This window comes from Vigna umbellata, chromosome 9, assembly GCF_029865625.1.
Source record: "Vigna umbellata cultivar VRB3 chromosome 9, Vumbellata_1.0, whole genome shotgun sequence".
Taxonomy (NCBI): Eukaryota; Viridiplantae; Streptophyta; class Magnoliopsida; order Fabales; family Fabaceae; genus Vigna; species Vigna umbellata.
In genome coordinates this window covers 36,260,529-36,332,617 of record NC_142173.1, presented here as the reverse complement: position 1 = coordinate 36,332,617, position 72,089 = coordinate 36,260,529, and the positions used below count along the sequence as shown (strand labels likewise).

The following is a 72,089-nucleotide window of genomic DNA, read 5'->3' as shown; positions in this document are numbered from 1 at the left end:
CATGGATAAGAAGTATTCAGATAGGATGGCAAAAATTGTTTCTCATCATGCAAAGAGTGGAAATGAAAAGCATGCTCATCAACAATATAATCATCAACATACCCCTCAACAGCATAATCATCAACATAATCAAATTGAGGTATGTTTACCTCCACTTCCCTGAAGATTGGTAAAGTGGTGGAAGATGAAAATGGTCTACCTAGCTCAAAGGTGTTGCTCATACTTGCCTGGTCCTCAAAATATTTATCAGGATCTATCTTTGCAAGTGTAAGAGTAGGGACATATGAAGGTGGGAAAGTAGGTGGCACAATGAGCATAAGACTCTGGTTCCCATCTCCTAGGTCAATTGCACTAACATCATCTAGAATCTGAACAATTTGAAATGATAACTCTGAATCTTGAGATTGTTCCTCAATGAGTTGAGTAGCCATCTGCCCTATCTGATCAGTCAAGTTTTGAATGTATGCTCTGGTCTTTTGGTGAAATTGCATATTCTGAGCTCTTGTTTCCTGCTGAAACTGAATGTTCTGCATGGTCATCTACTCCAACAACTCCTTCAATGTAAGCTCGGAAGTAGAAGGCTGAGGAGCTAATTAAGCAAGCTCATGAATCTGCAGCTGCTGTTGTTGTTGGACTGATGGAGGCATACAAGTGCTCTGGAATCGTGGTTCTTGATATTGATGTTGTTGTGGGGTACCATACCATCCCAAGTTAGGATCATTCCATCCAAGATCGTTGTTGTAACCATACTGAGCAGGGAAGAACTTGTCCAAAAACATATGCTCAAGATTTTCCCAACTGGCTTTGGATCCTGGAGGAAGATAATAAAGCCAATCCCAAGTTGCTCCTTCTAATGAGTGTGGAAATGCCCTTAAGAACATGTGATCATCCAACATATGTGGAGGTTTCATTGAAGAGCAAATGATGTGACTCCTCCAAATGTTTATTTGGACATTCTCCTGCAAAACCATGAAATTTAGGGAGCAAATGTATCAGTCCAGAGGTGAGAACGCAATGAAAGTCATCCTCATTAAGTGAAACTGGCTCCCAAAGAGCACTCTCAGGAGTTGGAGGATGAGCCATATTGTTCTCAACATAGAATTCAGCAGAATATGCATGAGAACCATAATCAGAGTGAGATGCAGAAGGAGAATTATAATCATAGGCACAGGCAAAAGAAGCAATATTCACAAAATCAAAATAGGTAGACATGAAGAAAGAAGGGGGACGGTAGAAAGGAAATGCTCAAAATTAAGAAACAAACAAAACACAACACAATTAAACTCGCAACACGCACACACCATAACGCACACACAAAACAAAACATCACACTCATAACACAAGACAAAACACAACACACACTAACACAAAAAAAAACCTAAAATCGAACCATTGGTCCCCGGCAACGGCGCCAAAATTTGATGGTGGTGTCGCACCCCATACAAATTTGATGTGTATTAAAAATGCAGTATAGACTAGGAAGTGACTCCTAGCTCGTCTCTCAAGGACTAAATGTGGTTCGAGACTTAGGTCAAACACGTAGTGGGGGGTTTGGTGAAAGTGCTTTTGTGATTAGAAGTGAACTAAATTATAACTAGAAATCAAATACAACCAAACATAATTGAAAACATTGAAATAAATGAACAAAGCATGACCGAACGGTCCTATAGATGACCAAACGGTTCTACATTGAGACCAAACGATATTTAAATCTTAAAGCCCAAAAATGGAGTCAAAGACTTATTAACCCTCGACAAGTGTAACCAAATCGTATCAAGTAATAACTTGGTAAGACCAAGTATCATTTTCCCAAAGGACTCACGGCCTAGACAGTGTGTGGTTTATTGATTAGCTAAGACTTGCAAAACCGATTGATTAAGAGTTTAATGCAAATACTCAAAAGTAAATATGTATGCATGTATTGATCAATAGAACAGAAGAAACAAAACACATGATTTCAATTATATGGATGAATATGTTGTTGGAGTTTATCAATTTCATCCTATCCACTCTCTTGTATTTAGGAATTCATCAATCTTTTCATTAATGTTAATGCCACTTTCTAAATTACTAAAAACCCGATGTCTCGACGAAGAAAGCCTAATCATAATCACTAGTTTACAATGTCTTGTCTCCCTAGCAATTAATCATGCATTATAATGAATAGAAGCATAAAGGCAACCAACCATCATACTCATATGTCTAGGTTGGTAATATACAGTTGGGAGAGATTCCCGAGATCTCGATTTTCCCGTATGATCATGACATCGAATGAGTTAAACAATGCATGCTTTGAGCAAAGTGGAAAAACCCTAACTATTAATGAAAGAAAGCATGTATCATAAAGATGTTTTTCAAGAACAAATTCCATACAAGAGAGTTTCTAAGGAGTTACATTGATTCCCCAACAACAAAATAAGTTTAGTTCACCATATTCATGGTGAAACTAGATGAAATACAATGCAAGAATGAAATATAGAACCCTAGAAAGTTGAGAAGGGAGCCTTAGCATCCAAAATCCTCCTCCAAGGGGTGAAAGAGTGTGTTCTTGCTTCGTTCCAGCCAAAGATACAAACCCTAGGATGTCCTAAAGCTTATATACTATTCTAAAAAAATACAGAAAATTAGGCACAAGCCCATAAAAGTGCTGCTCAGCGGTAAATAGCGCTCAACGGTAGTAGCGCGTTTCACTTCTTCCCCTCAGTGTCAGTTTTCCCCTCAACGGTGCCAACGGGTACTAAAAAGTGTCGCTCAACGGTAATTGGCGCTGAGCGATACTTGCTGATTCTCTTCTTTTGCACTTTTTGTGTCCTTTTCTGTCTCCATCTCTTTCCTACTTCACTTCTTTCAACAAATTCATCTCAAAACCTGCAAAAACAAGGAAATCAAGCATAAAACCTGTCCAACTCTGTTATTTCCAACAATTCAACAAAATCATGAGTTCAAGCTAATTTCTAAGTCATAAATGTTGTAATTGAAGTCAATTTTAAGTATAAAAATAACAGTTTTTCAACAGTTATCACAACCCCAAACTTAGAACTTTGCTTGTCCTGAAGCAAATAAAATGTAACTCAATCTTCCACCAATCCATACAATGGTTCACTACACTCAAAAATCCTTCTTTCAAGACAAGTAATTACTCAATTTAGCTCATCACCAAGACTTCAATCAAGATTTGCACATGCTTTTAGTGTTCACTCAATCACATAATATCCAACAAATGCTATTATCATGAATGATCAATCAACTAAGCAAAGATGTTCTTATGTGTTCATGGAATCTATCCTCACTAGATAAAGTGTTTCACTCAAACACACAAGTGTATAGGAGATATTCACTCATTCACTCTACTCTTACAATGTCACATGAATCAACTTTGCCTTTCATTTAACCATAATAAAAAACACTTACAAGCAAACATCATCACAAGGACTTTTCAATGGCTTATAGTGTGGCTGGGCTAACAATAACAATTGGTTTTTCTAGATCACAAAACCCTTGAGTTAAGAGAATCATCTAAACATAACCATTCTTAATTATTCCCAACTTTGTTTTGCATTGAGCTTTTCTTTTTCTTCTTTTCTTTTCCTTTTTCTTTTTCTTTTCACATGCTTAACTTTTAGCTCCATGCTTTTTATTTTCCCTTTCTATTTTCCAACAACCCAAAACTTGAACATTTATCAATACCACAAAATGTTTTCAACTTAACTCAAGGTAAAGCTTTTCAAACAGGGTTTTCAAATCATGTTCAAGGCTAAGGGTTCAAAGGATAGAACACATAGTGCTCTCATTTAGTGGGCTAAATTCATGCATTTGGCTAACAAAGGGTTACCAACAAATGGCCTTGATCATATGATGCAAACAAGCAAGTGATTCAATCATAGAAAACCTGGGCAAAGTCATTCATGCTTTCAAACTAATAATATTCAACAACAACTCTGGAGCTCAAAATCTCACATATAAGCTCATTCACATTCCACATACACATCCTGCTTAGCATCATAATCACTATCACAACATCATGCATTTGTTCACATAGCTCGTGAACCACCTGTATAAGCATATAATGTGCACATTCTCAACATCAAACAAGATCCAAACATCCTCAAGCAATACTCTTCATGCAATAATCACAAGCAAAAGATCATAATAGACAAGTTTCAAATTAAGAACATCAACCCTATTCTAAAAACAGAAGCAAATAAGTTCAATATTACAAAACAAAAGATAGAAAAATCCTGCTCTAGTTCTGATAGCATTCATCAGTAGATGTTATCTCAGCTCCTCATCAGCCTGTGGTGTCATCTGTATCTTCCTCCTCTTCATTATCTTCAACATCCTCAAATGTTTCGTCATCATCATCTTCATCTTCCTCCATAGTTGAAGCTTCAGTTGCTCCAACTTTGTTGCCCTAGGTCTACTCCTCTGGCCAATCCACCACACTATGGAATTCATCCATAATCCACCTATGTGCTGGAGGTGTATCATATAGCCTAATAATCATCTCAGTAGTTGCCACCTGTCCTCTGTGGATGGACTGCATTTGTGCACATAGGAGAGACAAGTACAAGTCTCTCATCTAGAATGGCTCTGCCTCACAAGTCTCTACAGATGTCTGACTTTGTGCTGGTCTTCTTTCTCTACGAGGACGTTGTGGTGGAATTGGATGAGCTGCCTCCTCTCCTCCACAATACTGCCTATAATAGGCCTCATCAATGGATTTCCTCGACCTCTCCAATGGTGGAGCGGAAGTATCCACCCTAGCTATCTTGCACAGGTGTGTAATCAAGGAAGGAATTGATTGGCCATGAAGGTCTTGGTCCACAAACCAAGATGATGCTTGACGCCTCAGCAGGAGGAAATATCAAATGGAAGATAGAACCCTAGAAAGAGGAGGAGGTAGCCTGAGCATCCAAGATCTTCCTTCAAGGGGTGGAAAAGAGAGTGTTTGCTTCGTCTCTGCCAAAGATACAAACCCTAGGACGTCCTAAAGCTTATATACTATTCTAAAATTACAGAAAATTAGGCCCAAGCCCAAAAATAGTGCCGCTCAGCGGTAAACTACCGCTCAGCGGTAAGTGCGGGAGTTGTTTTTCTCCCCTCAGCGGCCTTTTCACCACTCAGCGGATCCAACGTGACTGCCTGAGTGCCGCTCAGCGGTAAACTGCCGCTGAGCGGCAGTTGCGGCTTCTCCTTTTGCACTTTTTGATGTCTTTTCTGATTCCATCTCTATCCTTCTTCACTTCTTTCACCAAATTCACCTTAAAACCTGCACAAAAACACTGAGATCAAGCATAAACCTGTCTAGCTCTCTTATTTCTAAAAATATGACCAAAAGCATGATTTCAAGCTAGTTTCTAAGTGTTAAAGGTTGCTTTTAGTATCAATTTTAAGCATGAAAATAACAGTTTTTCAACTGTTATCACCTCTCCAATGGTGGAGCGGAAGTATCCACCCCAGCTATCTTTCACAGGTGTGTAATCAAGGAAGGATGCCCTAAAGGTGCCTTGTTGTTCATTGTGTTGGCACACATTTGTATTTCATTGGCAATCACTTGGCCAATGTTAATGCTCATATTTTTTAGCACACAGTAGAGGAGAAGTGCCCTGTTGAGAGTGATGTCTGAAACATGCAAACACGATTGAATGTTGGCATGGGAGAATGCCATCCAATACTTAGCAAAAGGAGTCAAATCAGTCCTCTTGATATTCACCACTGCACCATTTCTATTCCTCTGGAAGTATCCTCCAGGTACACATAGAACACTCTCCACATCCTTAAAATCAGTGCCTTCCTCCATACAAAGAGCAAACTGGCACTGCTCTCCAACCCATTCAGTACCCAAAAAGCTGTTGATAGAGTTAGATCATACCTAATAGTGTGGCCTCTAACATAGCTTAGGTACTCCTCAACCGGATAATCACCCAACTTTCTTGCGTTGGTGTAAAATTCCTTTACCAATACTATGTTGGCTGATGTAGGGTATGTGGCCAATCTCCTCCAATTTCTTCCCATCAGTTGTTCTCCAAACTGAGGAGCAAAGTTAGGTATCATTCCAGCTTTCCTCTTCATCAGAAGTCTCCTAACTTGAACAATCTTAAAATGCTTCTCATGTTTGCGAGAGAGGAACCTACTAGAATGAGGTTGTTCAGGTTCCTTGTCTTTCCTCTTGGAGGTTGTGGTCTTCAATCTTTTGCCTGAAGAGGATGCCATCCTAATGACAAATTTATGAACACCGAAAAACGGCGCCACAAACTTGTTTAACAATCGGCAAGTGTGACCGAATCGTATCAAGTAATAAAACTAGGTAAGACCAAGTATCGTTTTCCCCAAGGACTCATGGCCTAGTTAGTTATATGATATGTTGATTATTTAAGACTTGTGAACAATTGATTGTAGGTTTAAATGCAAAAGACAGTAATTAAACATGTATGCATGAAGTTGATCAATGGAAAAGAGGAAAACAAACACTTTAATGAATTAAATGGATGAGTATGTTGTTGGGGTTATCAATTTCATCTTGTTCACTCTCATATACTTTAGGAATTCATCATTCTTTTCATCAATTGCTAATGCCACTCTCTAAATCACCTTGCAAGAAGGCCTATCCTTAATTACGAGTTCATACAATTCCTAGCATTCCTAGTAATTAGTTCTGAAGTGCAGGAGCTTAAAGGCAACCAATATGCTATTGGGAGAAATTCCCCGGATCTAGACTTCCCCGTACGTTCCCATATCGACAAAATCAATAATCATGGTAATGAATGAGTTAAACAAAGCAAGCATTAAGCAAGGAGGAAAATCCCTAACTAAAGATGAAAGAAAGCATATATCTTAAAGTGAGATGTTAAAACACAAATTCCATATATGAGAGTTTCACAAGACTACATTGATTCCTCAACAACAATACAAGGTTTAGTTCACCATATTCATGGTGAAACTAGATGAACAATAATGAATGAAAGAAAGATAGAACCCTAGAAAGAGGAGGAGGTAGCCTGAGCATCCAAGATCTTCCTTCAAGGGGTGGAAAAGAGAGTGTTTGCTTCGTCTCTGCCAAAGATACAAACCCTAGGACGACCTAAAGCTTATATATTATTCTAAAATATACAGAAAATTAGGCCCAAGCCCAAAATAGTGCCGCTCAGCGGTAAGTGCGTGAGTTGTTTTCCTCTCCTCAGCGGCCTTTTCACCCATCAGCGGATCCACCGTGATTGCCTGAGTGCCGCTCAGGGGTAAACTGCCGCTGAGCGGCAGATGCGACTTCTCCTTTTGCACTTTTTGATGTCTTTTCTGATTCCATTTCTATCCTTCTTCACTTCTTTCACTAAATTCACCTTAAAACCTGCATAAAACACTGAAATCAAGCATAAACCTGTTCAACTCTCTTATTTCTGAAAATATAACCAAAAGCATGATTTCAAGCTAGTTTCTGAGTGTTAAAGGTTGCTCTTAGTATCAATTTTAAGCATGAAAATAACAGTTTTTCAACTGTTATCACAACCCCAAACTTAGAACTTTGCTTGTCCTCAAGCAAACAAGATGTAACTCAATCTTCTACCAATCTGTATAATGGTTTACTCATTCAAAAATCCTCTTTTCAAGATAAGTAGAAACTTCAATCAAACCCATGACAAAGATTTCAATCAAGACGTGCACATGCTTTGGTGTTCACAAATTCACTTATTATCCAACAAATGCTACTTTTCATGAATGATCAATCAACTAAGCATGGATGTTCTTATGTGTTCATGTAATCTTTCCTCACTAGATAAAGTGTTTCACTCAAACACACAAGTGTATAAGAGGTATTCATTCATTCACTCTACTATCACAATGTCACATGAATCAACTTTGCGTTTATTTTATCCACAATCAAAAATACTTACCAGCAAGCATCATCACAAGGACTTTTCACTGGCTTATAACGTGGCTGGGCTAACAAGAAAATTCGTTTTTCTAGATCACAAAACCCTTGAGTTAAGAGAAACATATAAACACCATCATTCTTATTTATTCCCAACTTTCTTTTGCATTGAGCTTTGCTTTTTCTTTTCTTTTCTTTCTCTTTTTCTTTTTCTTTTCACATACTTAATTATTAGCTCTTAGCTCAATGCTTTCAATTTCCCTTTCTATTTTTCCACAACCCCAAACTTGAACATTTGTTAATACCACAAAATATTTTCTACTTAACTCAAGGTAAATCTTTTCAACAAGGGTTTTCAAATCATGTTCAAGGCTAGAGGTTCAAAGGATAGAACACATAGTGTTCTCTTTTAGTGGGCTAAATTTATGAATTTGGCTAATAGAAGGGTTATCAACAAATGGCCTTGATCATATGATGTAAACAAGCAAGTAATTCAATCATAGAAAACCTGGGCAAAGTCATTCATGCTTCCAAAGGAATAGCATTCAATCACACAAACTCTGGAGCTCAAAACCTCACATATCAGCTCATTCACATTTGACATACACATCCTGCTTAATATCATAATCACAATCATAACGTCATGCATTTGTTCACAAAGCTTGTGAACCACCTGTATAAGCATATAATGTGCACATCTCAACATCAATCTATATCAAAGCATCATCAAGCATTACTTTATCAAACAATCACAATCACAAGCAAACCATCATAACAGACAAAGTTTTCAATTGAGTACATCAAACCCTATTCTAAAAACATAAGTAAGTTTAGAACCAAACAAAAGCATAAGTCCTGCTCTAGTTATGATAGCATTCATCAGTAAATGCTATCTCAGCTCCTCATCAATCTGAGCTGTCATCTGTATCCTCCTCTTATTCCTCATCTTCAGCATCCTCAAATTCATCATTATCATCAGCATCATCTTCATCCATCTCCATAGTTGAAGCTTCAGCTGCTCCAGCTCTGCTGCCTTGTACTTGCTCTTATGGCCAAGCTACCACATTATGAAACTCCTCCATAGTCCACTTGTGTGCTAGAGGTGTATCATACATTCCAACAATCATCTCAGTAGTGGCCACCTGCCCTCTGTGGATAGACTGTAACTGTGCACCTAAAAGAGACATGTACATGTCCCTCATTTGGAAAGGTTCTGCTTCATGTGTCTCAGCAGATGCCTGACTTTGTGCTTGCCCTCTTTCTCTGCGAGTACGACGTGGTGGAACTGGCTAAGCTGCTTCCTCACCTCTACAGTATTGTCTATAATAAGCCTAATCAATTGCTTTCCTTGGCCTTTCAAATGGTGGAGCAAAAGTATCCACCCCAGCTATCTTGCAGAGGTGTGTGATTAAAGAAGGATGTCCTAAGGGTGCTTTGTTGTTTGTTGTGTTAGCACACACCCTTATCTCATCAGTTATTACCTGTCCAATATTAACATTCAAGTTCCTGATTGCACAGTAAAGGGGGACTGCCCTGCTAAGAGTAATGTCTGACACATGAGAACATGGCTGAATGTTGGCATGAGAAAATGCCATCCAATACTTTACAAGAGGAGTCAAGTCAGTTCTCCTAATGTTCACCACAGCGCCAGTTCTATTCCTCTGAAAATGTCCTCCAGGTACACATAAAACTCTCTCAACATCATTAAAATCAGCGCCTTCTTCCATACAAAGAGCAAATTGGCACTGCTCACCAGCCCACACAGTATCCAAGAAGTTGTTGATGGAATCAGGATCGTACCTAGTAGCATGGCCTCTAACATAGCCTAGGTAATTCTCAGCTGGATAATCACCAATCTTTCTTGCATTAGTGTAGAATTCTTTCACCACAGCTATATTGGTAGGTGTAAGGTATGTGGCTAGCTTCCCCCAATCATTCCCTATCAATTGCTCTCCAAATTGAGGAGCAAAGTTAGGTATCATTCCAACCTTTCTCTCCATAAGGAGTCTCCTATCTTGGACCACCTTAAAGTGCTTCTCATGTTTGCGAGATAGGAACCTTCTAGAATGGGATTGTTCTGGTTCCTTTTCTTTTCTTTTGAATGCCATGGTTTTCATTCTTATTCCTGAAAAGGATGCCATTCCTACATCAAACACAGATACAAAACCACAAAACATGCTGTTAATCATTAGTAAAACACAGATAACACCTTATTTTGAAGCTAAACCACCATTGAGGGTTAAAATCACCCCTCAGCCCCACCAGTGCATCAATCCAGAACACAACTCAGCAAAAACAGCCTGTCTGTCCGAGTGCCGCTCAGCGGCAATTTACCCCTGAGCGGTGACTCTGCAGATTTTTGAAAACTTCATTTTTAACCTGTCCTAACTCCACCCACATGCAATTTTCAGTTTTCCAGATCAAAATCATTCAGTTTAATCGGTTCAAACATCAATTAAATCATCAAATCATGCGTAGAAATCAAAACCCCTAAAGATTCATGCTTTAACAATCAAGTTCAAACTCAAGAACCCTAGAATTAAAAATGCTTGACTTACTTGGGTGGAGATGCTAGATGAAATGAGAATGCTTTCAAGCTATGATACTCTCTGATGAGTCAATATTTTATTCACTTCACTTAGTTTAGTGTGCTAGAATTAATCAGGGAATTGTACTTAAATGTCCGGTATTTTCCCATTTTTCCTAATTGTGCTTAATTTGATCAGAAATTCTTATTTTAATTAATTTGAATGATTTGAGCTAATTATTTGCATTATTAATTGTAGGGAAAATTTTGGAAATACAATTTGGGACATTTAGAGGCTAAATGAGTGAGGAGGTGTGAATTCCATATTTGGGGGTGCACTTGGAGATGTGCATGTTGCTTGCTGGAACGAAAAACACATCACACGGCCTGGTCCACTTGAAGAGGTGCTTGGAGTAAAGAGCACCCAACAGCTTTGAAGAAAGCGCTCACGGTCCAACAGAGAAAAGCAGTTTGGAGGTGCACACGGAAGCAGCCCAGTAGCACACGGAGGCCCATGAGAATGGGGAGCATCCAGCAGATGGCACGCACGTCCTGATTTGGCTTCTCGCGGATAGCACGAGCGTCCAACACTTCAGCGCACGTCCAGCACGTCCGCACACATCCAGCACGAACGTCCAGCAGAGTGGAAGGCAGCGCACGTCCAACACACTCCACAGCGCACGTCCGCACACATCCAGGCCGCACGTCCAATAGTTGCGGTCCAGCACACGCCCATTCTTTCACGCTCCCAGCTGATTCGCATCCAGCGCCTTCTTCCATCCAGCACGAGCGTCCATCCAACAAACGTCCAGGAGCAATACGCACGTCCAGCAGAGTGGAAGACAACGCACGTCTAGCACACTCCAGCGCACGTCCAGCAGTAGGCCCAAGGCCCAACAGTTTGGGGGTGCATGAAGAAGCATCACCGTCCAACGTCCAGTACAGCAGCACATTGTGGAAATGGGCTGGACTTCACGCTCCCAGCTGATTCACGTAGCACGTCCTGCAGCTTGGAGTAGGGTTTTTAAAACCCGTGACGTTGGATGAAGAGGGGGGGGGTGACTTTTACTTTGAGTAGTCCAGCCGCCACCTTCATTTTTGAGTTTTCTTTGAGCAATTTTCTTAATTTTGTAGAAATGGGTAGCATGCTGTTACGAGATTTTGGATGAAATTTTAGAAGCACTTTTACTTGTTCCATAGGCTAGATGCACAAAACTATTTACTTGGAGATTCACGTTTTCTTTCAATTGGAAAAGAGGCACCTCTGTCACGTCTTGAAAGCACCGTGATTCACGTTTTCTTTCTTTAATATCCACAAGCAATGCATTTTCTTTATTTTTAGATAAAGCACAATAATTAATTATTGAGGGCAGTGGTGTCACGGCTCTTAAGGGGCTTTTACTTTTGGAGAGAGAAAAAGGTTACGAGGATGGACGGTGATGTCTAGGAGGTGCTGGAGGGGATTTGAGGTCCAGCCGGTACTTGCAGAGGGGAATTGATTCTCTCGGTTTTTAGTTTTAGGTGTTGGGTTTTCAAACTTTTTCTTTTGGCTGGGAACATTTATAATTTGAAGGAAACACACGAATGATGGAGATAGCTCAACATTAATTACTTTGGTTGCATTTGTTATTCCGTCCCTTTTCATTTTCGCAGCACGCAGGATATTTTTTTTCTTTCTTTTAAATAGAAGCACATGGAGTTAGGCATGAATGGTGTCACGGTGGAAGCTTTGCAGAATGGCACATGGAAGAGCTGGGACGTGTTGGCTACTGCAATGGAGAGCTGGAACGTGTTGGAGTTCCACGCTAATTCCAATTTTGTTTTACTCCTTGCCCCTTTTTCATTTTGTTCATGCAATTTTTAAATTAAATGTTTCACTCCATCAATGTCACTGCTGGAAGGAGCAAGCACCACTTTCATTTAATTTCCATTTGAAAAGCACATTTAATTTTCATTTTAGTAGAAGCGGTGCACACACTCTATTCCGGGAATTAATTGCATTTTAATGTGTCGTGCACTTTGGCATTTCGTTTATACCCAATGCATTTAAATTTGAATTGAAGTTTATTAGCTAAGTGTGTTTCTTTAATTCCACTGCAATGAGCATTTTAATTATTAGCTAAACCTTGTTTCTTTTATTCCAGTGACTTTGTATTTTAATTGGTTAACATCTCTGTTTATTTGAATTTTCATTCCAAGTTGTAATGTGCATTTCATTTTTAGCTTTAGTGTTGCATTTGAATAACATTTTAATTGTGTTTGGAAATTTATCTTTGCATTGTTCGGTTTAATATTTTCATTCACTTTAAGGTTGTCAATTATGTTCGGTTGTGTTTAACTCTCATTTTAATTTAAGTTCAATTACAGTTACAAATCTTTCACAAAAACCCCCCCACTACGTGTTGATCTGAGACTGAACCCAATTTGGTCCTTGAGAGACGACCTAGGAGTCACTTCCTAGTCTATACTGCATTCTTTTATGCACAACTTTTGTGGGAGGTGCGACCCTCTCATCAAAATGGCGCCGGAGGATGATCTTCATTGCGATCTCACCCCTGGACTGATACATTTGCTGCCTAAGTTTCATGGTTTTGCAGGAGAATGCCCACACAGACATTTGGAGGAGCTCCACATCATGTGCTCTTCAATGAAGCCTCCAGATGTCCCTCTTGATTACATTTTCTTGAGCGCATTTCCGCATTCATTACAAGGAGCAGCTAAGGATTGGAAAGACTCTCTTCCTCTGAGATCCGTTACCGATTGGGGATATCTTGAGCACCAGTTTCTGAGCAAATTTTCCCCTGTGCAATATGCTTACAGCAACGGTCTTGGATGGAATGACCCTACATTGGGATGGTATGATGCTCCACAGCATCAATATCAAGAACCACCATTCCAGAGTACTTTTATGCCTCCACCAGTCCAGCAATACCAAAGTCAGCAATATGATGCTCCTGCCCAAATAACTCCTCAGCCTTCTACTTCTGAGCCTACATTGCAGGAGTTGTTGGAGCAGATGACCATGCAGAACCTTCAGTTTCGGCAAGAGAACATGCAGTTCCAGCAAGAAATAGGAGCTGCCATTCAGAGTATGACTGATCAGATTGGGCAGATGGCCACTCAACTCACTGAGGAACAGTCTCAAGATTCAGAGTTACCATTTCAGACTGTTCAGATTCCAGATGATGATGATAGTGGCATCAACATAGAAGATGGGGAGAAGAGTCATGAACTTACTATGGTGCCATCTACTTTCCCATCATCCTATGTCCCTACTCTTGCACCTGAGGAGAGTGATGAGTATTTTGAGGAGCAGGCAGGTATAAGCAGCAATTTTGAGCCAGGTAGACCATTTTCATCCTCCACCACTATTCCAATCTTTAGGGAAGTGGAGGTAAACATACCTCAAATTGATTATTCTGTTGATGATTGTGCGATGCATGATTATGATGTTGATAGGTGTGTTGATGATTATATTGTTGATGAGTCTGTTCTTAATTGTCCTTCTCTGCATGATGAGAACCACTTTTTGCTATCACATCCAAATGTTTATTCTCCATGCACTGAACATGAATCTAAGTCTGTTGTTGATATTGCTTTTGAATTTGAAATTGATTCATGTTCTGAGAGTATATCTGTTGTTCAGCCTGTTACACTGGGATTGGGTGTTATACCCCTGCATATCATTTCTTTGGAAACACATCGCACTAACCATGTTGCAGGAGGTACACATGAATTTGATAGACAAACACCCACAGTGGAAAATAAAGGTGCTAACACTGACAAAAGCTTCAAGATCAATAGGCACCAGCTGAACCTGCTCATCAACAATCTTTGCTTCTTAAATCCAGCTGTGGATGATATCTCCCTGCTAGATCAAATCTGGAGGATGAAGCAGTTCGTCCTCAAAACCTTCTTGCTGGATACTGTGGTGGAAGACATCTCCCTGGAAGTCCAAAATTGGCAACTGCCACCATGATCAGGGGAGTTTTCTTTTTCTCTTCTCCCCCTTTCCCTACTTTTATTGCACTTGTCCATGATCTGTTGACTGTTCTGATTGTTTGATCTGCTGATTGTGACACATTGAGGACACTGTGTAGTTTAAGTGTGGTCTATTGGGGGAGATTCTGATTTTTCTTTGATAGTTTTTGTTTTCCGTGTTAAATTTTTTCTTTTCTAGGTAGTTTTTGTTTTGTTTTGTGTACAGTTTTACATGTTTCTCTTGATTTCTGGACTTTGTTTGGGTTGTAAATATGTCTTCCACTTCATTGATACTCTGATTGGTTGGAAATCCTTGCTTTTCTCTGCTTGGAAGATGATTATGATTTTTGAGGGTTGAATTGATTGTGACAGAATTACCCTGTGTGAGATTTGAGCCACTTTATGTTCTTTCTTGTGTGTGATATGTCTCTTGATTGCTTGCACATATGCCTTGGCTTGACTCTTGTTGATAACTCTTGATTGATATGCATGTTTGGAAGTGATAAAGGCAATTTTGTTTTTTAGCCTCTCTAGCCGAATAAGCTTACCCTGCTCTGATTCTTCGAAAACCCTTTTTGAGCCTATACTTTCCCCCATTTCTTTATTTCGAATGCTCATACACTAGCCCTAAGTGAAAAACCATGATTACCTTAACCTTAGGGAATTTTGGAGCTTTGGAAGTGTTTTGGGAACAAGTGTGGTCTCTTGGGGGTTTCTGATGAGTTGGCTAGTTGGTTCCTCTTCTTGTTTTGTTTTGGTAAATATATGTGTATCTTGTCTTTTACAGTTTTGTTTTGAAAAGAGAGAAAAGAAAAGAGACAAGATGAAAAAAAAAGAAGAGCAGAAAAATAGTGAAAAAAAAATGTGAATAATGGAGTCAAGAAGAGGATGGAATTAGAGGTTGTGGGTGTGTTTGAATGTGTTTACACTTGTTCCCCATTGCTCCTCTGTTCCTTATGGTTTGTAGTTTCTTATCCAGATATATCCTCCCTTGTCCTTGGCCCCATTACAACCATGAAAAGACCTTTTGATTTGAACATGCGTATGTGCTTGAGTGTTGATATTAGAGGCTTGCCAAGTCTGTTTGTGATTGCTTTCTTGAGTGCATTGAGTGACATTGATTTACCTTAAACACTTGAGAGAAACACTGATTGTGTGCATCTGTGAGGTTCTGTTGTTTTTGATTCACCTCTTGAGTTGATTAATCATTTTGCCATGTCTTGAATTACTTGGATGATTTCATGAGTATCTGCTTTCTCTGATTGATTCTGTGTTGGATATTGTCTACTTCCTTTCTTGGTCCAGATTCCTGGAGAACTGTGTAATTCTGTTTTTGTTCCTGTTTTGGAGTCTTTGTTGTCTGTCTGTCGAGTCTGTGTCACCTCCCTGATGTTTGAGTAGTTCCCTGGTTTTCGTCTTGATTTTGCCCAGGAGTGCAAAAGACTAAGTGTGGTCTATTTTGATGAGTCAATATTTTCTCAATTTCACTTAGCTTATTGTACCGAATTTAATCAGGGAATTGTGCTTAAATGTCCAGTATTTTCCCATTTTTCTTAATTGTGCTTAATTTGATCGGAAATTCAAATTTTAATTAATTTGAATTATTTGAGCTAATTATTTGCATTATTAATTGTAGGGAAATTTTTGGAAATATAATTTGAGACATTTGGAGGTGAAAAGAAATACCACATCAAATATATTTTAAAATAAAATGAAAGAGAGGTGTGGGTTTAAATTTTTGATGCACATGGGAGTGGTGTATGCATTGAAGAGGGGAGTGACGTCCAGCAAATTCAAGAAGCCAGCAGCAGCAACACGCGTGAAGCAGCATGTGGTGGCAAAAGAAAAGCTGGTCCAGCAGCTTTGAATTGGTACAGCAGCCCACATTGAATCACACGTCCAGGAGGTGCACACGGAGATGGCCCATGGGGAGCATCCAACAAGCCTTCAACTTCACGCTCCAGCTTCAACAATAGTCCAGCAAGGCTTGGGAGCAGCTCGGTTTTGGCCAGGAAAAAATGCTGCAACACGTGGAGTTGGAAAATGCAGCAACACGGCCCACACCTAATCCAGCAAAGATGGGTGTACACGGATGGCAGTCACGGTCCAGCTGTCACGGGATGGAGAATGGGAAGCAGTTTGGGGGGTGCATCCAGCAGCTCCAGCAATTTGAATTGGGTTTGGCTTCCAGCACATTCAACCACGTGAAGAAGGCATCCAGCAGGGCAATCGTTCTGAATTAAAAAGAGCAGCCGCCACACTCATTTTTCTGGATCTTGGTTTTTGGATATTGGAAAAAAGAAATGTAACGGAGAGGTGCAAACCAGCCGCCATCCTCACAGGGATTTATTTTTTTTGTTGCTGGGAACGTTTTTATTGAGAAAAAAAATGTGAACGCTGGTTTTGGATTGTCGATTTTACACACTGCCATTTTCATTTTGATTGCATTTTCTTTTCGCCCTTTTCATTCTCGGTCACAACAGGACACAAGTCATGGCCAGCTCACTTAGAAACATTTTTTTTAATTGATCTTTGCTGGTTGATGGAAGAGGCACTAGGTTGCAAGCAGCACACGGTTCCTTGGAAAAGAGAGATGATGATTCACAGGAGTAGGTGTATGTGACGTGCAGCTAGAAATAGTGATTTCATTTGGCTTGTGCACGGCGTGGACAATTGAGGCTGGAGCGGTGCACACATGGGTCATGATATGATGGATTCTTCTAGGGAGCAACGTGTGTGTTGGAGCAGCCACCGAAAAGGGGGTCTCTCTCTCTCGGGTTTTCACTTAGCAAATGTAGAGTTTCTTTTTTTTTCTTCAGAAGTATGTAGTTGAGTAGTAGTGTGTGTCACAGTGATTAGAGCAATTTTCTCATATTATTTTTATCTTCATTGTTGAGTCATTTTAATTTAAGTGTTGAATCCTTGATGAATTTCATTCCAGTTAAAGTGTTTTAATTTTTATTATCCGTTCTATTTTACCGTTTACTGTTTTTCTGCATATTTATTATTACAGCGTTTTAATTTCAAGCATTGATGAATTTTGCATTCTCTAATTTTATTTTCATTTACCATTTAGTCTTACTGTCGTAAAAATTTATTTCCACGTTTTAAATTCTGTTTTATTTATATTCGGTTGTGTTTAATTTTCAGTTTTTAATTTAGTCCATCTGCATTCACAAAACTCTTCAAAACCCCCCACTATGTGTTTGATCTGAGACTGAACCACATTTGGTCCTTGAGAGACGACCTAGGAGTCACTTCCTAGTTTATACTGCATTCTTTTATGCACAACTTTTGTGGGAGGTGCGACCCTCTCATCAAAATGCCGGGGATCAACGGTTCAGTTTTAGGTCTTTTGTGTTGTTTGTGTGTTGTGTTTTGTCTTGTGTTGTGATGTGATGTGATGTGATGTTCTGTTTTGTGTGTGCGTGTTTGCATGTATAAATGTGTTGTGTTTTATTTATTTCGTAATTTGTAGTATTTTTCTTTTTCCATGTCTACCTATTCTGATTTCGTGAATACTGCTTGTTTTGCTAGTGCCTCTGATTATGATTCTCCTTCTGCATGTTACTCTGATTGTAATTCATATTCTGCTGATTTCTATGTTGAGAACAATATGACTCATCCTTTAATTTCTGAGAGTGCTCTTTGTGAGCCGGTTTCACTTAAGGAGGATGATCTTCATTGCGATCTCACCCCTGGACTGATGCATTTGCTGCCTAAGTTTCATGGTTTTGCAGGAGAATGCCCACACAGACATTTGGAGGAGCTCCACATCATGTGCTCTTCAATGAAACCTCCAGATGTCCCTCTTGATTACATTTTCCTGAGCGCATTTCCGCATTCATTACAAGGAGCAGCTAAGGATTGGAAAGACTCTCTTCCTCTGAGATCCGTTACCGATTGGGGATATCTTGAGCATCAGTTTCTGAGCAAATTTTCCCCTGTGCAATATGCTTACAGCAACGGTCTTGGATGGAATGACCCTACCTTGGGATGGTATGATGCTCCACAGCATCAATATCAAGAACCACCATTCCAGAGTACTTTCATTCCTCCACCAGTCCAGCAATATCAGAGTCAGCAATATGATGCTCCTGCCCAAATAGCTCCTCAGCCTTCTACTTCTGAGCCTACATTGCAGGAGTTGTTGGAGCAGATGACCATGCAGAACCTTCAGTTTCGGCAAGAGAACATGCAGTTCCAGCAAGAAATAGGAGCTGCCATTCAGAGTATGACTGATCAGATAGGGCAGATGGCCACTCAACTCACTGAGGAACAGTCTCAAGATTCAGAGTTACCATTTCAGACTGTTCAGATTCCAAACGATGATGATAGTGGCATCAACATAGAAGATGGGGAGAAGAGTCATGAGCTTGCTGTTGCGCCACCTACTTTCCCATCATCCTATGTCCCTACCCTTGCACCTGAGGATAGTGATGAGTATTTTGAGGAGCAGGCAGAAATAAGCAGTAATCCTGAACCAGGTAGACCACCTTCATCTTCCCACACTTTAGCAATCTTCAAGGAAGAGGAGGTAAGCATACCTCAATTTGATTATGTTGATGATTACGTTGTTGAGAGGTGTGCTGATGATTGTATTGTTGATGAGTCTGTTTTTAATTCTTCCTCTCTGCATGATGAGAATCAATTTTTGATATCAAATTCGTATGTTTATTCTCCATGCACTGAACATGAATCTGAATCTGTGGTTGATATTGTTTCTGAATTTGAAATTGATTCATGTTATGAGAGTTTATCTGTTGTTCAGCCTGTTACACTGGGATTGGGTGTTATACCCCTGCATGTCATTTCTTTGGAACCACATTGCACTAACCCTATTGCAGGAGGTACAAATGAATTTGACCAACATGCACCCATGCTGGAAGACAAAGGTGCCAGCATTCACGAAAGTTTCAACATCAACAAGCACCTGCTGAACCTGCTCATCAACAATCTTTGCTTCTTAGATCCAGCTGTGGATGATATCTCCCTGCTAGATCAAATCTGGAGGATGAAGCAATTCTTCCTCAAAACTTCCTGGCTGGATCTTGTGGTGGAAGACATCTCCCTAATAGTCCAAAATTGGCAACTGCCACCATGATCAGGGGAGTTTTCGTTCTCTCTTCTCCCCCTTTCCCTACTTTTATTGCACTTGTCCATGATTTGTTGACTGTTATGATTTCTGATCTTATGCTTATGACACATTGAGGACACTGTGTAGTTTAAGTGTGGTCTATTGGGGGAGATTTTTATTTTTCTTTGTTAGTTTTTGTTTTCTTGGTTAAATTTTTTTTTCTTTTCTAGGTTATTTTTGTCGTGTCTTGTGTACAGTTTTACATGTGTTTCTCTTGATTTCTGGACTTTGTTTAGGTTGTAGATGTACCTTTCACTTCATTGATACTCTGATTTGTTTGAAATCCTTGCTTTTCTCTGCTTGGGAAGATGATTATGATTTTTGAGAGTTGAATTGATTGTGACAGAATTACCCTGTGTGAGAATTTGAGCCACTTTATGTTCTTTCTTGTGTGTGATATGTCTCTTGATTGCTTTCACATATGCCTTGGCTTGACTCTTGTTGATAACTCTTGATTGATATGCATGTTGGAAGTGATAAAGGCAGTTTTGTTCTTGAGGCTCTCTAGCCAAATAAGCTTACCTTGTTTTGATCCTTTGATAACCCCTTTTGAGCCTATACTTTCCCCCATTTCTTTGTTTTGAAGCTCATACACTAGCCCTAAGTGAAAAACCATGATTACCTTAACCTTAGGGAATTTTGGAGCTTTGGAAGTGTTTTGGGAACAAGTGTGGTCTTCTTGGGGATTCATATGAATTGGCTAGTTGGTTCCTCTTCTTGTTTTATGTTTGTAAATATGTTGTGTATCTTGTCTCTTATAGTTGTGTCCTAAAAAAGAGAGAAAAGAAAAGAGACAGGATGAAGAAAAAAAAAATATATAAAAAAAATGATGAAAAAAAAAATTGTTGTGAATAATGGGGTCAAAAAGAGGATTGAATTAGAGGTTTTGGGTGTGATCTGACTGTGTTTACACTTGTTCCCCACTGCTCCTCTATTTCTTTCGGTTTACAGCTTCTCATCCATATGTTATCCTCCCATGTCCTTGGCCCCATTACATCCATAAAAGACCTTTTGATTTGAACATGCATATGTTTTGAGTGATGATATTAGAGGCTTGCCAAGTTTGTTGTTGTTTGCTTTCTTGAGTGCATTGAGTTGAAATTCTTTACCTTATACACTTGAGAGAAACACTGATAGTGCATCTGTGAGGTTTTGTTACTTTTGATTCACCTCTTGAGCTGATTGATCATTTTTCCATGTCTTGAATTGCTTGGATGATTTCATGAGTATCTGCTTTCTCTGATCGATTCTGTGTTGGATATTGTCTACTTCCTTTCTTGGTCTAGATTCCTTGAGAACTGTGTAATTCTGTTTCTGTCATTGTTAGTCTTTGTTTTGTGTTTGCTGAGTTGTGTCATTTCCCTGGATGTCCTCTGAACTATTCCTTGATTTGCGTCTTGATTTTGCCCAGGAGTGCAAAAGACTAAGTGTGGTCTATTTTGATGAGTCAATATTTTATTCACTTCACTTAGTTTAGTGTGCTAGAATTAATCAGGGAATTGTACTTAAATGTCCGGTATTTTCCCATTTTTCCTAATTGTGCTTAATTTGATCAGAAATTCTTATTTTAATTAATTTGAATGATTTGAGCTAATTATTTGCATTATTAATTGTAGGGAAATTGTAGCACACGGAGGCCCATGAGAATGGGGAGCGTCCAGCAGATGGCACGCACGTCCTGATTTGGCTTCTCGCGGATAGCACGAGCGTCCAACACTTCAGCGCACGTCCAGCACGTCCGCACACATCCAGCACGAACGTCCAGCAGAGTGGAAGGCAGCGCACGTCCAACACACTCCACAGCGCACGTCCGCACACATCCAGGCCGCACGTCCAATAGTTGCGGTCCAGCACACGCCCATTCTTTCACGCTCCCAGCTGATTCGCATCCAGCGCCTTCTTCCATCCAGCACGAGCGTCCATCCAACAAACGTCCAGGAGCAATACGCACGTCCAGCAGAGTGGAAGACAACGCACGTCTAGCACACTCCAGCGCACGTCCAGCAGTAGGCCCAAGGCCCAACAGTTTGGGGGTGCATGAAGAAGCATCACCGTCCAGCGTCCAGTACAGCAGCACATTGTGGAAATGGGCTGGACTTCACGCTCCCAGCTGATTCACGTAGCACGTCCTGCAGCTTGGAGTAGGGTTTTTAAAACCCGTGACGTTGGATGAAGAGGGGGGGTGACTTTTACTTTGAGTAGTCTAGCCGCCACCTTCATTTTTGAGTTTTCTTTGAGCAATTTTCTTAATTTTGTAGAAATGGGTAGCATGCTGTTACGAGATTTTGGATGAAATTTTAGAAGCACTTTTACTTGTTCCATAGGCTAGATGCACAAAACTATTTACTTGGAGATTCACGTTTTCTTTCAATTGGAAAAGAGGCACCTCTGTCACGTCTTGAAAGCACCGTGATTCACGTTTTCTTTCTTTAATATCCACAAGCAATGCATTTTCTTTATTTTTAGATAAAGCACAATGATTAATTATTGAGGGCAGTGGTGTCACGGCTCTTAAGGGGCTTTTACTTTTGGAGAGAGAAAAAGGTTACGAGGATGGACGGTGATGTCTAGGAGGTGCTGGAGGGGATTTGAGGTCCAGCCGGTACTTGAAGAGGGGAATTGATTCTCTCGGTTTTTAGTTTTAGGTGTTGGGTTTTCAAACTTTTTCTTTTGGCTGGGAACATTTATAATTTGAAGGAAACACACGAATGATGGAGATAGCTCAACATTAATTACTTTGGTTGCATTTGTTATTCCGTCCCTTTTCATTTTCGCAGCACGCAGGATATTTTTTTTCTTTCTTTTAAATAGAAGCACATGGAGTTAGGCATGAATGGTGTCACGGTGGAAGCTTTGCAGAATGGCACATGGAAGAGCTGGGACGTGTTGGCTACTGCAATGGAGAGCTAGAACGTGTTGGAGTTCCACGCTAATTCCAATTTTGTTTTACCGCTGAGCGGCATTTGCGGCTTCTCTTTTTGCACTTTTTGATGTCTTTTCTGATTCCATTTCTATCCTTCTTCACTTCTTTCACTAAATTCACCTTAAAACCTGCATAAAACACTGAAATCAAGCATAAACCTGTCCAGCTCTCTTATTTATGAAAATATAACCAAAAGCATTATTTCAAGCATCCTAAAGGTTGCTTTTAGTATCAATTTTAAGCATGAAAATAACAGTTTTTCAACTGTTATCACATCCCTACATCAAACGCAAATTACAAAACCACAAAACATGTTGTTACTGATTAGTAAACCTTAAACAACATCCTAAATCCATGCTAAACCACCACTGAGGGTCCCAAAAACCCCTCAGCGCATCCAATGCACCAAGCCAGCAAGAAAAAGAAGCCAAAAACCAATTCTGGCAAAGTCGCACTCACGGGAAATTTTCGCTGATTGGCGATTCTGCAGATTTTGAAAAATTAATTTTTAACACTTCCTAACTCCACCCACAATAAATTTTCATACTTCCAGACCTAGATCTCGGGAATCTCTCCCATCAGTATATTACAAACCTAGACATAGGAGTATGATAGTTGGTTGCCTTTAAGCTTTTGTTCACTATAATGCATGATTAAATGCTAGGGAGACTAGACATTGTAAACTAGTGATTATGATTAGGCTTTCTTCGCCGAGACATCGGGTTTTAAGTAATTTAGAAAGTGGCATTAACATTAATGAAAAAAAAGATGAATTCCTAAATACAAGAGAGTGGATATGATGAAATTGATAAACCCCAACAACATATTCATTCAAATAATTCAAATAACGTGTTTTGCTTCTTCTTGCCCATTGATCAATACATGCATACATATTTACTTTTCGGTCTTTTGCATTTGATACTTACAACAATTTGTTCATAAGTCTTAATTCATCAATAAATTTCATAACTGTCTAGGCCGTGAGTCCTTTGGGAGAACGATACTTGGTCTTACCAGGTTTATTACTTGATACGATTCGGTTACACTTGCCGAGGGTTAACAAGTTCTTGACTCCGTTTTCGGGGATCTAAGATTTGTTCATCAAGTTTTTGGCGCCGTTGTCGGGGACTCGTGGTTTACATTGATTCCCCAACAACAAAATAAGTTTAGTTCACCATCACTACAAAAAAACAGGGAATTATCGAAGGCCAAAAGCCTCGGAAAATGCCAGAAGCCCTCGGAAAATAGTATTTATAGACGACTCATCGACGGCCAAGAAGCCCTCGGTAATTCTCTTGTCGCTAACATTTACCGAGGGCTTGCGCCCTTCGGTAATTTCCGAAGGGCTTAAGCCCTCGGTAATCAGCGGACGTGGGTATTTACCGAAGGGCAGAAGCCTTCGGTAATCAGCAAGCATTGGTATTTACCGAAGGGCAAAAGCCTTCAGTAAGCTTGAGGGAGATGTCAGAGACATTTGTATTTAGCATTCAACCAACAACAAACCTGCATAGCAATTTTCATACACAAATAGACCTGCATAACAATTTTCAAGCACATACAGACCTGCATAATGTGCATCTCAAAGATGCAATCATTGATCAATAATATCCACCATAGAACATCCATTAATGCATAGAACATGTATTTATATTAATAACATATAAGAATGTAACAATGATATTCTAACATCGAAATCATCCAACTGATCTAACATCCAAATGATGTAAACTCCAAATGTTATAATATCAAATTGTTGATATAACTTGATTATAACAAAATGAATTCAATATTGTACATAATTATCATCAGAATGATCTTCATCATCCTGCTCCGGTATAGATGGTTGGACTGATGAGGGTTGAACTGATGAGGGTTGGACTGATGAGGGCTGGACTGATGAGGGTTGCTAAGGGACAGCGGGTGACGAGGAGGGTTGTGGCTGGGTCGGAGGAATAACTAATTCATCCTGTGAAGTACCAGGCAACACTCTCATGACCAGGGCCTTGAAGTTTGTAAACTATGCTCTCAAATCAGTGATCTCCTGGTCACGTTGCTGCAATGCCTGCGTGAGGCGGAGAACGACCTCGTCAGGAGTAGTGGTGGAAGAAGAAGGTTGGTGCTTCAGAGTACCTCCTCTCGATGTTGTATAGTTTGCAGCAAGTGGTCTTGCACCGTACACTCGTCCCTTTTTCTTCCCACCAACGATGTCGATCCAGCACTGTGTCCTACGGATGTCATCTTCTGCATTACTGGCATCATCCGGTGTAGGAGCTGACTCATGTTCACATCTAACCTGTGAAAGTCTCGTAGAAAATTCTTCCTGTTCAAACATTAAAAGCAATGTTAGGGAATGATAGAATAACTTAAATGACAAATTAGTAATAGTAATAGTGTTATTTGCTTACATGAGTCTTCCGAGATCTTTCATCAACAAATTGATTAGTGCCCTTCCTTACATGAGTCTGTGCAAAGACCTCATCAACATGGACCGCCCGTCCTAGAGCTTGTGCCTGTAACATAATTTACGATTTGAAGTGTACATATGGAATAGAAAATACATAACTTATATATGAAAGAAAAAGTTAGGGAATGAAATTATACCATACGAATGGCATGCTCATGAATGGTGATCGACCCACCAGTATGCAGAGTGCCACCCCTTTCAGACGCTCTATTCCTCTGGGCTTTGGCACATTTATTGCGAAACTCTACTGTATTCCAATGAGCCAGTAAAGAGTTCCAAATTTGTTCACCCAGCCAGTAAGGGCGCTGTCCTGCATTGCGGGCATCCCTAAACATATCTGATAGTCGATGAGATGCTTTCATGTGGAAATTTCTGTGTATCTGACTTTCATGTTCAGGTTTCCACTGCACCTTCATCTGTAACATTAAAGAGAACAAACATTGATTATAGAACATACTCAAATAAGAGGGACAATTAGTTAAATAGATTGTTCACCTGAAAGCGCTCCCAAAATGGCTTTTTGTCGTCATCAGGTATTGCTCCCCAAGTAGGCCATGGACTTAGAAACTGTTGCTTAATTGAACGTGTGATGGCCTGGGAAGCAACCCTAGATGGAATAAAGCTGCAGGATAAAAGTCATTTGAATTACAATAGGGTTTAAACATCAAATTATATCAAGAGATTAAAAACTTACCCTTTACCATACGGCTCAATCCATGGTCGATCATGGAGGGGCGGGTGATGAGTCGTTATTTCTGGAATTATATTTAGTTTATTGCACTTAAATAAACCAGGGAATTGTGCTTAATTGTTTGTTATTTCCCCGTTTTCCGAATTCTGCTCAATTTGGTCGGAAATTTGTAATTGTGCTAATTTGGGTTTTCTGAGCTGATTAAGTGCATTTTTGAAGTGCAGGAAAATTTCGGAAATACATTTTGGGACATCAGGAAGAATGCCGAATAAATTCAAGACTCTCCACACAGACATTTTTGAATTAATTAAATTGTAATTCAGTAGTTTAGAATTTCTGTATCAACTTTTACATTTTGGGACAATTTTTGGTAAAGTAGACTAGACCCAAAATGTGAAGGAAAAAAATGACTTGGCACCTTAGGGTTTTTGTGTGGACCCCACCCTTATTAAAGGTGACCCACGGCCCTTGGAAAAGCCAGCCCCCACTTGCCATTCTCACTTTTACACTCTCGGTCTTGGTTCTAAGTTTTTTTGGTTTTGAACGTTTTCAGCATGAATGAAAGGACACTTTGAATTTTCCATTTCATTTTTCTGGATTCATGAGCTTTAATTTTGCTTCCAACTGCCATTGGCAACACGGGATGCATTTCAGTTGTTTTTTATTAGAAAGAAGCGCTGATTCATAGCTATGCTTTAATTTTGGAAACGCACCCTACTGCTGGATCTTTGCTGGGACGAGAGAAGAAGAGTCACGGCTGGAATGGTGTGCACGGACGTGGAGAAGAAGGGAGCAGCCAGCCGCCACTTGCAGGGGTGTTAACGCTGGTCTCATCCTAATAAGCAAGCTGGTTCCTTTTTCTTCCTGGAGTGAAGCGGTGTTGAATAGAGAAGAGCCACGCAGTTGCTAGAATGGAGAGAAGGAGCTGGAAGCAGTCCTGGAGTGCTCCTTTCGTGAATGAACTTTCTTCTTTTCATTTTGAGGATGCGGTGATTAGATGAGATGGAAGCAGCACGGTGACTGATTGAGAAGGAAGAAGCGGTCTGGATGGGATTGCAGTGCACGAGTAATGTGTGTGAGTTAGAGCAACGTGTGCGGACTTTCTTCTAGGCGTACAGTGATTCACGGAAGCATTCCAGAAGCACGTCCAGGGGGAGAGAACGAACGTACGGGAATGGTGATTCAAGGTGCTGGAAGAAGTGAAGCACGAGAAATGAATAAGTGATTATAAGAAGGAGCATGTTGATTGGATGAAGTGGTGTGCACGTCCCATCATAGGGGTTCGGTCATTGGAAGCATTTATTCCACTTTGAAAAGCAATATTTAATCGTTTAGATGGAGAAAAAGGTGTGCACGGGGACATTTATCTAGAGGCAGTAGCATCATTTAATTTGGAGAGAAGAATGAATTTGTTTTCTTTTAAAAGCACACACACATGAACAGTACAAGAAACATTCCAGCAGGTTGCTTGTCAAGCATATTCACGTGAATGTGGACCATAGTGTGCACGGTGATGGAGCACTTTCAAGTGGCTAGAAAGTTTTATTCTCTTTAGTTAATCATTGAAGGAAGATGGTGCAGAGGTGTGGAATTTTTATTTGGGAAAAGAAGTAGGATACGTTGGGAGATGTGGTGACACAGTTAAGGAGGTAGTTCTTTATAAGTATTTGCAAATTTTAAATTCTCTTGGTAGATGTGTGGGTCATGGTTAATGGTATAAAAGTTTTATTTTCTTTCATTTCTTTTGTCTTGGAATATTTTACATTGTATGTTTAAATGCTTTTCTTCTTTTTGGTGGTGAATGTGTAGGATAGCTTACAACATTGTGCATTTAATGTTCTAGTTTAGGTGTTTCATTTGAATATCTTTAATTGTATTCCGTTGTGTTTACTTTTAAGTTTTAATTCAGTTTATTAAAAATCAAAAAACATTTTCAAAACCCCCCCCACTGCGTGTTTGACCTGAGACTTGAACCACATTTGGTCCTTGAGAGACGACCTAGGAGTCACTTCCTAGAACTATACTGCATTCTTTTATGCACAACTTTTGTGGGAGGTGCGACCCTCTCATCAAAATGGCGCCGTTGCCGGGGACCAACGGTTCAGTCTTAGGTCTTTTGTTGTGTTAGTGTCTTTTGTTGTGTTGTTTGTGTGTTGTGTTTTGTCTTGTATGTTTGAGTGTGTGTGATTTGTTTGTTTAGGTTGTTTTGTGTGTTCAAAATTTTTGTGATATCATTTCATGATTTTAGGGTGTTGTGACTTAGTGCATGACTAGGGGAAATCCTGGGCCTATACCACCCTTTGATCTTGAGATTGATAGAACTTTTCATAGGTTAGCTAGGCATTCTAGAAATTTATCTTTAGAGTCTGTTTTTGAGTCTGTTCCATTGGATACTGTGCATCCCACTACTGAGTACTTTGTGCATACTGCATCTACTGCATCTGTTGCATCTGCACGTGATTCTGATTCTTATTCTGTTGTTTTTCACACTGAGAACAATATGGCACAACCTCCACCTCGTGGGAGGACTTTTAGGGAGATGGCTGCACCTGATTTCGATATCGAAAGCTTGTGCATCCAATATCCTGATGAGGACGTTCCATTTGTTCTCAAGACTGGACTGATCCATTTGTTGCCCAAGTTTCATGGTCTTGCAGGTGAGAGTCCTCATAAGCATTTGAAGGAATTCCACATTGTCTGTTCTAGTATGAAACCACATGATGTTCCTGAAGAGCACATCTTCTTGAAGGCATTCCCTCATTCATTGGAAAATGTTGCTAAGGATTGGTTGTATGGTTTGGCGCCTAGATCCGTCACTAGCTGGGATGATCTGAAGAGGCTGTTCTTAGATAATTTTTTTCCAGCAGCCCGGACCACAGCTATCAGAAAAGACATAACCGGGATTAGGCAGCTTGGTGGAGAGAACTTATATGAGTATTGGGAGAGATTCAAGACACTTTGTGCTAGTTGTCCCCACCATCAGATACCTGAGCATCTCCTTGTCCAGTATTTCTATGAGGGTTTGAACAACATGGACCGTGGTATGATTGATGCTGCCAGTGGTGGAGCTCTTGGAGACACCACACCTGCTGAGGCCAGGCAATTGATTGAGAAGATGGCCTCCAACTCCCAGCAGTTTAGCACCAGGAATGATGCCATTGTGGTGAGGGGCGTACATGATTTTGTTGCCCAGCCTTTATCAGCTGTTGAAAGCAAGTTGGAAGGAAAGATTGACTCTCTTACGAAGTTGGTGACACAGTTGACTACCAACCAGAGATCTGCAGCTCCATCTGCATCTGTTGCACGACTATGTGCTATTTGTCCTTCCAATGACCACTATACAGATGCTTGTCCTTCTTTGCAACACTCTGCTGCCTCTGATGCGCCTCAGGCTTATGCTACGAACATCTACAACAACAGGCAGCAACAAGAGCAAAATCATGACTTATCCAGCAACAGGTACAACCCAGGGTGGAGGAATCACCCCAATCTGAGATGGAACAATGCGCCACAGCATCAACAGCAGGCACCATCTTTCCAGAATGCTGGAGCACCTAACAGATATGTGCCTCCACCTATGCAACAACACCAGAGGCAACAACAACAGCAGCAGCAAGAGGCACCTGCCCAACCAGCTACCCACCCTTCCACTTCGTCTGAACCTTCATTAGAAGAGTTAGTGAGACAGATGACTATGCAAAACCTGCAGTTTCAGAAAGATAACATGCAATTTCAGCAGGAGACTAGAGCTTCCATACAGAGTCTCACTAACCAGATGGGTCAGATGGCTACTCAGATAAATCAGGCGCAGTCTCAGAATTCTGATAAGTTGCCATCCCAGACTGTGCAGAATCCAAGGAATGTGAGTGCCATAACCCTCAGATCAGGGAAGCAGATTGTTGTGCCTTCAGAGCCCGCTTCTACACCTACACCCGTGCCTGCTACTTGTCCTAGAAAGAACGACCATGACGGTCCGAGCAAGGCATTTGAGGTGGGTGAATCTTCTTCTCCAGCCGGTGGTTCTTCTTCAAGTGGATCTTCTCCCTCTTCCACCACCACCGCTGCCGCACCTTCTCCATTGGTTGACCGACCTATCCCTCTACCCTTCCCTTCACGGGCACTTCCTAGCAAAAAGATGGAAGATGTGGATAAGGAAATTCTGGAGACCTTCAGGAAGGTAGAGGTGAACATACCTGTACTTGATGCCATCAAGCAGATACCGAAGTATGCCAAATTCTTGAAGGAGCTGTGCACACACAAGAGGAAGATGAAGGGAAATGAGAGGATTAGCATGGGAAGGAATGTATCTGCGCTTATTGGTAAGTCGGTCCCGCACATCCCTGAAAAGTGCAAGGACCCAGGTATATTTTGCATTCCTTGTGTGATTGGAAACAATAAATTTGAAAATGCCATGCTTGATTTGGGTGCTTCTGTTAATGTCATGCCTTTTTCTATATATGCATCTTTGTCTCTTGGTCCTTTGCAAACCACGGGTGTGGTCATTCAGTTGGCCAATAGGAGTGTTACCCACCCAGCAGGTTTCATAGAGGATGTCTTGGTTAGGGTTGGTGAATTGATTTTTCCTGCTGACTTTTATGTTTTGGAAATGGAGGAGGGATTCTCTCATGGATCCGCTCCCATTATCTTAGGCAGGCCATTCTTGAAAACTGCCCGAACTAAGATTGATGTGTATGCTGGAACTTTGTCTATGGAATTTGCTGATATTGTTGTTCATTTTAATATCCTTGATGCAATGAAATTTCCAGCTGAGGACCATTCTCTGTTTAAGATCGATGCATTGGATGACATTATTGATAAATATGTTGTTGATGATTTTGATTCTTTGCATAAGAAAGAGCATTCTTTTCTATCTGCTCTACATACATGCATTGAATCTGAATTTGAGAATGATGTTGATTTTGAAGAGAATTTTGATATCCATGATGTTGATGATGTTTTTGATATGGATGATGTTGATAATGTAATTGTCATGGATATGGATTTGGATCTTGATGAGATAGGTGTTCCGCCTTTACCTGTGAATTCTTTGGAGTCAGAATGCACTAACCACTTTGTAAGAAGTACAAATGAATCTGACTTGCAGGCACCTACTCTTGAGTTGAAACAGCTCCCAGATAACCTCAAGTACGTGTACTTGGAGGATGATGAGAAGAAACCGGTGATCATTTCCACCTCCCTTGATTCTGTTCAAGAGGAGAAGTTGCTTGGTGTGCTGAGGAAGCACAAGAAGGCCATTGGTTGGAGTTTGGCTGACATACCTGGTATTAGCCCATCCACATGCATGCATAGAATTCTTTTGGAAGATGGGGCAAGGCCAGTGAGACAGCCACAAAGAAGGCAAAACCCCGTGATCATGGAAGTCATCAAGAAGGAGGTGACCAAGCTTTTGCAAGTTGGGATCATCTACCCTATTTCAGACAGTCAGTGGGTTAGCCCCATCCATGTTGTGCCCAAGAAAACTGGCCTCACTGTGGTGAAGAATGAGAGGGATGAGCTTATCCCAGCTAGAGTGCAGAACAGTTGGAGAGTCTGCATTGACTATAGGAGGCTCAACCAAGCAACCAGGAAAGATCATTTCCCCCTACCATTCATTGATCAGATGCTGGAGCGCGTGGCAGGTAAATCTCATTATTGTTTTCTTGATGGTTTTTCTGGTTACTTTCAAATAAATATTGCACCTGAGGATCAAGAAAAAACCACATTCACCTGCCCCTTTGGCACTTTTGCCTATAGGAGGATGCCCTTTGGTCTATGCAACGCCCCTGGTACCTTCCAGCGGTGCATGCTTAGCATTTTTAGCGACTTTCTTGAGAATTGCATAGAGGTGTTTATGGATGATTTTACTGTGTATGGATCCTCCTTTGATGCATGTTTAGACAGTCTGGAAAAAGTTTTGAAAAGATGCATAGAAACAAACCTTGTTCTCAATTTTGAGAAATGTCACTTCATGGTTGGACAAGGTTTGGTTGTAGGGCATATCATTTCTGAAAAGGGAATAGAGGTAGAGCCTGCTAAGATATCTGTGATTTCGCAGTTGCCTTACCCCTCTTGCGTGCGAGAGGTGCGATCTTTTCTTGGACATGCAGGTTTCTACAGGCGCTTCATCAAAGATTTCAGCAAGAAGGCGCTTCCCTTGTCCAGACTGCTGCAGAAAGATATTGACTTTTCTTTTGATGACAGATGCAAGCAGGCGTTTGACTGCCTGAAGGAAGCTTTGACCACCGCCCCTATCATTCAGGCACCGGATTGGACAGCCCCATTTGAGCTCATGTGTGATGCGTCTAATTATGCATTAGGGGCTGTCTTGACACAGAAAATTGACAAACTGCCGAGAGTGATCTACTATGCTTCACGCACTTTGGATGTTGCCCAGGCAAATTATACCACCACTGAAAAAGAGTTGTTGGCAATTGTTTTTGCCCTTGATAAGTTTAGGTCATATTTGCTTGGATCACCTGTTATTGTGTATACTGACCATGCAGCTCTAAAGTTTCTGTTGAAAAAGGCGGAGTCAAAGCCTAGATTGATCAGGTGGATGCTACTGCTCCAGGAGTTTGACTTGCAAATTGAAGACCGGAGTGGAGCACGAAATTTGGTTGCAGACCACCTAAGCCAGATTGAAAAAGCTGGGAATGAAGCTGATGTGTTGCCCATACAGGATACCTTTCCTGACGAGAGTTTGTTGATGATTTCTTACTCTCACCCCACTCCTTGGTTTGCACACATTGTAAATTATTTGGTTGCTTCTGTTTTTCCTCCCTTAGCATCACGTGCTCAGATTGCTAAAATTAAGAGTGATGCTAAGTATTATGTTTGGGATGACCCATATCTGTGGAAGTTGTGCAGTGACCAGGTTACTAGAAGATGCATTCCAGACCATGAGATTTACTCGGTCCTGCAGTTCTGTCATGCTTCCTCACCTGGTGGTCATCTGGGGATACAGAGAACAGCTCGTAGGGTGCTTGACTGTGGTTTCTATTGGCCTTCCATCTTCAAAGTTGCAGAGAAGATTTGCAGCACTTTTGAGCCTTGTCAGAGAGCAGGAGGATCAATTTCACAGAGACAAGAGATGCCTCAACAACCTATGTTGTTCTATGAGGTGTTTGATGTATGGGGTATGGATTTCATGGGTCCTTTTCCTGTTTCTTTTGGTTTCTCTTATATTCTCCTTGCTGTGGATTATGTTTCAAAATGGGTGGAAGCTAGAGCCACCAGGACTAATGATGCTCGGGTTGTTGTAGATTTTGTTAGATCTCACCTCTTTTGCAGGTTTGGAGTGCCTAGAGCAATTGTTAGTGATCAAGGAACCCATTTTTGCAACAGATCCATGCAATCTTTGCTCAAGAAATATGGGGTGACGCATAGAGTTTCTACACCTTACCACCCCCAAACAAATGGGCAGGCTGAGATCTCCAACAGGGAGATTAAGAGGATTTTGGAGAAAATTGTCCAGCCCAACAGGAAAGATTGGAGCAATAGGTTGGACGATGCTCTTTGGGCTCACAGGACAGCTTACAAAGCACCGATAGGGATGTCTCCCTACCAGGTTGTCTTCGGAAAAGCATGTCACCTATCGGTCGAGATTGAGCATCGGGCATATTGGGCTGTGAAGATTTGCAACTTCTCCATGGACCAAGCTGGAGAGGAAAGAAAGTTGCAACTAAATGAATTGGATGAGATCCGATTGGAGGCCTATGAGAACTCGAAGTTCTACAAGGAAAGGACAAAGAAGTTCCGTGATAGTTCTATTGTTAGAAAGGACTTCGAGGTTGGCCAGCAGGTTTTGTTGTATAACTCTAGACTCGGCCTCATGGGTGGTAAGTTGAGATCAAAATGGACTCGACCTTTTGTTGTGACTAATGTTTATCCTTATGGTGCAGTAGAGATCCAAGGTCCATCTACAGCTAAAAGCTTCAAGGTGAACGGGCATAGACTGAAGCCCTTCCTCAGCAACCCTTCTTTAGTGGATGTAGTGGTGGAGGAGACGTCTTTGGTCCACCCCACCTATCCTCCTATCTGACTTAGGGAGTTTCTTTTCTCCTTCCATCCTCACTTTTATTGCACTTTGTCGATATCTGATGATTATTCTGATTGTTTGATCTGCTGATTGTGACACATTGAGGACATTGTGTCATTTAAGTGTGGTCTATTAGGGGAGGATGTTTCTTTGTTCATGTTTCGGTTTTTATGTAGTTTGTTGTGTCTTGTGTACAGTTTTGCATGCTTTTCGTAAATTCTGGATTGTGGTTCGGTTGTCAGTTTTCCTTCACTTCATTGATACTCTGAGATGTGGATTCCTTGCTTTTCTTTGCTTGGAAGATGATCATGATGTTTGAGAGTTGAATTGATTGTGACACAAATGCCCTGTGTGAGAATTTTAGCCACTTTATGTTCTTTCTTGTGTGATATGTCTCTTGATTGCTTGCACATATGCCTTGGGTTGACTCTTGTTGATAATTCTTGATTGATATGCATGTTTGGAAGTGATAAAGGCAGTTTTGTTCTTGAGCCTCTCTAGCCAAATAAGCCTATCTTGTTCTAATCCTTTGAAAACCCTTTTTGAGCCTATACTTTCCCCCATTTCTTTGTTTTGAATGCTCGTACACTAGCCCTAAGAGAAAAACCATGATTACCTTAACCTTAGGGAATTTTGGAGCTTTGGAAGTGTTTTGGGAACAAGTGTGGTCTCTTGGGGGTTTCTGATGAGTTGGCTGGTTGGTTCCTCTTCTTGTTTGTTTTGGTAAATATATGTGTATCTTGTCTTTTACAGTTATGTTTTGAAAAGAGAGAAAAGAAAAGAGACAGGATGAAAAAAAAAAGAGCAGAAAAATAGTGAAAAAAAAATGTGAATAATTGTGAATAATGGAGTCAAGAAGAGGATGGAATTAGAGGTTGTGGGTGTGTTTGAATGTGTTTACACTTGTTTCCCATTGCTCCTCTGTTCCTTATGGTTTGTAGCTTCTTATCCAGATATATCCTCCCTTGTCCTTGGCCCCATTACAACCATGAAAAGACCTTTTGATTTGAACATGCGTATGTGCTTGAGTGTTGATATTCGAGGCTTGCCAAGTCTATTTGTGATTGCTTTCTTGAGTGCATTGAGTGACACTGATTTACCTTAAACACTTGAGAGAAACACTGATTGTGTGCATCTGTGAGGCTCTGTTGCTTTTGATTCATCTCTTGAACTGATTGAATGTTTTCCTTGTACTGAACTGTTTGGATGATTCTTTGAGTATTTGCTTTCATTGACTCTGTGTGGGATTCTGCCTATACCTTTTACCGTCCAGATTTTGTGAGAACTGTGCAACTGTGTTTCTGTTTTGGAGTCTTTGTTGTCTGCCTGTCGAGTCTGTGTTAGCTCCCTGATGTTTGAGAGTTCCCTGGTTTTCGTTTTGGTTTTGCCCAGGAGTGCAAAAGACTAAGTGTGGTCTATTTTGATGAGTCGTTATTTCTGGAATTATATTTAGTTTATTGCACTTAAATAAACCAGGGAATTGTGCATAATTGTTTGTTATTTCCCCGTTTTCCGAATTCTGCTCAATTTGGTCGGAAATTTGTAATTGTGCTAATTTGGGTTTTCTGAGCTGATTAAGTGCATTTTTGAAGTGCAGGAAAATTTCGGAAATAAATTTTGGGACATCAGGAAGAATGTCGAATAAATTCAAGACTCTCCACACAGACATTTTTGAATTAATTAAATTGTAATTCAGTAGTTTAGAATTTCTGTATCAACTTTTACATTTTGGGACAATTTTTGGTAAAGTAGACTAGACCCAAAATGTGAAGGAAAAAAATGACTTGGCACCTTAGGGTTTTTGTGTGGACCCCACCCTTATTAAAGGTGACCCACGACCCTTGGAAAAGCCAGCCGCCACTTGCCATTTTCACTTTTACACTCTCGGTCTTGGTTCTAAGTTTTTTTGGTTTTGAACGTTTTCAGCATGAATGAAAGGACACTTTGAATTTTCCATTTCATTTTTCTGGATTCATGAGCTTTAATTTTGCTTCCAACTGCCATTGGCAACACGGGATGCATTTCAGTTTTTTTTTATTAGAAAGAAGCGCTGATTCATAGCTATGCTTTAATTTTGGAAACGCACCCTACTGCTGGATCTTTGCTGGGACGAGAGAAGAAGAGTCACGGCTGGAATGGTGTGCACGGACGTGGAGAAGAAGGGAGCAGCCTGCCGCCACTTGCAGGGGTGTTAACGCTGGTCTCATCCTAATAAGCAAGTTGGTTCCTTTTTCTTCCTGGAGTGAAGCGGTGTTGAATAGAGAAGAGCCACGCAGTTGCTAGAATGGAGAGAAGGAGCTGGAAGCAGTCCTGGAGTGCTCCTTCCGTGAATGAACTTTCTTCTTTTCATTTTGAGGATGCGGTGATTAGATGAGATGGAAGCAGCACGGTGACTGATTGAGAAGGAAGAAGCGGTCTGGATGGGATTGCAGTGCACGAGCAATGTGTGTGAGTTGGAGCAACGTGTGCGGACTTTCTTCTAGGTGTACAGTGATTCACGGAAGCATTCCAGAAGCACGTCCAGGGGGAGAGAACGAACGTACGGGAATGGTGATTAAAGGTGCTGGAAGAAGTGAAGCACCGAGAGAAGTTGGCAGACGCACGTTGGAACGCTTTGAAGAAGTGAAGCACGAGAAATGAAGAAGTGATTATAAGAAGGAGCATGTTGATTGGATGAAGTGGTGTGCACGTCCCATCATAGGGGTTCGGTCATTGGAAGCCTTTATTCCACTTTGAAAAGCAATATTTAATCGTTTAGATGGAGAAAAGGGTGTGCACGGGGACATTTATCTAGAGGCAGTAGCATCACTTAATTTGGAGAGAAGAATGAATTTGTTTTCTTTTAAAAGCACACACACATGAACAGTACAAGAAACATTCCAGCAGGTTGCTTGTCAAGCATATTCACGTGAATGTGGACCATAGTGTGCACGGTGATGGAGCACTTTCAAGAGGCTAGAAAGTTTTATTCTCTTTAGTTAATCATTGAAGGAAGATGGTGCAGAGGTGTGGAATTTTTATTTGGGAAAAGAAGTAGGATACGTTGGGAGATGTGGTGACATGGTTAAGGATGTAGTTCTTTATAAGTATTTGCAAATTTTGAATTCTCTTGGTAGATGTGTGGGTCATGGTTAATGGTATAAAAGTTTTATTTTCTTTCATTTCTTTTGTCTTGGAATATTTTACATTGTATGTTTAAATGCTTTTCTTCTTTTTGGTGGTGAATGTGTAGGATAGCTTACAACATTGTGCATTTAATGTTCTAGTTTAGGTGTTTCATTTGAATATCTTTAATTGTATTCCGTTGTGTTTACTTTTAAGTTTTAATTCAGTTTATTAAAAATCAAAAAACATTTTCAAAACCCCCCCACTACGTGTTTGACCTGAGACTTGAACCACATTTGGTCCTTGAGAGACGACCTAGGAGTCACTTCCTAGAACTATACTGCATTCTTTTATGCACAACTTTTGTGGGAGGTGCGACCCTCTCATCAGCGGGTCAAGACATTCACCATCACCACTTGAATCTTGATCAGCAGATTGTGTGACAGTGTCAGAAGGCAGTATAATAGATGAGGAAGGTATAGAAGTAGGGTCAGGGACAGGAGTTGGGGTTCTAACCACAGGGGGAGGAGTGGGGGTTATAATTACAGGAGGAGGAAGAGGGTCTGTTGCAGGGGTAGTAGAAGGGTGTACTGCAGGGGTAGGAGTAGTGTCTACTACAGGTGTAGGAGGCTGTACTGTAGGGGTAGGAGGAGGCCCCACAGATGATGTACTGCCGGCAGCAGTGGTAGGTAGTCTAGCAGGCACCCTAAGTACATACTTTGGTGCCTGCCGTTGCCTCTTTCTAGGCCTTGCTACCCCTTTTCCTTTATCAGGACGTTCTGAACCTTGTCCTGTCATTACTGCATTGAAATGGTTACAAATAAAGCGAAAAAATAGAAATCATTAACGAAGGATCAATGGTTTTTAAAGTAAATGTATAAATAATTGCATACAACTTTTAAGATGGTATTTTAGATAACTCTATTGAAATGATAGTTCAATTTGCTACAATGGATGTCCAACATTCAATCGTCGTCATCATGATCTTCATCTTCATGTTCTTCTTCATCATCGTCTTTATCATCATCATCTTCGTCTTCTTCTTCATCGTCGTCATCATCATCATCATCTTCTAGTTCGTTTTCTTCTTCTTCTTCTTCTTCTTCTTCCTCTTCTTGTTGTTCTTCATCACCTTGTATTGTTGCTTGTAATTCATCTCCATCACCATCAGGGTCGACCAATGCGGTTATACGTTCAACTTCAATAACTTCTTGTGGTTGTAACATTTGGTCAAGTTGGTAGGCAACATCTTCCTCAACCTCATTTGAGTCAATGCGACCTCTAGGCTTGGTTTGTATTGCTACGGCCCAACCACGCTTGTCAATATTGCGGAATGGTGGATATGGCACATAATAAACCTGTCTGACATTAGTTGGTAGAATGAAAGGATCAAAGGGTCCATATCTTAATCTCTGGTTGAGTTCGACAATATTAAAGCGTGGATCGACTCTAGTACCAGCTCTAGAAGGATCAAACCATTCACAATAAAAAAGTACTACTCTGTTTGGAGAAGTAGTGCTGTTGTACTCTAACTCATATATTTTATGAATGATGCCATAGAAATCATCATAACATCCCTCTGTTAGGCCCTTCACATACACACCACAATTTGATGTTTTCTTTCCTTTAGACCATTCATGTGTATGGAATTTGTAACCATTGGTGAAGTAAGTGTGCCATTCTTTGACACATCTCATTGGCCAATTCGACAGATGTCTTAACTCTTGAACCGTGGGAGTTAATGCCTGATTAAAAACCTACAAACATACTAACAAAATTATAAAAGCAAGAGTCAAATTAACCTTGCTCTAAATGTAGGAAAAAGTACGGACCTGATTTCTAAACCAATGGGGAAACTCTGAGTGTATTCTAGCAGAAGTATTTCCTTCTGCGACTTGCTCAGCCACAACAAATGAGCTGGTACAAATGAAATTCATTAGTGTATAATAATTGGACAGTTTGAAAGATAAGAGATGGATGATGACATACTCAAGGTACGGCTTTACTTCACTGCAATTGATTAAGACATGGACATGAGCAGAGTTGAATTCAGGAACCTAAGTCTAGTACAACAAGATTCAAGACCAATACATGCAACTACCTATATTCAAATTATGCAGTGATTATTGTTGCAGTGTAACTCACAGTACACAATTAAACTCAAGAGCAATCACAAATTTCTCCTAGAATTGTGCAACTAAAACACTCTGCCTCATTAAGTTCATCCTGGTGGATCTACGTTCACCATGTTCTCAATCAAGCAAATTAAATGTTAAATGATCCATGTACTGCTGAACATAATCCCATGGTCAAATTATGCAGATTGGCAAAACAGTGTCACATTCTTGCTTTCTTGTAGGTACCTCATGCATAAGGCATTGGCTAGGAAAGGGATTGTTGTTTTTAATATTGCAATATTAATATCACACATTCCATGTAATAATAAATTTGATATTAGAAAAATAAAAAAGCTGAAGCATCTTTGCAATGAGGAGTAGATATGCACGCTGGTGCTGTCTGCATCTAAAACAATAAGGAGGAGATCACTAGCAGGGGTCCACATGACGGGAATCTGCAGAACAAGTAACAGAATGAGACCCATTTTGGTCATTTGGCTCACTCACACCATTCCATGTATGGTATCTGCTCAGTACACTTGAAAAAGCTTCACAGTCTGTGTAACCTCAAAACCACCAAGAGAATTACACGTCCCCCACACAACCACTCTTTAAGAAAAACTTCTATCACTTTTATGAAATTTTGTCAAACTTTGGAAGATTACAAATCACTAATTTATTGACCCTTTTGTTTTCTATAAGCTGCATTAGTTCCTATGTTATATTAATTATACCTTTTCTTTGTAGAGGCAAAGATCAAAATCACTGGGGGTCCAAACATGTACGAAGAAAGTAGTTGCTTTGATCCGAATGGGATGGTGGCAGAAGACTGTTTTTCGCAGATGGTTTCAAAATCGGAGGCAGTTATGTATGTGACTAGCATGCAGCCCCAAAACACCCTTGGGATGGAAAACTTAGCCTACACATCTGCTTCTGCTGTTGCTATGGAAATCATTGCACACCCTCAACAAAACTCATATAATCAAGTTAATAACTTGAACCCCCAGTTTGTGCAAGTGGTGAAGAACCATGGTTCATGTGAGGAGCTGTATTGTTTCCCCACTCACTCCTCCGCACTTGAGAGGGGTCACCATGATCACCAATTTCCTTATTCCACACCAACACCAGATCTCCTCAACCTTCTCCACTTGCCAATGACCTTTGAAAACCAAAGCACCAATCTTCCCAAACTCTCTGGCCCTATGGGAACAGCACACAGCACAAACGTCTCATCTGTTTCCTATGACCCTTTCTTGCATCTCAACCTGCAAGCACCTCCCACAGCTCTTGGAAATGATTAAGCCTTTGAAGGAGGGGGTGTCATACAAGGTAGTGAAATTGGCTGCCAAGATTTTCGAAATGGGGTGGTGGAGTTCACTCAAGATGTGGGCAAAAAGAGAGGGGGGAAAAGGACCAACCAGTTTACCAGTACCCCTACTGAGAGACAAAGGAGAGTGGATTTGAGTAGTAAATTTGATGCTTTGAAAGAACTCATCCCAAACCCCTCCAAGGTAACATTTTTGAGTAAATTATACTGTTGACATTCTCTCAAAGCCATAGACATTTTTCTTTCCTGCTTTTTCTATTTCACAGTAACTCTTCAATTGTTTAAAATGTCTTTTTTTCTAGGAAAGGTTGTTTTAAACGTTAAGAAAATGTAAACTTTGAGAAAAATATCTTATTTTTAAACCCAACATTGATTAAAGCTAATGTCTTTGAGTATAAAGAAAGTAGAACTCAGTGATTGATTTTGTTCTGTTTTGTTAATTGAAAAGGATAATTGTGGTTTGGTAATACTAATATATTGTAAAGAACCAATATTAGATTTAGAAAAAGAAGGATAAGAAACAGATGCAAAAACCTTTGGTGGTGAGCTTTAAACCTGAAATCATACCAGTGGGTTGAGGCTTAGAATTATCCATCTTTGCTCATTGGAGGATATCCTGAATATACTATTTTTTAGAGAGAATAAGTCCTCCATCAAGGATGGAGAATATGTCTACCATCAATCGTTGTTTTGATTGATCTACATTTTAATTAACTAAGTAAAACAAAGGTTGTGAGTGAAATGAAGTTTCAATGCACTATATTCAGTGCAACTTACTTATAAGGTTTAATGTATTAGGTATAGGACAGAGATATCAGTGTCCATGTAGGACACGCTAACCTTCTATAGGTCTATACATTAACCTTGACAGGAATATAACACCTTCTATAGGTATAGGACAGAGATATCTTGAGTATTTCGCTACTTATGCTATATGAACTTGGCTTTTTAGGTGTACCAGTAGCTTTGTACTCTGATTCATTACTTGATTATCAGTTTTCGTAATCTACTAATATTAGCTTGCTTTAGTTTTAAAATGGCTATTTCTAAAAAATGCATTAGCAATCAAAAGGCCAACTTTGAACAATTTTTCTATAACACATCATATTGCACAAACTAATTCAGAGCATACATTGAACAAACTCAGAACAAATGCTTCTTAGCTTTTATAGTTCATCAATCGAAATAACAACTTACCTTGACGGTAGCCCCTTCAATAGCCTCTGAAGCAGTACTGGAAGACCTTGTCACGCAGCGTCACTGCCCTGGTTACGCCGCCTCGTCTATGCCGCGTCGTCCAATATCCTCCCTCGACAATGGTAGCCTTCAACTCAGCCACCCACCACCTTCCTCACCTCAGAACACTGCAAAACGCTACAAGAAATAAGCTTCCACCATTGACGCGTAATCGAAAACAGTAACAGGAAAACAAAATGAGATGGGAGAATGGGACACTTCACCTATAATGGAGGAGAAGGGAAGAAGCGTATCCCGATTGTGGTTAGGGAAGGAAGCACTCTGCACAAGCCAGCCAGTGAGTTCGTCGAGGGAGTTAGGGTACAGAATCTGAAAATTGGGGAAGAACGAGTTTTCACGAAATGAGGGGAGGGAAATATGTCACTTTCTAATTCCATATACATCATTCACTTACCGAGGGTCGCTTGCCTTCGGTAATCACTCCTGTCCATTACAGACGGCCATTACCCTTCGGTAAAGTCATACTACACAAGCCTTCAGAAAAGCCTTCGGTAAATTACATTTACCTCCACCGGAAATAAATGTTTTTCCTGTAGTGCATATTCATGGTGAAACTAGATGAAAGGAGCCTTAGCATCCAAAATCCTCCTCCAAGGGGTCAAAGAGTGTGTTTTTGCTTCATTCCATCCAAAGATGACTGACCTAGGTTAAGTAAAACCTTATAGAGTATTCTAAACATTACAGAAAAGTAGGCCCAAGCCCATAAAAGTGGCGCTCAGCGGTATATACCGCTCAGCGGCAATAGCGCGTCTTCTATTCTGGCCCGCAACTGCATTTCACACCATCTATTATGCTAGTAAAGTGTTGAATGATGCTCAGTTGAATTATGCTACTACAGAGAAGGAGTGCCTAGCCATAATGTATGCTTTGGAGAAATTTAGACCTTATCTCATTGGGTCTAAGGTGATTATCTACACAGATCATGCAACTATTAAATATTTGTTGACAAAGCCAGATTCTAAACCACATCTGATTAGATGGGTACTTCTATTGCAAGATTTTGATGTGGAAATCCGTTATAAGAAGGGGAGTAAGAATTTAATTGCTGACCATTTATCTTAGTTGCTTAACATTGAGATTACTAGTAGGAAGCAGAAATCTGGGAATCTTTTTCAGATGAAACACTTATGTACATTCAACAGAGGCCGTGGTTTGCTGATATGGCCAACTTTAAAGCTGTAGGAGTAATTACAGAAGATCATAATTGGCAAAAAAGGAAGAAATTTTGCATGATGCCAAGCAATTTATCTGGGATTATCCTCATTTGTTCAAAATTGGAGCAAATAATCTTCTGAGGCTATGTCTGACAAATGAAGAAGCAGAAGGAATTCTCTGGCATTGTCATGACTCACCCTATGGAGGACATTTCAATGGAGAAAGAACAACATCAAAAGTTCTCCAGTCAGGTTTTTATTGGCCTACTTTGTTTAAAGATGCTTATAATCATGCTAGGAATTGTGACAAGTGTCAAAGAATTAGAACTATTTCAACACATCATGAGATGCCATTACAAGGCATTTTGGAGGTTGAAGTCTTTGATTGTTGGGGCATTGATTGTGTAGGACCATTCCCACTATGATAGCTCCAGCTTTGGTGCTATTCTGCAGATCCGTGAGCTTCCAGGGAAGAAAAGCATTGACAGCGGAAGAACAAAGTGAAACAGTTTAGACTGTGCAGTGGCAGAGTATGAATATGTGGAAGAAGAGTTTGGATGAGGTGCTTTGGGGAAATGGTGCTAGCTCAGACGGCCTTCATCAATGGAAGGAAGCTAGAGGAGATTTGGTAGGAAGCACAGGGGTGACTTTCGGTGGGAGAAGAAGCTGGAAATTGCATCAGCAAATCTATTCTCTCAATTCATCAAAAGTGAGCTACAAGCTTTGCTTATGAGATTTTATAGATCAATCTCAAAGTTGAAGCAAGCCTTTTACACGTTTTCTTTAGATCTGAAATGTTAATCATGTGCTAAATGTGTGGCTTCTATAAAGCCTTATGAAACACGTTGACAATTGCATTTTACATGTGAAAAATGAAAAATTACTAACGCCACCCCATAGAAGGATAAGCACACCCCTTCTTGTGTGTAAATGTCCATTTTACCCCTGTCCATGTTTTGGCAATTTTGTAACATCTTCTTGTTCTCCAATTGTCCATCCAAAAATAGCAAATAGTATTTGACCTTGGGGAGAATACTCATCTTGGAGCTTTTTGGCCATTCCTCTTGTGATAGGTCCAATGGTGCTAGGCCTTCTTGTATCATCCCCTCCCTCTTGAGAGGGATTTGCCCTCAAATCCATAGGATCGTCATCTTCACTTGCATAACCTGCAAAAGGTTTAAGGTCAGATACATTGAAGGTAGCATGAACACCATATTCAGGAGGAAGATCAATTTGATATGCATTGTTATTTATCCTCCTGATCACTCTAAAAGGTCCATCTCCTCTAGGATTGAGTTTGGATTTTCTTAGTTGAGGAAATCTTTCCTTTCTAAGATGAATCCAAACTAAATCTCCTTCATTGAAGATTAACTCTTTCTTGCCCTTATTATGTTTCTTGGCATATTTCTCATTTTGTTGTTGAATTTGAATTTTAACCCTTTGATGTAAATCTTTGATAAAATTAGATTTAGATACCCCATCTTGATGAACAAAATCAATAGAATTTGGAAGGGGTATTAAATCCATGGGTGTCAAAGGATTAAAACCATAAACAACTTCAAAAGGAGACAATTTAGTAGTTCCATGAACTACTCTATTGTAGGCAAACTCAACATGAGGCAGGTACTCATCCCAAGATTTGTGATTTCCTTTAAGAACTACCCTTAGTAAAGTGGAAAGAGATCTATTGACTACTTCAGTTTGACCATCTGTTTGAGGATGGCAAGTAGTAGAAAAAGATAACTTAGTCCCTAATCTAGACCATAAGGTCCGCCAAAAGTGACTAAGAAATTTTGTATCTTTATCCGAAACTATTACCTTAGGTAACCCATGAAGTTTAACCACATCTCTAAAGAATAACTTTGCAATGTTGCTTGCATCATCTACTTTGTGGCAAGGTATAAAATGAGCCATTTTGCTAAATCTATCTACCACCACAAAGATAGAATCAAAACCCCTAGAAGTTTTGGGAAGACCTAACACAAAATCCATACTTATCTCTTCCCAAGGGGTGGAAGCAACATTCTAAGGAGTATACAGTCCATGAGGCATTGATTTAGATTTAGATTCTAAACAAGTTATACACTTAAAGCAATGCCTTTGAACATCCCTTCTCATGTGAGGCCAAAAGAATTTTTCTTTCAACATGCCAAGGGTCTTTTCTACCCCAAAATGTCCCATTAATCCTCCCTCATGTGTCTCTTTAACAAGGAGTTTTCTATGTGAACCTTGAGGAATGCAAATTTTTCCTTCTTTAAAAAGATATCATTCTTTCACATAGAATCCTCCTTGAGGTTTATTGAGACATTCCTCATAGATATGAGCAAAATCAAGATCTTGTGAATATAATTCAAGAATGTTATTAAATCCAAGAATTTGAGCGCCCAATGTGGCTAATAGATTAATTTTTCTTGACAAAGCATCAGCCACCACATTGGATTTTCCTTTCTTGTATTTAATAACATAAGTGAATTGTTCAATGAATTCCAACCACTTAGCATGCCTCTTTTGTAACTTGTGTTGACTCTTCAAATACTTAAGTGATTCATGATCACTATGAATGATAAACTCCTTGGCAACAAGATAATGTTCCCAAGTTTGAAGAGCCCTCACAAGTGCATAGAGTTCTTTGTCATAGGTGGGGTAATTACAAGAGGCACCATGAAGTTTTTCACTAAAGTATGCAATTGGGTGTCCTTCTTGTAATAATACTGCACCTATGCCAAATCCTGAAGCATCACATTCTAGCTCAAAAGTTTTGGAAAAATTTGGTAAAGCTAGAATGGGTGCTTGTGTGAGCTTCTCTTTGAGTAGCTCAAAAGCCTTTTGTTGTTTATCCCCCCAATGGAATGTAACATCTTTTTTCACCAACTCATTGAGGGGTGAAGCAAGACTAGAGAAGTTAGGAACAAATCTTCTATAAAAGCTTGCCAACCCATGGAAGCTCCTGACTTCTCCTACATTCTTTGGGAGAGGCCAATCTTGGATGGCCTTTATTTTTTCTGGGTCCACATGAACCCCATTTTTGGTGACCACAAATCCAAGAAATATGACACTATCAACACAAAAGGTACACTTGTCAAAGTTTGCAAACAATTTGTGTGTTCTAAGAATTGTTAAAACAACTCTCAAATGTTTTTCATGAGTTTGCAAATTTTGACTATATACCAAGATGTCATCAAAGTAAACAACTACAAACTTCCCAATGCAATCCCTAAGGACATGATTCATAAGTCTCATGAATGTGCTTGGAGCATTTGTAATACCAAAAGGCATAACTAGCCATTCATATAATCCAAACTTGGTCTTAAAGGCAGTTTTCCATTCATCACCTTCCTTAATTCTTATTTGGTGATAGCCACTTTTTAAATCTACCTTTGAAAATATTTGTGCTCCATGCAATTCATCCAACATATCATCAAGCCTAGGAATGGGATGTCTATACTTGATTGTGATGTTGTTGATAGCTCTACAATCACAACACATGCGCCACTTCCCATCTTTTTTTGGTACAAGTAACACTGGTACAGCACAGGGACTTAGACTCTTTTGAACTAAGCCTTTATCTAGCAACTCTTGGACTTGTGTCTCAATCTCCTTAGTTTCTTGGGGATTTGTCCTATAGGCTGGCCTATTAGGAAGAACTGCCCCTGGAATGAAATCAATTTGATGTTCAATTCCTCTTATGGGTGGAAGCCCTTTTGGAATTTCTTGTGGGAATAGATCATCAAATTCTTTCAAAAGTTTTTGAATGGATGGAGAAAGAGTTGAAGTCTTTGAATCACTAGATGTGCATGTAAGTGTCCCTTGACAAAGAAGAAGATATGAAGGTTGCTCAACTTGAAGTGTATTGATTAAAGTCTTTTTGTTTAAAAGGACTTCATGTTGAGTGACCTTAGGTGGCACACTTGTTTCTATACCTCCCTTTCTTTTTGACTTTTTCTTTTGATCATGTTCTTGCTTTCTTAAAATCTTCATTTGTGCTTGATCCTTAGCCACTTGGGTAGGAGTCAAAGGATGAAGCACAAACTTCTTGTCCTTTTGATGGATAGTGATGGTATTGGTTAGACCATGATGGATAGTTTGATGATCAAATTGCGATGGTCTCCCCAATAACACATGACATGCTTCCATGGGAACTATATCACATAAAACTTCATCTTTGAAGTTCCCAATGGAAAATGCCAACTTCACTTGATTCTTGACTATTATATCCCCATCTTCATTTAGCCAATGAAGTTTATAAGGTTTTGGATGGGGTATAATATCAAGTTTCAACTTCTCAACCAACCTTGTGCTACAACAATTGCAACAAGACCCACTATCAACAATGAGAGAACAATGATTTTCTTGAATTTTACATCTTGTGTGAAAGATGTTCTCTCTTTGTGATATATGTTCAAGACTTGGTTGGTTGCTAAGTATCCTTCTCACCATGAGAAGTTGTCCATCATCAGCATATATTTCCTCTTCCCTCTCTTCTTCCTCACTCTCACTTGTACTAGTTGGGGTGTCACTTTCACTACTATAAATGTCCTTGCCTTTCAAAATAATGTTTCTTTTTGTAGGACATTGAGTAGCTACATGACCCCTTCCTAGACATTTGAAGCATTTGATTTCACTTGTTCTTGTGTGTGAGGGTGTCTCTTTCTTGGGTCTCTCTTCTATTTTGGCTAGAGGTTTAAATGGCTCTTTTTCTTTAAAAATTTTCTTTTCAAAAGTAGGTTGAACTTGAATTCTTTTAGAAGAAAATTTTCTCAAGTTTTGTTGTTCTACCTTTATACACATTTGAACAAGATCATTCAAATCTCTATAAGGTAGAAGTTCAACCCTATCTCTTATGTCAAAATTGAGCCCACTTAAAAATCTAGCTAAAGTAGTTTCTGGACCTTCTACTATGCCTGCCCTCATCATATACAACTCCATCTTTTGTCTATATTCCTCAACTGTCATAGACCTTTGTTGTAACCTTTGGAGTTTATCCATGAGTTCTCTATTGTAGTAGGAGGGAATGTGTCTCCTCCTAAGGGCAGACTTGAGATCATTCCAATAGTGGATGGGAGGGGCTTGATGTCTAAGCCTCTCTTGGACCAAGGCAGTCCACCAATACATTGCATACCCTTGAAAACTTAGGGTAGCTAGAGAGACCTTCCTCTCTTCACTCACTTGATGGCATTCAAACAATTGTTCTACCTTCATTTCCCAATCAAGATAAGCCTCTACATTGTCCTTCCCATGGAAGTGAGGCAACACCACATTGACTTCTTTAGGGGGTGGGGGTGCATGAGAATTTCTCCTATGCCTTCTAGAAGTAGAAGGCTGATGAGGGTAATAATCACCCAGACTCATAGACATCCCTCCCTCTTGAGAGTTTTCACTCTGACTTCCCCTAGACTTACTTTTCCTTATCATTCTCAACTCATCTTGAATAACAGCATTTTGAAGCTCTCTATTGGCTTTCTCTTCATTCATTTCTCTTCTTATTTCCTTGAATTCATTAACTAAAGTTTGAAGAGAAAAATGTTCTTTTTCACTATCACTAATCCTAGGAGAATGCCTTCTAGACATTATTATGGACTTAAATGTTATTCTTGAAGTAAAGACTAGAGCTTTTCACTTGAAAGCAATATTCCAGGTAAGGGAGGTGATTCACTAGGAATGCTTAAGTACCAAGCCTTATCCTTGCCAAATATGCTTCTAGTTACTTACTAGAGTCCTTAGATCAAAATCACTCTTAAATCCACTTAAGTCTTAAAGACAACAAAGAAAACACAAAGCCAAGAAAAGACACAGCCTAACTCTAAATTCGGACCCCTAAGAGAGCTTCCTATTTGCACAAGATATATGCTATCTAGTTGAGAATGGGACAAGCAATTAAAGTGAGGTCTCCTAGGTGAGGCTTAGACTTTGGATCTAAGACACACTCACCGTCTACCAAATTTAAAGTGATGAGACTTTTAGTCAAGTTAGCAAATGAGGGAAGAACACTTATGAGCTCTTCCACTTCACTTGCTTGAAATGGCCAACTTACAAAAATAACAAAAAAAAGAAAACTGCTAATACAATTAGACTTTGCAAAAAAAAAAAGGAAAAGAGACAAGGTTTGACAATGCAACTTTGGCTTCTCTCAAATAAAACTGATTGATTCTGGATGCAATCACGCAAGGCTCACAGTTGCAGCTAGGTGGAATTTAATTGGCAGCAAGCAAACTGCTATTACAGTATCAGCAGCAGCTATGTTTCCAACAATTCAATTTCTGCAGCACCGTAGTCACCATGCCTTGTGTTTCCATCAAATCTCCACTTCCTAGGAGGCTACCAATGATGAAGGATCTCTAGATAGCTCAATCCCATGTAATTATACCTCAACAGATTATAAATCAGCAAGAGATTAGAAAAGGAAATGAAGCAACTGCACAGAATTGTCTCAGAAAAATTACTGCACTACAACACCTTTTATCAAACAGGTGGTAGGCCAGAAAGCCAATGACTGAAAATAAAGCAAGAAAAGGAGATGTAAACACGGAGGCACAGCAAAAAGAACCTAGGAAAAGTTCTAGAGTATATTAATAAAGCAAGAAATCAAAACAAGCTGCAATGGACTCAAATTCGGAGACTATTAGAAATTGATCAAACTGTTTGATGAATTGTCTGAATGAACAATCAGTTTGGTGCACCAAATTTTGCAGATTCAACTTGCACTGGCCAATCAGCTTTTTAATTTGCAATATTTGTTTCTGTCATATTGTTTTTAATCATTGAATACGTTTGACCAAGCTTTTGCTAACAAGTTTAGATTATTGGATTGCACCAAAACAGTTTGTACAAATAGCTTTATAGTATGCAGCTTGCACCAACAAAATAAGACTAAAACTGGTGGTTTAGAGAATAAAATTGTGTAGGGTTATTTCAATGTAAAATTTCTTTGCATAACCAATTTTAATTCATCAAATCAAACGTGTTGATACTGAAATTGGATGCAGAAACTTATGATAACAGATTTTGACTCATTCAACCCTTTTTATGCAGCAAAATGAAGAACTCAACCACCCAGATTTTAGTGCACTGAATCAAACGACCTTTGAACACTGAAATGTGTCCATATACAACATTTAAAACTTGTTAAAAGTGCTGGAAATAATTGCCAAGATGTTCAGCAGTGATCTAATACTGAAACAGAATAAAAAAAAATACTGGACTAATCAAAGCAGTGCAGTTCGGCCAACTGCAGATTGGATGCAATGTGAGTTTTCCAATGATGCTACTAAGCTTTTTGCAGAAGCAATTCAGTGTTTAGATGATGTGCATCAAGTACTAACTCAGTTTGGCATTCAATCACAGATCTAATTTACCAATTTCTTTCAAATAGACACACAAAACTATTCTACTGCTCAAAATTCTGAAACTGGAATTGGTATCACAACTCATGCACTTGAGCTCCTACTGAGTTTGTCATGGCTCATTTAGTGTGCAGATAATGACAACTTCTCAGTTTATTCAGATATAGTAGAGCACACAAATTTTAAACCAGATTTGAAGACAGCACTGTAAACACACATGACTGACATTACAGGAAAAGATGCTCAAACAAAAAAAACTCAAACAACACAAATGGACCGATTAAAATGATGAGACACAATCAAAATACAACTAGCACACAAGAACAAACTCAAACAGAACCTAATAACACCAGAAAATGAATAGAACAGTGAAACAGATTCAAAGACAGCAAAAGAGTATGATGACAGTGTGGAATTTAAAAAGAGACACTTAGCTCACTGGTGCACTTCGAACCTGGCTCTGATACCACATGATAGCTCCAGCTTTGGTGCTATTCTGCAGATCCGTGAGCTTCCAGGGAAGAAAAGCATTGACAGCGGAAGAACAAAGTGAAACAGTTTAGACTGTGCAGTGGCAGAGTATGAATATGTGGAAGAAGAGTTTGGATGAGGTGCTTTGGGGAAATGGTGCTAGCTCAGACGGCCTTCATCAATGGAAGGAAGCTAGAGGAGATTTGGTAGGAAGCACAGGGGTGACTTTCGGTGGGAGAAGAAGCTGGAAATTGCATCAGCAAATCTATTCTCTCAATTCATCAAAAGTGAGCTACAAGCTTTGCTTATGAGATTTTATAGATCAATCTCAAAGTTGAAGCAAGCCTTTTACACGTTTTCTTTAGATCTGAAATGTTAATCATGTGCTAAATGTGTGGCTTCTATAAAGCCTTATGAAACACGTTGACAATTGCATTTTACATGTGAAAAATGAAAAATTACTAACGCCACCCCATAGAAGGATAAGCACACCCCTTCTTGTGTGTAAATGTCCATTTTACCCCTGTCCATGTTTTGGCAATTTTGTAACATCTTCTTGTTCTCCAATTGTCCATCCAAAAATAGCAAATAGTATTTGACCTTGGGGAGAATACTCATCTTGGAGCTTTTTGGCCATTCCTCTTGTGATAGGTCCAATGGTGCTAGGCCTTTTTGTATCACACTATCTTTCAACAATGAATACATACTGGTGGCAGTGGATTATGTGAGTAAATGGGTGGAAGCATTGGCGTGTCCCAAAAATGGTGCAACATTGTGATTAAATTTCTAAAGAGGCAAATTTTCACACGTTTTGGGACTCCAAGAGTACTTATTAGTGATGGAGGATCTCATTTTTGTAATTATCAGCTGGCGAAAGTACTTAAACATTATGGTGTGAGACACAAGGTAGCTACATCTTATCATCCACAGACTAATGGCCAAGCTAAGGTGTCTAACAGAGAGATCAAAAGGATCTTAGACAAAAGAGTTGTTGCATCAAGAAAGGATTGGTCACAAAAACTAGATGATGCTCTCTGGGCATACAAGACTGCGATGAAGACATCTATGGGTTTATCACCTTATCAGTTAGTCTATCGGAAAGCATGTCATTTGCTAGTGGAGATGGAGCATAAGGCTTTGTGGACTCTTAAATTTTTGAATTTTGAGCCTTCTGAAACTCAAAACAAGTGCATAAGGCAGATGCTGAAGCTTGAAGAGATACAGTAGCATGCATATGATTCATGCAGGCGCTACAAAGAAAAGGTAAAATTCTATCATGACAGGAAGTTGAGAAAAAGATTTTTAATCTAGGGCAGCAAGTGTTATTGTTCAATTCACGATTAAAGCTTTTCCCTGGAAAGTTGAAGTCAAAATGGTCAAGACCATTCATAGTGAAAAGTGTGCGTCCACATGGAGCAATTCAATATATTGATCCAGCTGCTCGTGATCAACAGAGAAGCTGGGTGGTGAATGATCAACGTCTCAAGCATTATCTGGGAGGAGAAGTAGAGCGTTTGTCCACAGTAATGAAGTTGGTTGATCCTTGAACTTTATTGGTCAAGCTAGTGACGTTAAAAGAGCGCTTGTTGGGAGGCAACCCAGTGATTTAAGAACTTTTAATTTTTGGTTTGGTGATGAAATTTTGAACTGTTGGTATTTTTGTTTTGGTTATAAGTTTGTTACAGTGTTTACATCTACTAATTGATGTTACGTGGAAGAGTATCTACTGAAGGATACTATTCTATCAGACACTTACTGATGAGTGTTGATGAAAAGTGTATACACCTACTGATGGGTGTTGATAAGAAAGATTTGCATCTACTGAAGGGTGCTGGAGGATTTTGGGTCAGGCTCGTGACGTTAAACAAGCATTATCTAGGAGGCACCCCAGTGTTTTAAACTCATTGAACTTATTTGCTTTTGTTTTTAGAATAGGGTTGTGATGTACTCAGTTTGAAACTTTATCTGATATGATGGTTTGCTTGTGATTTATGCATGATGAGTATTGCTTGATGAAGCTTGGATATTGATTGATGTTGAGATTGTGCACTATATGCTGATATATAGGTGGTGGTTCACAAGCTTTGTGAACAAATGCAAGATGTTGTGATTGTGATTATGATGCTAAGCAGGATGTGTATGTGCAATGATTGATGAGCCTATATGTGAGGTTTTGAATTCCAGAGTTTTTGACTGAATTCTATTACATTCAAAGCATGAATGACTTTGCCTAGGTTTCTATGATTGAATCACTAGCTTGTATGTATCATATCATCAAGGCCATTTGTTGGTAGCCCTTTATTAGCCAAATGCATGATTTTAGCCCAATAAAAGAGAGCACAATGTGTTCTATCCTTTGAACCCTTAGTCTTGAACAAGATAGAAAACCATTTTTGAAAAGCTTTACCTTGAGTTGAGTTGAAGATATCTTGTGGTATTGATTAATGTTCAAGTTTGGGGTTGTTGGGAAGTACAGAAAAGGCAACCAGAGTGAAGAAAAGTCAACCAGAAAAGTCAATTGCGAAGCTTGGGCGCCTAGTGGAGGCTTGGGCGACCAGAAATCGACGTCCACCGCCCGAGCGCCCAATGCGTCGTAAAATAGGCCTATTTTTTGCTCTGTTTGGACTCTTTTGGATTGGGCCCTATTTCTACTTTATTCCGACTATATTTAAAGGATCCCAGCACTCTAGGTTTGGTATCTCTGGCTGGAGCAACACATCAGCACACTCTTGTACTCTCTGAAGGCGGATCTAGAGGCGGAAGCTTCCTCTTCTACTCTTACGGTTTTACTATCTCATGCTTTTCCATTGTACATCTAGTTTCTCCATGTCTATGGGGAACTAAACTCTATTTGTTGTTGGGGAATGATGTAACCTTGTGAACTCTCATGTATTTGAATTGATTCTTAATCATATATGCTTTATTCATTAGTTGTTAGGGAATTCATATGTTTCAATGCTTGCTCTATTTAACTCATTTGGTTGCATGATTTATGAGTTGCATAAGTGTCGGGAGGTTCCTTAGAATTCAGGTTCTTGTTGAATTCTCCTAAGGGTAATATTTCTCAGGGATGAGGGTATGAGTACTTGGTCGTCTTAAGCTCTTGATCTTCAGACTTAATTTTCTAGGAACGCTAGGAATTGCACAAACTAGGAATTAAAGCAGGCTTATTGCGCCAAGGGATTGAGTTCTAAGTACTTTAGTGAGTGACATTAACATTAATGCACAAAGAGGAATTCTTATATACATGAGAGGGAACTTGGTGAAATCTAACCCCAACAACATATTCATGTCATATTAAACAACATCTGTTCATCTCTGTGTTACTCTATTATTGATCAATTTGCATTCATATTTTATTTTCTGTTTTTGCATCTCAAACCAATGATCTCGTTTATTTTAAGTCTTAATTAATTAATTTATCACACGATTGTTTAGTGCCGAGAGTCCTCTGGGATACGATACTTGGTCTTACCATTTTATATTACTTGTGCGATTTGGTACACTTGTGAATCCATCAACAATCAATCAACCAAGCAGAGATGCAATCAGAAATTCAAAGAACTACTCCTCACCAAGAAAAGTGTTTCAGTCAAGCACTCAAAAGTGTATCACTCAAGCACTCAAAAGTGTATCACTCAACTCACAGGTGTATATTGAGGTGTTGGTATCTTTTTCACTCTGCTATCACAATGTCACACAAATTAGCTTTGTCTTTCCTTTAACCACAATCAAACAAACTCACAAGCACGTTTTCATCACAAGGGATTTTCATGGCTTGTAACTTGACTGGGTGATAACGGTTGAAAAGCCGTTATTTTTATGCTTAAAATTGATACCAAAAGCAACCTTTAAGACTTAGAAACTAGCTTGAACTCATATTTTTGCTTTATTTTTGGAAATAAGAGAGTTGGACAGGTTTATGCTTGATTTCAGTGTTTTATGGAGGTTTTAAGGTGAATTTGATGAAAGAAGTGAAGAAGGATATAGATGGAATCAGAAAAGAACTCAAAAAGTGCAAAAGAAGAGAAGCCGCAAGTACCGCTCAACGCCAGTTTACCGCTGAGCGACACTAATGAACACTCGTTGGCTCCGCTGAGGGGTAAAAGTGCAGCTGAGGGGAAGAATTCAACACACGCACTTACCGCTGAGCGCCATTATTTTGGGCTTAGGCCCACTTTTCTGGAATATTACGAATAATATATAAGCTTTACGACTTCCTAGGGTTTGTATCTTTGGCAGAGTACGAAGCAAAGACATTTTTCACCCCTTGGGGGTAGAATTGGAGATGGTGACGACTCTCCTCTTCTCTTTCTCGGGTTTTTCGATGTCTTCCATTCTTTCATTATTGTTCATCTAGTTTCACCATGAATATGGTGAACTAAACTTTGTATTGTTGTTGGGGAATCAATGAAATCTTTTGAAGCTCTCATATATGGAATTTTGTGTTTAAACATCATATTTATGATACATGCTTTCTTTCATCATTAGTTAGGGTTTTTCTTCTTTGCTCATAGCATGCATTGTTTAACTCATTTGATGTCATGATTATTGATTTTGTCGATATGGACACATACGGGGAAATCTAGAACTGTGGAAATTCTCCCAAAAGCAGTATTGCCTAGACATAGGGATATGAGGGTTGGTTGCCTTTAAGCTTCTGTGCTTCAGAATTAATTATTAGGGATGCTAGGAATTGTATGAACTCATAATTAAGGATAGGCTTTCTTCGCTGAGAGATCGGGTTTAAGGTAATTTAGAGAGTGGCATTAACATTGATGAAAAGAATGATGAATTCCTAAAATATATGAGAGTGGATAAGATGAAATTGATTACCCCAACAACATACTCATCCATATAATTCGTTCAGTGTTTGTGTTCTTCTTTCCCATTAATCATCACATGCATACATGCTTACTTTTTGTCTTTTGCATTTGAAACTTATAACAATTTGTTCTCAAGTCTTAAATAATCAAGAAATCATATAACTAACTAGGTCGTGAGTCCTTTCGGAGAACGATACTTGGTCTTACCGAGTTTATTACTTGATACGATTCGGTCACACTTGCCAAGGGTTAAACAAGTTTTTGGCGCCGTTTTTCGGTGTTCATAAATTTATGATTTCATCATTCAAGTACAAAATCTCTTTCTTTTTCCCAATTTTCTTTTGCATTGAGCTTTTTCTTTTCTTTTCTTTTCTTTTCATTTTTCTTTTTCTTTTGTGTTTCCTGCTTACCTCAATGCTTTTTCTTTTCAATTTTTCCAGCAACCCCAAACTTGAACCTTTATTAATACCTCACAATTATTCTCAACTTAACTCAAGGTAAAGATTTTCACAAAGGGTTTTCAAAACATGCATAAGGCTAAGGGGTTCAAAGGGTAAAACACATTGTTTTCTTTTCAAGGGATAAAATCATGTGAAGGCTAAGAGAATGAGGGAAAACAAAAAGATGGCCTTGATCATATGAAACTTGCAAGCAAGTAGTTCAATCACAGCAAATTTGGGCAAAATCATTCATGCTTCCAAAGTAATAGCAATTATTCACAAAAACTCTGAAGCCCAAAACTCACATAGGTACACTCTAAAGTCTCAGAATTCAGAAAAACACCCTGCTCAGTATTTCAATCAACTTTACCTCCAACATGTGTTTCATACTCTATGATCTATCACCTGTATATCAACACATCATGCATCATCTCAACATCAATCCGCACACTAGTATATCACAAAGCAATACCCATCACAAAACAATCACAGGTGAACCAAAGCAGTGTAGTACATTAAAGAAAAGTACAATACAAAGCAAATAATTACAAAGAAAACTAATAAAACAGAAACAAAATACAGTCAATCAAAGCAAATAAAACAAAAACAAAAAAAATAAAATAAATCCTGGTCATAACAAAGATGGCACCCTTCAGTAGGTGCCAAATACAAATCATCACTCCTCATCAGAGTCCTCATCCTTAGCCTCAGCATCATCATCCACATCCTAAGTATCCTCATCCATGGCTGAAGCTTCAGCTCCACCCTCCTGTGCTAGATTAGCGGGACATGCCACATAAGCTGCAAATTCATCCTGTGACATGAACTGTCTCTCAGGGAATGCGGACGTTAATGTCCTCAGAAGCGCCTACTCGCCTCTGTATACGACACCCATCCTAGCATCCAGCAGAGAATAGTACATGTCCCGCATCTAGAAAGGAGCGGCCTCATGAACCGGCTCCTCAGCTGGTGGTGGCGCCCTCTTGTGTGCACTAGGCCGCTGTGGTGGTGGCTCTGGATGGCCTGGCTCATCCATTGCAGAATAATGAGTAAAGTAAGCTGCGTCGAGCTCCTTTCTTGGACACTCCAATGGTGGCCTAGAAACATCAATACCGGTAGCCTCACAAAGGTGAGTGATCAATGAAGGATGTCGCAAAGGTGCCTTGCTGGTTGCACCACGGGCACAGCTCTGGATTTCTTCAGCTATGACCTGGCCTATTGATAACGGTTGAAAAACCGTTATTTTTATACTTAATTTTGATAATCAATCAACCCTTTTTGACTTAGAAACTTGCTTTAACTCATGTTTCTGTAGTAGTTTTGTGAATAAGAGAGTTGAAGGTGAATTTAATGGTTTTGTGCTAGATTCCTTTGATTTTGTAGGTTATTGGAATGCACAAAAGTCCACCAGAAACTAAAAAAGTCAACTAGTCAACCAGAAAAGTCAACCAATCAACCAGAATGCAGAACAGTCAACCAGAGTGCATAAAAAAGTTGCGTTGAGGTGAAATTAGCGCTGAGCGCCAGTTGAGTTGCTGAAATCACCGCTGAGGGCTAAAAATGCAGCTGAGCTTCATTTTGAAGAGCCGCAAGTACCGTTGGGCGGTAAAAGTGCCGCTGAGCGCCATTTTAAGTGGGCTTGGACCTGTTTTCTGTTATTTTATGGGCTTGGACCTGTTTTCTGTTATTTTTATGTTCTATTTAAGGACTTGCACGTCCTAGGTTTTGTATCTTTTGATGGCTTAAGCACCGAAACACACTTTTCACCCCTTGGGGTAAGATTTGGGGATCGTGACAGCTCTTCTCTTCTCTCTAGGGTTTTTTCTATCTCTTTCATTCTTTCATTCCATTGTTCATCTAGTTTCTCCATGATAATGGAGGGCTAAACCTTATTGTTGTTGGGAAAGATGTACCCTTTTTAAACTCTCATGTATTAAATTGATTATTGATTATATATCCTTTACTTCATTAATTGTTAGGGTTTTTCCTCTTTTGCTCTATGCATGCTTTGTTTAACTCATTCAATTGCATGATTATTGATTTTGTCGATATGGACACATAGGGGAAATCTAGATCTGGGGAATCTCTCCCAAAAGTAGTATTTCCTAGACAAAGGAATATGAGGGTTGGTTGCCTTTAAGCTTCTGTGCGAATGTAATGCATGAATAATTGCTAGGGAGACAAGACATTGTAAACTAGTGATTAGGAGTAGGCTTTCTTCACCGAGACATCAGGTATAAGGTAAATTAGAAAGTGGCATTAACATTAATGAAGAAAGATGAATTCATATATGCATGAGAGTAAATTAGGTGAAATCTAAACCCCAACAACAATATCATCAACTTCATTCATTCATTCTTGTGTTTAACCTCAATTGATCAAATTGCATTCATGTTTATTTTATTGCATTTGCATTCAACACCCCCAAAATTTGTTCTTTAGAGTCTTAATTAGTTGAGTAATCACATAACTGTTTAGTGTCGTGAGTCTCTTGGGAAACGATACTTGGTCTTACCATTTATTATTACTTGATACAATTCGGTTACACTTGCCGAGAGTTAACAAGTTTTTGGTGCCGTTGCCGAAGACTAGTGGTATAACTATTCTATTTGTGTGATTCTTAACCGATTAGACTTTACCTTTAATTGTTATCTTTTTATTCCTTTTCATCTTTTTATTTTTTCATTTTTTTATCTTTCTATCTTTCTATCTTTTCATCTTTATATCTTTTCATCGTTCTATCTTTTCATCTTTCTATCTTCTTATCTTTTTATTTTTTATCTTTAATTTTTTATCCTTTAATCCTTTTATCTTTTTATCTTTCTATCTTTTCATCCTTTTATTTTTTATCTTCTTCTCTTTTTAACTTTTTTATCTTTTTCTCTTTTTATTTATTTTTTTTCATTCTTTTATCTTTTTATCTTTTTCTATTTTTATTTTATCTTTTTATTTTCTTTTTATCTTCTTATCTTTTTATCTTTTTCTCTTTTGTTTTTTTTCACTTTTTCTCTTTTTCTCTTTTTATCTTTTTATCTTATTAGTTTTATTTTATCTTTTTTTTATCTGTTTATCTTTTTATTTTTATTTTTTATTTTTTCATCTTTTTATCTTTTGACCTTTTTTAATTTTTTCTTTCTATCTTTCTATCTTTCTATCCTTCTATCTTTCTATCTTTTTATTTTTTTTCTTTCTATCCTTCTATCTTTCTATCTTTTTATTTTTTTTCTTTCTATCCTTCTATCTTTTTATCTTTTTATCTTTCTATCTTTTTATCTTTTGACCTTTTTAATTTTTTCTTTCTATCTTTCTATCCTTCTATCTTTCTATCTTTTATTTTTTTTCTTTCTATCCTTCTTCCTTTTTATCTTTTTATCTTTCTATCTTTTTATCTTGTTATCTTTTTATCTTTCTATCTCTTCATTTTTTTAGCTTTTTAATTTTTTATCTGGTTATGCTAATTGGGTGCTCTAGTGTAGTGTTCTTTAGTGTTTGCAAGATCAAATTGGAAAATCTGTACTAGGAGCACAAGATCATTGATGACAAATTTATGAACACCGAAAAATGGCGCCAAAAACTTGTTTAACCTTCGGCAAGTGTGACCGAATCGTATCAAGTAACAAACTCGATAAGACCAAGTATCGTTCTCCCAAAGGACTCACGGCCTAGTCAGTTATATGATTTCTTGATTATTTAAGACTTGTGAACAAATTCTTGAGGTTTCAAATGCAAAAGACAATAAGTAAACATGTATGCATGAGTTTGATCAATGGAAAAGAGGAACACAAACACTGAAGAATTAGATGGATGAATATGTTGTTGGGGTAATCAATTTCATCTTATCCACTCTCATATATTTTAGGAATTCATCATTCTTTTCATCAATGTTAATGCCACTCTCTAAATCACCTTGCGAAGAAAGCCTATCCTTAATTACGAGTTCATACAATTCCTAGCATCCTTAATAATTAATTCTGAAGCATAGAAGCTTAAAGGCAACCAACCCTCATATCCCTATGTCTAGGCAATATGCTATTGTGAGAATTTCCCCGGATCTAGATTTCCCCGTATGTGTCCATATCGATAAAATCAATAATCATGACATCGAATGAGGTAAACAATGCATGCTTTGAGCTAAGAGGAAAAACCCTAACTATTAATGAAAGAAAGCATGTATCTCAAATAAGATGTTTAAACACAAATTCCATATATGAGAGCTTCAAAAGATTACATTGATTCCCCAACATCAACAAGAATTTAGTTCACCATATTCATGGTGAAACTAGATGAAATACAATGAAAGAGTGAAAGATAGAACCCTAGAAAGTTGAGTAGGTAGCCTTAGCATCCAAGATCTTCCTCCAAGGGGTGGAAAGGTGAGTGTTTGCTTCGTACTCTGCCAAAGATACAAACCCTAGGAAGTCCTAAAGCTTATATACTATTCGAAATATTACAGAAGAGTGGGCTTAAGCCCAAAATACTGTCGCTCAGCGGTAAACTACCGCTCAGCGGTAAGTGCGTGTGTTGATTCTTCCCCTCAACTGCACTTTCACCCCTTAGCGGAGCCAGCGGGTGTTCATTAGTGCCGCTCAGCGGTAAACTGTCGCTGAGCGGTACTTGCAACTTCTCTTCTTTTGCACTTTTTGAGTTCTTTTCTGATTCCATCTCTATCCTTCTTCACTCCTTTCATCAAATTCACCTTAAAACCTGCATAAAACACTGAAATCAAGCATAAACCTGTCCAACTCTCTTATTTCCAAAAATATAAACAAAAGCATGATTCCAAGCTAGTTTCTAAGCGTTAAAGGTTACTTTTACTATCAATTTTAAGCATCAAAATAACAGTTTTTAAACTGTTATCAATCATCAAGAAAAGTAGTATTTCCTAGACATAGGGATATGAGGGTTGGTTGTCTTTAAGCTTCTGTGCAAATGTAATGCATGAATAATTGCTAGGGAGACAAGACATTGTAAACTAGTGATTAGGAGTAGGCTTTCTTCACCGAGACATTGGGTTTAAGGTAAATTAGAAAGTGACATTAACATTAATGAAGAAAGATGAATTCATATATGCATGAGAGTAAATTAGGTGAAATCTAAACCCCAACAACAATATCATCAACTTCATTCATTCATTATTGTATTTAACCTCAATTGATCAAATTGCATTCATGTTTATTTTATTGCATTTGCATTCAATACCCCCAAAATTTTTTCTTTAGTCTTAATTAGTTGAGTAATCACATAATTGTTTAGTGGCGTGAGTCTCTTGGGAAACGATACTTGGTCTTACCATTTATTATTACTTGATACGATTCAGTTACACTTGCCGAGAGTTAACACCTATGTTAACATTAAGGCCCCTGAGAATATAGCAAAGAAGGATAGCCCTATGAATAGTGATGTTAGAAACTTGAGAGCAGGGCTGGATGTTGGCATGAGAGAATGCCATCCAATACTTCGCTAGAGGCGTCAGATGGGGTCTAGTAAGGTGGATGGGTGCCCTAGACCGGTTCCTCTGAAAGTGCCCTCCAGGCATACATAAGGTCCGCTCCACATCCTCATAATTCACCCCTTCCAGCATGGATGAGGCAAACTGACATTGCTCCCTCTCCCACTCTATACCAAGGAAGCAGTTAATAGCATCAGCATAAAAAATAATCCTCTTACCCCTCACGTAGCTGAAGTATGTCTCATCTTCTCCCCCAAATGCTTTAGCATTTGTGTAAAGCTCTTTGACTATGTCCACATTGACGGGAGAGGGGTAGACTGCCAGGTGGCCCCAGTCTCTAGTGTTCAGCTCCCTTTCAAACTGGGGAGCTAAGGATGGTATGGATGCCACCTTCCTTCCATTAGCAATTTTCTTCCCTCCACTTGTGGGAAGTATCTTTCATGAGCAGGGGTTCTGAACTTGTTCGAGTAAAACTGCTCCTTCTCCTTCCTCTTTGTCCCATTTTCTTTGGGGAACCAAGGGTTTTAAACCTTTTTCCTGAAGAAGATGCCATTCCTGCACAAAATCAAATAGCCAAAAACAAAATAATCAAAAAAACAAACAAATCTGTCATTGCCGCTTGCCTCTTGGGTGCCCCTTAGGGGGAGCTTGAGTAGCGCGCGGTGCAGCCAAGCGTAACCTTGTTGTTTCTTCCTTTTTCAAAATCAGTTTTAATTCAGTTCAGATCAAAATTGGCACAATTTTATCGGTCCAAACAGTGGGAAATCAAGCATAGACAGTATAAAGCATCAAAAGTAAAACTTTCTCATCAAAATCCTTAAAAATTCAAACTTTAAAATGCTCAATCCATAACATAACAAGAACTTACTTGGTTGGAGATAAGAAAACAAATATTGAAGCTCAAATTAAGTGCACAAGACAGGACCCTAGCAGCCACACAGTCAAAAAAAACCCCAAACTTTGATGGTTGGAAAGTGTAAATCAAGTGAGAAATAGGATTTTTGGTGGAAAATTGAAGGGGGGAAGTGAAGAGAGGACTTCGGAGAGGTGTTTAGGAAGGCTATAGTGAGGAGAATCTGAGAGAGGGGGCTTGGGCGAACCCTAGAGTGTAAAAAGAATGAAGTGGGCCGAAATCTCACTCAAGCCCCAACTTAAAAACCAAGTCTGCAGTCGCGCCACCCGAGCACCCCTTAGAGGGCGCTCAAGCGGCGGAGGCACTTTTCCCCCTTTGGTTTTTAGCTTGTTTTGGGTGGACCTGGCCTTGAGTTCTTAGATTCAACTTAGAATTTTTTTTCAATTTCTTTTCCCTAACCCTCACAACAACACTTAAATCAATCAAATAATCTATCTTCACCCCTCAAACCTTCAGTTATTATAGGTTAAGCACACTGGACTAAAACAAACAAAAGCAGGCATAACAAAAAAAATGTAGAAATACTAGGTTGCCTCCCAGCAAGCGCTTCTTTAACGTCACTAGCTTGACCCAAAGCAAACACAAAATAAACAGAAAAAAATTGAAAATTTAAAGAAACACTAAACAAATAAAAGTTTGTAAAACATTGGGTTGCCTCCTAGCAAGCGCTTCTTTAACGTCACTAGCTTGACCCAATAAGTTCATGTCATATGTCTGATTTTGGTGTTGTCTTTTCCTTCTTCACACAAATAGTCCTTCAATAACTTCCTGTTCACCTTTTTGATTCTCCTGGAAATTGGAGATTCAATCTCTATCAGTCCATCAGTTCTGAGTTCCTTCACAACCCACAGCTTTTTGTTGAATCTCACTGGAATTCCTGGTCTAAATTCTTCATATTTCTCCAAGGAGTCTTGATGAACACTTTTTCCTTTGCTGTCTTTTTCTTCCTCTTTTAGCTGTGACAAAAAACATTTTTACCTTTCTTACTTGGCTTGGCACTGATAACAGTTGAAAAACTGTTATTTTCATGCTTAAAATTGATACTAAAAGCAACCTTTATACTTAGAAACTAGCTTGAAATCATGCTTTTCTTCATATTTTCATAAATAAGAGAGCTGGACAGGTTTATGCTTGATTTCAGTGTTTTTGTGCAGGTTTTAAGGTGAATTTGGTGAAAAAAGTGCAAAAGGAGAAGCCGAAGTCACCGCTCAGCGGCAGTTTACCGCCGAGCGGCAATCAGGAGCTTACGGGAGATCCGCTGAGGGGCAAAATGGCCGCTGAGGGGAAGAAACGAGACGCACTTACCGCTGAGTGGCACTTTTATGGGCTTGGACCTGATTTTCTATAATTTACGAATAATATATAAGCTTTAGGGTTTCCTAGGGTTTGGTATCTTTGGCAGAAACGAAGCAAACACTCTCTCTTCCACCCCTTTGAAGGAGGATCTTGGATGCTCAGGCTTCCTCTTCACCTTTCTAGGGTTTTATCTTTCATTCTTTCATTGTTATTCATCTAGGTTCACCATGAATATGGTGAACTAAACCTTGTATGCTTGTTGGGGAATCAATGTAATCTTTTGAAGCTCTCATATATGGAATTTGATTTTACATCTTATATTTAAGACCTATGCTTTCTTTCATCATTAGTTAGGGTTTTTCCTCTTTGCTTAATGCTTGCGTCGTTTAACTCATTCGATGCATGATTATTGGTTTTGTCGATACGGGCACGTACGGGGAAGTCTAGATCCGGGGAATCTCTCCCAATATTATATTGGTTGTCGTTAAGCTCCTGCACTTGATGAACTAATTATTAGGAATGCTAGGAATTGTATGAACTCGTAATTAGGGAGAAGCCTTCTTGAAAGGTACTTTAGAGAGTGGCATTAACAATGATGATTTGAATGTTGAATTCCTAAAATATATGAGAAGTGGATAAGATGAAATTGAACCCCAACAACATATTCATTCATATATTTCATTGAAAGTGTTTATCTTTTTCTTTTGCCATTGATCAAAACCTCATGCATACATGTTTATTTTCGTCTTTTGCATAGTATAATCCAAATATTTCGTTTTTAAGTCTTAGCTAATCAACAAACCACACAACTAAACTAGGCCGTGAGTCCTTTGGGAAGAACGATACTTGGTCTTACCAAGTTTATTACTTGAACGATTCGGTCATACTTGCCAATTGTAAAACAAGTTTGTGACATCATATTTTGGTGATCATAAATTTGTGCATCAAGTTTTTGGCGCCGCTGCCGGGGACTCGTGGTTTAACTGGTTAATTTGTGTGATTATTGATTATCTTTGACTTCTTTAATTTTGAATTTCTATTTTTATTTTCTGTTTTTGATTTTTCGGTTTTTATTTGTATTTTTCTGTTTTCTGTTTTTATCTTCTCCTATATCATTTTGTGCTAACCAAATAGTCTAGGGTTTTGTGTTCTTGTGTATGCAGGAGGCAATTCGAACTAGGAGCAAGAAAACAACAGAACCTCTGCTTGAAGGTTTATACGAGAGTAGACGGAGGAGAAGAATCCGAACATCTAGAGAACTTTTCCCTCCTCCGGAAACTCTGTTGCAACCATCACCAGAAGGTGCTGACAATAGCACAGAAAATATGGAGAACAACAATGTTAGAAAAACTCTTGCTGATTACACCAATATAGCTGGACCTCAGCACTTTAACAGTATAGCTAGACCTAGAGTCAATGCAGCTAACATGGAGGTCAAACCAGCACTGATCCAACTGGTAAAAAGCAACCAATTCAATGGGTTATCTCATGAAAGCCCATATGAGCACCTCACTACCTTCAATGAGATTTGCAACACAGTCAAAATTAATGGGGTGTCAAACGAAGCTATCAAACTTAGCTTGTTTCCTTTCTCATTGGGAGGCAATGCTAAGCTTTAGTTGAATTCTTTCCCAGAAGAAAGTTTCACAGAGTGGGAAGTAGTGGTCACAAAATTTTTAAACAAGTACTTTCCACAATTGATAACAGTTGAAAAACTGTTATTTTCATGCTTAAAGTTGATACTAAAAGCAACCTTTAGACTTAGAAACTAGCTTGAAATCATGCCTTTTGTTTATATTTTCAGAAATAAGAGAGCTGGACAGGTTTATGCTTGATTTAAGTGTTTTTGTGCAGGTTTTGAGGTGAATTTGGTGAAAGAAGTGAAGAATAAGAGAGAGGACATTAGAAAAGACAAGAAAGAGTGCAAAAAGGAGAAGTCGAAGGCACCGCTCAGCGGCAAACTACCGCTGAGCGGCACTCAAGAGGTGACGTTGGAACCGCTGAGGGGCAAAATGGCCGCTGAGGGGAAGAAAGAAGACGCGCAATCACCGCTGAGCGGCACTTTTTGGGCTTGGACTTTTGTAATCTTTTGTAACTCTAGATTAGTATATAAGGGCTTGCACGTCCTATAGTTAGGTATCTTTGGCAGAAACGAGGAAAACACTCTCTCTTTCACCCCTTTGAAGGAGGATCTTGGATGCTCAGGCTACCTCTTCCACTTTATTGGGTTTATTCTTTCATACTTTCATTGTTATTCATCTAGGTTCACCATGAATATGGTGAACTAAACCTTGTATGTTTGTTGGGGAATCAAAGTAATCTCTTGAAGCTCTCATATATGGATTTGTTGAGTACATCTTTGAATTAAGACATATGCTTTCTTTCATCAATAGTTAGGGTTTTTCCTCTTTCCTCAATGCTTGCATTGTTTAACTCATTCTAATGCATGATTATTGGTTTTGTTGATACGGACACGTACGGGGAAATCTAGATCCGGGGAATTTCTCCCAATATTATACTGACAATATTATATTGGTTGCCTTTAAGCTCCTGCACTCATGAACTAATCATTAGGAATGCTAGGAATTGTATGAACTATTTGATTAGGGAGAAGCCATCTAGAATGGTACATTAGAGAGTGGCATTAACAATGATGATTTGAATGTTGAATTCCTAAAATATATGAGAGTGGATGAGATGAAATTGACCCCCAACAACATATTCATTCATATATTTCCTTGAAAGTGTTTATCTTTTGTCTTTGTCATTGATCAATTCATGCATACATATTTAATTTTCGTCTTTGCATATTAAACTTCAATTATTGTGTTCTTAAGTCTTAGCTAATCAACAAATCACATAACTAAACTAGGCCGTGAGTCCTTTGGGAGAACGATACTTGGTCTTACCAAGTTTATTACTTGAAACGATTCGGTCATACTTGCCGATTGTGAAACAAGTTTGTGACATCATATTTTGGTGCTTACAAATTTGTCCATCAAGTTTTTGGCGCCGTTGCCGGGGATTCGTGGTTTAACTGGTTAATTTGTGTGATTATTGATTATCTTTGACTTTAATTTTGAATTTCTGTTTTTATTTTTTCTGTTTTTATTATTTTATCTTTTTAGATTTTATTTTTATCTTTTTAGATTAGATTTTATTTTAATTTCGAATTTTTATTTTATTTTATTTTTCTGTTTATATTTTTCAGTTTGTATTTTATTTGATTTGATTTGATTTTTTTTTTTTTTTTGTTTTCTGTTTTTCTGTTTTCTGTTTTTATTTTCTGTTTTTTATTTTTCGGTTTTTATTTTATTTTATTTTATCTTTTTAGATTAGATTTTATTTTATTTTATTAGATTTTATCTTTTTATCTTTTTAGGTTAGATTTTATTTTATTCTTATTCTATCTTTTAGGTTAGGTTAGATTTTATTTTATTTTATCTTTTAGATTAGATTTTATTTTTTTAGATTAGGTTTTATTCTATTTTATTTGATTCTATCTTCTAAATCTTTTATCTTCTTATATCTTTTCAATCTTTATTTTCTTCTATATCTTTTTGTGCTAACAAATCTTTTCTAGGGTTTTGTTTTCTTGTGCATGCAGGAGGCAATTCGAACTAGAAGTAAGAAAACAACAGAACCACTACTTGAAGGGCTAGACGAGAGTAGAAGGAGGAGAAGAATCAGAACGTCCAGAGAACTTTTCCCTTCTCCTGAAACTCTCCTACAATCATCACCACAAGGTTCTGTTCATAGCACAGGGAGTATGGAGAACAATAATAATGCTAGAAGAACTCTTGCAGATTACACTAATCTTGCTGGACCTCAGCACTTCAATAGCATAGCTCGACCTAGAGTCAATGCAGCCAACATGGAGGTCAAACCAGCATTAATTCAACTGGTAAAGAGTAATCAATTTAATGGGTTATCACATGAAAGCCCATATGAGCACCTTACAACATTTAATGAGATCTGTAACACGGTCAAGATTAATGGGGTGCCAGACGAAGCTATCAAACTTAGCTTGTTTCCTTTCTCATTGGGAGGCAATGCTAAGCTTTGGTTGAACTCTTTTCCAGAAGAAAGTTTCACGGAGTGGGAAGCAGTGGTTGCAAAGTTTTTGAATAAATACTTCCCACAATCTAAAGTGACTAAGGGAAAGCAAGAGATATCTTCATTCAAGCAGGGCATGGAAGAATCACTTGGACATACATGGGATAGGTATAAAAGCTTGTTACGTAAAACTCCCACGCATGGCTTTGAAGATCAAGAAGTAGTCCTAACTTTCCTTGGAGGGCTTGGTTCACAAACCAAGATGATGCTAGATGCCTCAGCTGGAGGCAATATCAAATGGAAGACTCCAGAGGAAGCAACTGAAATCATTGAAAATATGGCTACAAGTGATAATGAGCTGCACAATGAAAGAGGAGCTCCTATGCCACAGAAAGGGGTTCTACAATTACAAACGCATGATGCTCTGCTAGCACAGAATAAAATTCTAACTCAACAGCTAGAGACTCTGACAAAAACTTTGGCTCAATTACCTAAAGAGTTGAAGTCTGCTGCCCAGATACAAACCCAGTTGTGCGAACTATGTGGAGGTGATCACATAAATGGCCAGTGTGCTTTTCCAGTGGAGGCCATGGAGGATGTTAACTTCATGGCTAATCAGTTTCCATACCGTCAAGGGAATTATAATCAGGGTTGGAAACCACATCCAAGCATTGGCCAAGGACAAACTGGGCAGGCTAATCAGTATAATAAGCAGCAGCAGCAACCAACCTTGTGGCAACAATTATCTATGCTTAATGACAGATCAACAAGGTTGGAAGAAACTCTTCAGCAATTCATCCAGAAAACTGAATCTTCTCAAAAGAGCACTGAAGCTGCTATAAAGAATTTGGAGATTCAGATGGGTCAGATCACCAAGCAATTGGAAGAAAGACCCAACAGAAACTTTGGGGCTAATACTGAGGTTAACCCCAGAGAAGAGTGCAAAGTGGTCAAGAGTGTAAATGAAGAGATCATTGAGTTGGAAGAAGATGAAACAGAAGAGAGAAGAGAAGAAGAAAGAAAGGACACTTTTCCTTTTCTAACAAATCAGGAGAAACCAATGGATTTCACAGATTTATTCAAAATGGTTGATAATGAAGCTCCTTGGGAACAAATTCTACAGAAAATAGCAGTTTACACCAAATCAGATGAAGGAACCTCGACAAAAAGAAGACGTAGAGAGGATGAGGAAGAAAAGTGTATAACTGTTAAGAAAGAATCATTCCCACCAAAAGCAGCAGATCCAGGCAGTTTTTCTATCCCTTGCATTATAGGGAAGAAAAAGGTAAAGAAAGCTCTCCTTGATTTAGGCTCAAGTGTTAACTTGATGCCTTATTCTCTATTGGAGCAAATTGGCCATGTTGAAATAAAACCTGTAAAGGTTAATCTTGTAATGGCTGATGGATCTTCAAAGGAGCCATGTGGGATTGCAGAAGACATTGTAGTTTGTGTTGGCAAACTTCAGTTCTTGGCAGACTTTGTGGTGATGAAGATGGAAACCGAGAAGATACCTTTTATACTTGGAAGACCGTTTATGAAAACGGCCAGGGCTATCATAGATGTGAATGAAGGTATAGTGGTTCTCCAAGACAGAGAGGAGAGAGTGGTGGTGGATGTCTTCAAAGATGAAACACAAGCAAAGGAGGAAGAAGCCAGTTATAAAGCTGCATTTCGAGATGCACCCATAATTAGAGGTAAAAATAAAAATCTTGAGGTTTCTGATAACCATTGTTTGTATTTTCAGGCACCCAAGGTAGAAGAGATTGGAAAAGGAGAAGAAGTTCCTAGAGACTGGAAAAAATTAAAACTCCAACTTGGCATACCTGTAAGACTCAAGAACAAGTTGTGGGTTATAAAAGGCTTTAAAGAGAAGGAGATGATAGAGATAGAGTCTCCATATTCTAGAGAGTCCAAAACAGTCCAAAGGAAGCAGTTGAAAGGTTGGTGGAAGGACTACATCAATTATAAAGAAGATGGAACGTGAGCTTTAACAGGGTCAAGCTAGTGACGTAAAAGAAGCGCTTGCTGGGAGGCAACCCAGTAGATTTACAAACTTTTGATTTGGTTTTATAATTTGTAATTTGTGAACATTATTCTGGACATTATTTTGTTGGATTTAGCATCTACTGAAGGATGCTAGGTGGTTAAGTATCTACTGAAGGATACTAAGTTTGTAACACCTACTGATGGGTGTTGGTGAGAAGATTTTGCACCTACTGATGGGTGCTGGTAAGTTTGAAACACCTACTGATGGGTGTTGGTGGATTTTGGGTCAGGCTCGTGACGTTAAACAAGCGCTACCTGGGAGGCAACCCAGTTGATTGATTGTTTTCTGTTTGTTTATTTTTAGGATTTGCATAAGCATTTTTAACATTGAATTGCAGGGAACCTATGAGGGGTATGCTAGGAAGGCACGTAGGTCAAGAAAAGAAGGAGAAGAGCACATCAAGAAAGTGCCACTGAGCGGCAATTACCGCTGAGCGGTACTATCGCAGATGGGCTTAAGTTCCCCTTAGCGGAACCCGAGCCCATTGGGGTATTTTTAAACCCTAAGCTGCGCGTTTTTATATTCTTTCAAGCTCTTCTCTGCATTAAGACTCCCACATATCTCCTCTTAGGTTTCCCACATCTTTTTACTCTTCCCTCTTTAGAAAATTTCTCTTCCACTCACTTTTACACTAGTGTGCTATCAAAGTTTGGGGTTGGAAGAGAGCATTCTAGTTTGGAAGCATTCTCATATCATCTAGCATCTCCACCCAAGTAAGTAAAATGCATTTTGTTCATTCTAGGGTTCTTGAAATTGACTGTGATTGTCAAAGCATGAATATTTAGGGGTTTTGATTTCTAGGCATGATTTGATGATATATTTGATGTTTGAACCGATTAAACTGCTTGATTATGAACTGGAAAACTGAAAATTGCATTTGGGTGGAGTTAGGACAGTTTAAAAACGAGATTTGCAAAAATCTGCAGATCACCGCTGAGCGGCATTTACCGCTGAGCGGCACTCTGCCAGATTTGCTTTTTCTGGTTTGTTGCGTGTGGCACTGGTGGCGCTGAGGGGAAATTCTGGCCCTCAGCGGTGGTTTAGCTTCAAAAGGAGTTTTGTTTTGTGTTTACTAATGATTAACATCATGTTCTGTGGTTTTGGATTTATGATTGAATGTAGGAATGGCATCTTCTTCAGGAAAGAGATTGAAAACCATGGCAACCAAGAGAAAGGAAAAGGAACCAGAGCAGCCCCATAATGGCAGGTTCCTCTCTAGGAAACATGAGAAGCACTTTAGGGTGGTTCAGGACAGGAGACTTCTAATGGAGAGAAAGGTTGGAATGATACCTAACTTTGCTCCTCAATTTGGAGAGCAAGTGTTAGGGAATGATTGGGGGAAGCTAGCCACTTATCCATCACCTGCCAACATAGCTGTGGTGAAAGAATTCTACACCAATGCAAAGAAGATTGGTGATTATCCAGCTGAGAATTATTTGGGCTATGTTAGAGGCCATGCTATCAGGTATGATCCTGACTCCATCAATAACTTTCTGGATACTGTGTGGGCTGGTGAGCAATGCCAGTTTGCTCTTAGCATGGAGGAAGGTGCTGACTTTGAGGATGTTGAGAGAGTATTGTGCATACCTGGAGGACACTTCCAAAGGAATAGATCTGGCTCAGTGGTTAATATTAGGAGGACAGATTTGACTCCTCTTGCAAAGTATTGGATGGCATTTTCTCATGCCAACATTCAGCCATGTTCACATGTGTCAGATATTACTCTCAGCAGGGCACTCTTCATCTACTGTGCTATCAGAAACTTGAATGTTAATATTGGGCAGGTGATAGCTGATGAGATTAGTGTGTGTGCTAACACTTCAAACAACAAAGCACCACTAGGACATCCTTCTTTGATCACTCACCTTTGCAAGCTAGCTGGGTTGGACACTTCTGTTCCACCATTTGAGAGGCCAAGAAAAGCTATAGATGAGGCCTATTACAGACAGTACTGTGGAGGTGAGGAGGCAGCCCAGCCAGTGCCACCACGCCAGGCTCGTAGAGAGAGAAGGCCAGCACAGAGCAGGACTTCTGCTGATACTCATGAGGCAGAACCATTCCAGATGAGGGACATGTATATGTCTCTTATAGGTGCTCAGTTGCAGTCCATCCACAGAGGGCAGGTGGCCACGGCTGAGATGATAGTGGGGATGTATGATACCCCTCCAGCACACAAGTGGACTATGGATGAATTCCATAATGTGGTAGCTTGGCCAGAAGAACCATGGCATGGAGGAGCTGAAGCAGCTGAAGCTTCAGCCCGAGACATGGATGAAGATGAAGCTGAGGAGGAGGATGCGTTTGATGATGATGATGATGAGGAAGAAGAGGAAGATACAGAGGACAGCTCAGACTGATGAGGAGCTGAGATAGCATTTACTGATGAATGCTATCATATGATTATGCTTTTGTGGTTTAAGTTTTCTGAACTTATTTGTTTTTGTTTTTAGATTAGGGTTTGATGTACTCTATTTGAAACCTAGTTTCTTGTGATGGTTTGCTATTAACTGTGATTGTGTGATAAGTAATGCTGAATGATGCTTATGATTAATTGATGTTGAGATGATGTGCACATTAAAATGCTTATATAGGTGATTCACAAGCTTTGTGAACAAATGTGTAATATCATGATTGTGATTGTGAAATTAAGCAGGATGTGCATG

The 72,089-nt window shown here is 39.2% G+C and overlaps 1 protein-coding gene and 1 pseudogene across 1 annotated transcript; both read left to right on the top strand.

Annotated features, from left to right (window-relative positions):
- Positions 1-28,129: 28,129 nt before the first annotated feature.
- On the top strand, positions 28,130-36,268 carry LOC148193402 (uncharacterized). The gene is made up of 6 exons (XM_088099412.1): positions 28,130-29,491; positions 29,582-30,415; positions 30,449-32,023; positions 32,405-32,511; positions 32,650-33,537; positions 36,112-36,268. Exons 1-6 carry the CDS (start codon positions 28,130-28,132, stop codon positions 36,266-36,268), a joined length of 4,923 nt encoding a protein of 1,640 aa, XP_087955538.1.
- A 3,361-nt stretch (positions 36,269-39,629) lies between these two features.
- On the top strand, positions 39,630-41,564 carry LOC148193401 (transcription factor bHLH91-like; annotated as a pseudogene).
- Positions 41,565-72,089: the final 30,525 nt, after the last annotated feature.

What these genes read in the sequence shown, in the direction of transcription:
- LOC148193402 (XM_088099412.1), top strand. Translation starts at nt 28,130, where the DNA reads ATGGCTGCACCTGATTTCGATATCGAAAGCTTGTGCATCCAATATCCT. An exon ending in GATCAGGGAAGCAGATTGTT is followed by an intron (nt 29,492 to 29,581) that starts GTGCCTTCAGAG and finishes AAGGCATTTGAG; the next exon opens with GTGGGTGAATCTTCTTCTCC. An exon ending in ACATTATTGATAAATATGTT is followed by an intron (nt 30,416 to 30,448) that starts GTTGATGATTTT and finishes CATAAGAAAGAG; the next exon opens with CATTCTTTTCTATCTGCTCT.